The sequence below is a fragment of the Pseudopipra pipra genome, chromosome W (genome assembly GCF_036250125.1).
Source record: "Pseudopipra pipra isolate bDixPip1 chromosome W, bDixPip1.hap1, whole genome shotgun sequence".
Classification (NCBI taxonomy): Eukaryota; Metazoa; Chordata; class Aves; order Passeriformes; family Pipridae; genus Pseudopipra; species Pseudopipra pipra.
This window is the reverse complement of record NC_087580.1, coordinates 46,175,243-46,247,331: the sequence shown is the minus strand read 5'-3', so window position 1 is coordinate 46,247,331 and position 72,089 is coordinate 46,175,243. Positions and strand designations below refer to the sequence as shown.

At 41.8% G+C, this 72,089-nt stretch overlaps 2 protein-coding genes across 5 annotated transcripts in view; one reads left to right on the top strand and one right to left on the bottom strand.

Moving 5' to 3' along the window:
* Positions 1-25,546, top strand: part of LOC135405077 (RNA-binding E3 ubiquitin-protein ligase MEX3C) — a 27,610-nt gene extending 2,064 nt beyond the window's left edge. The window contains exon 2 of the mRNA XM_064639794.1: positions 22,094-25,546. Coding sequence (XP_064495864.1) covers positions 22,094-23,319 — 1,226 coding nt within the window. The 3' untranslated portion in view covers positions 23,320-25,546. The remainder of the gene's footprint in view (positions 1-22,093) is intronic.
* A 6,421-nt stretch (positions 25,547-31,967) lies between these two features.
* On the bottom strand, positions 31,968-59,140 carry LOC135404407 (mothers against decapentaplegic homolog 4-like). 4 transcript variants are annotated; one of them, XM_064639127.1, is made up of 13 exons: positions 58,836-59,140; positions 53,859-53,986; positions 49,600-49,965; positions 48,531-48,705; positions 48,079-48,108; positions 45,220-45,435; positions 43,336-43,455; positions 43,093-43,203; positions 41,273-41,323; positions 37,949-38,132; positions 36,876-37,044; positions 35,573-35,711; positions 31,968-33,305 (listed from the first exon to the last, which is right to left on the bottom strand). In XM_064639127.1, the coding sequence occupies exons 3-13, from the start codon at positions 49,846-49,848 to the stop codon at positions 33,094-33,096; spliced, it is 1,656 nt and encodes a 551-aa protein (XP_064495197.1). In that variant the 5' UTR covers positions 49,849-49,965; positions 53,859-53,986; positions 58,836-59,140; the 3' UTR covers positions 31,968-33,093. The 4 variants fall into 4 exon arrangements, with proteins under 4 accessions (XP_064495197.1, XP_064495199.1, XP_064495200.1 ...); XM_064639129.1 differs by lacking the exon at positions 53,859-53,986; XM_064639130.1 differs by lacking the exon at positions 43,336-43,455 and having other exon boundaries at positions 58,836-59,136.
* Positions 59,141-72,089: the final 12,949 nt, after the last annotated feature.

Here is a 72,089-nt window from a genome sequence, read left to right as displayed (position 1 = left end):
GCTGTGTTTATTCTCCACCAGATCAGGATTGTTCTCTGTAGTATATTTTTAGGTACCTTGAGTCACTTAAAAAGAAGATAACGGTGTTTGCATAAAAATAGGATCATTGTTCCCGAAGAGTTCATTTGCTGCTTCTGCTTTTATTTCTTATCTGATGTCACGTTGTTTGGCTTTTGATAAAATATTTAGCCTCGGTGGGGAGGGATTGTATAATACAAAGAATTAGGGCTACAAAAGAGGAAAGAGTGGAGGGAGAACTAAAAAAAATTGTTACCAAACTTACTTGCATGAAAGCTTTGTGCAAGGAGGCTCTTCAAAATTCTCATTCAAGGGAGACTTATGCTTAGAGACTGCCTTATGTAAGTTGTATTAGTTTCACTAAATATTTGTTAAATATCTTAGAAATACTAGTCCTTGCATCTCCTTTTATGGACCAGAACTGTGCTGGCTCATTGCATGAGTTAGAGGCTCTTGCTCTCTCATCCACTTGCTTTGCATGTGTCTGCTCTAGCCCACAAAGTGTTGTCAACTGTAGTGCAGCTTGGTCTGCCTTGAGCAAGGCTGATTGGAGCTGCATCCTTCACAGATTGTTCTGCTCTCTCTAAAAATGAAGATGCTGCATATTCTCTTCCTAGCACACATCCTAACCAGCTGGTTACATTATAGAATCACAGAATGGTCTGAGTTGGAAAGGACCTTAAAGTTCATCTAGTTCCAACCCCCTTGTCATAGGCTGGGACACCTTCCACTACACCAGTTTGCTCAAAGCCCCATCCAACCTGGCCTTTAACACTTCCAGGGATGGGGCATCCACAACTTCTCTGGGCAACCTGTTCCAGTGCTTCACTGCCCTTTGAGTAAAGATTTTTTTCCTAACATCTAATCTAAACCTGCCCTCTTTCAGTTTAAAACCATTGCCCCTTGTCCTGTCTCTATCTGTATAAAAAGCCCCTCTCCTTCCTTTTTATAAGCCCCCTTTAGGTACTGGAAGGCTGCAATGAGGTCTCTCTGAAGCCTTCTCTTCTCCATGCTGGACAACTCCAGCTCTCTCAGCCTGTCTTCATAGGAGAGGTGCTCCAATCCTCTGATCATCTTCATGGCCCTCCTATGGACCCTCTCTAACAGGTCCATGTCTTTCTTGTGCTGTGTACCCCAGAGCTGGACATAGTAGTCCAGGTAGGGGTCTCACAAGGGCAGAGTAGAAGGGGAGAATCACCTCCCTTGACCTTCTGGGCATGCTTCTTTTGATGCAGCCCAGGTTCTCATGTGGGCAGCTGTGCTTCCCAAATTTGTGCTGATAGCTGTGCATAGATGTGTGATGTTGCAGCTATAGAAGGTGTGGAGTGCTTGAAATGTGCCCTGTGGTTGATGGTTGAAGCTATGTTAGAGGCTGCTTGGGTTACTGTGACAGTAGTTCAGTGTTTTGCTGCTGGAAGCATTTACATCACTGGAAAAGACTTAAGATTTTAATGAATAGTTAAGTGTTCCTCCTTAAAAAAAGAAGTCATGTAGTATTTCTGAAACCTGGCAGGTTTTTGTGCCTTTTTTTGTTGCCTTTTTTTTTTAAATCTTAAATGTTCTCAACCTTTTCTTATTCCCCTTGCCCCTCCCAAAAAATGAAGCTGACAGACACTGGTTGGGGTAGTGTAATATATTTCTTTGTAGTCTTTGAGGTCGAAGAATCTCAAAGGTGAACAACAAAGGAAAAGATATTTGTATCCTTTTATTCTTGTAAAGGCATGTGACTGGGAGCCAGGAAAACTAGATTGCATTCATGGCATTGTACAGACTTCCTGTATGAATTTGAACTAGCTGTTGAATCCAACCTTTGCTAAGTTGGCCAGTCATCATGCTGATCAGAAAAGTTACTTCCTTTGCTGTGAGCAGCTGAAAATCCTGCATGCACAAAGTTGCATTGGTTTAGAAACATAAAGTTGGAGAAAGTGCTCTTGAGAAGTGGTAGCAAGAAAGCTGTGTCGCCGAGGACATGACCTTGTTTGCATGGGAAAAGCTGGCATAGGGCATATACCCAAAATTAAATAAGCATGTATCCAGACTTAAAAAAAACCAACTTCTGGAGATCTAACTTGGAAGGTTTTGTTTTAATCTCTAAATCATGTGAAGGACTTGCAAAAGTCTGCTGTGGATCACCTGAAAACTGTTTCCTCTATGTAAAATTTGTGATGGTGAGTCTTCAGTGCCCCCTGCTACCTTCTTTACACTTAAAATAAGACGTTTAAACACTAAAATCTCTTTTGAATAATGCAAAAAGAGAGATGGTGTCTGAAGAAATTAACAGAAAACCTGAAAGATGCTGGAAGGGACAAAAGTCTGTCCTGTAGAGATGCTGTATCCCTGAGTTTATTGACTGTCTTCAGATAGTGATTGCTGGAATATATTTGCTAATGCATTCCAGTATTTTGGCTATCCAAGTAATGTGATTTTCCAAGTGTTTATATCCTCGATGAGGTTGACAATGTTTTTTCTCCCTAAAATATCACTAGAGTTGGGAGCTACTTAACTCTAAAGCAACACTTTAATGCAGATTTAATGATCGTGGACTCTTTTTTGTTCTTTGTTTTTGAATGTGGGCTCTTGAGAAAAATATGACTTTGCTTAAAATAGTCCTGTAAATTAAAACAAAAACATAATTCTGATAAGTTGGTAGCTGATAACTATCTAGCATAGTTGAACAGCCAAATAAAAACAATAGCTATCATTCTCAGATAGTGGAAAAGTGCTAAAACAATCCTAGAGCAAATACTTGTATTAGCTAAGTACAGTACATAGATATCCTATGGTAGGATAATTATAGTACTTTCAAAAATAGTGGATATCTGGTTTTATGTCTCAATGTGTTGTGATGATAATATTACTGAATTACTGACAATACTTATAGCCTTGATTGGTTATTAATTACCTGTAAGGAGTAGTCAGCATAAGCATAACTAACTAGCCTGAATTGCATGTGTTTGTTTTTTTAAAAAACTGGATGCTTAAGATTTCCACTCTCATGGATAAGTTTAATTTGACTGAAGTTGTCATGTATCTCAGTGTCAGCTGATTGATTGCCACAGACAATAAAACCACAGGTTCAACTAACTTATTTTAAGTGAAAAAGGCAGTTACACTTCAGAAATTTTTATCTTCTGTAACAAGCAGGTTATTAAATGCTATATTAAATGGCTTGTTCTAAAGACAAAGAAAAATTGAGCCATTTGTTTTTCTGTTGAAAAGCTATTTTTCTGAGTAGTTGAAGTATTGACATTTTTAGAGCCTGGAACTCCAGGAACTGAAACGTGGGCATACTGTAGCCTGTTACAGTCTGAAATTACTGCTGAATTTTCAGTGGCCTATTGCTCTGGTACTGTGTAACAAACATAATTTCAGTTATGCTATTTGTCATTTGTGTTATACAAAGATCCAACACAAGTTGCTAAGTGTGTTAGAAAGGTGCAGGTTTTCCAGCTGGGATCGTAAATCCTCGCTCATAAACACTGCTCTTGTCTGGCTTGTTGGGTGGGAAGCACACCAAATGCAGTGCACACTCAGGAGACTGTGTAGTCTGCCAGAAATTTTGTAGATTTTAATGTGTGAATACATCATAAGTAAGTTTTTTTTTTTTTTTTTTAATGAAGCTGAAATTTAAAACAAAAATCTTGCAAGGTAAAATACCAATTTCTAATCATTTGGTCCTTTTGTTTTTCTTGTAAAATTGCTGTGTTATAAAAGAGTATGGCTTCCTTTTTTCAGTTATAACATACACATAGAAATCCTGATTAATGTGCTTCCGAACTGCACTGGATTAACCTGTCTGGCATGAGAGAACAGTGGTGAATTCTTTTAAGCTGTTAGTAAAGTCAGCAGATGTTGTGTCTTAGCCTCTGTTACCCTCTCTTCTAGTACACTGTGGTCTGAATTTCTGGAAGAGAAACTTTGTTTAGAACAAAGTGTTCAATATCTCAAAGATCTTAAATTTTGTTTTGATGCAATTGGGCCAATTTCCCATTGCAGGCAAAAAAATTAACAGGGATAAGGTTGCAAACTTCCGGTAACAAAAAAATGCTGCTGAGTGCTAGTACATTTTTATTTAATCAAAAGAAAAGGCCAAAAAGCATTTGTTTCCAATTTCACTTACTCCTTAAGAATGTCTTCCTTTTCTCTCTTTCAGGTATTCCTTTAAGTGCATGAGATTTTGTCAGCGTCTGATCAGATCTCAGTTTCCTTCACTGGTGTGAGTCAGTAGTTCTGTGGTCTGCATCAGGTTCTCTGTTTCTCCTTTGAACAAAGACACAGTATCTGTTACTTTTTACCTTCTAGTTCATTTTACCTTGGACAACATACTGTGGGATTTTGTGTATAAAAACACAGGTCTAGCAGCATTTTTGAATTAAGGGTTTGGTGTAGGTGAAGATTTGCATAGTTTTTTGCAGTCTTCCTTTATTGACCATCTGCTGCATGGCATGAATGGTGTTGCTTTTTATTATCCTTGTGCAGGTCAGCTTTACCAACACTGTTGCTCACTAATTTGTTTCATTCACTAGATCAATGTTCTTAACGAAGACAACTTTTTTTTTTCCTGTAGTTATCTGTTGGATGTACTCCCTCTCTTATAACTATTGCTTTTCTACTACTGTACCTTCCTCAGCAGCTGCTACCTTAGTCCTGGTGCTGCAGTAGTGCAAATAATTAATAGTACAAGTTGCTGCCCTCTGGCTTTTTTGCTGCATGTAACTTGTTTACTGAGTTGCCATCTGTCTTGAGAATTGGAGTACTCTTCTGCCTGTGAGATGGCTGATTTGATAGTGTCCTGGCCTGACACATAGAGGGAAACAGTGTGTAGGCTGACTACTTAATTTTGTACTAGATTGATATATATATATATATATGTGGGGAATTTCGGCTGGACCGAGCCCCTGAGGTGGAGCGAGAGGGTGGCTGAGAATGAAGGCCCTGGTCCTGACAACGTACTGATGCATCCTGAGAGAGCAGAGGAGCAGCAGAAGAGAGCTGTCCCGTGGGAACGGGGAACACTGTCTCATGAGAACAAGGACTTGTTTTGAACAGAGTGACTGAGAAAAATATAAACATCAAAGGAAAACAGGGACAGGTGCACAGAAATGTTGTGAGAAAGTAGAACTGAGAAGGTCCAACTAAAATCCACCTATTAGCTGTAAGAATTGTAGTTTGTGTATTTAAGTTGACCTATCTGTGTGGTATACGTGTGCCTGAAGAGCTGTATTTAAGAGGCTGTAAACTGCAGCTCGTGGCTGCTGCTGCTTCCTTATTCTTTCCAATAAACTTTCTTGCTGAATATTACATGTCGTAGTCTGTCCCAACAACGACATTTGGCGACTCCGACGCGATGCTGCGTCTTCGTAAATTTCGGACGGCAGAGAAGCCGATACGGGCGGCAGGGAGGTTTTGCCGCGGGGACGGAGCTCGGTGTAGCATGAGAGCGGCGGAGAAGCTGCCAGGCCGACCAGACAAGACACCTGGACAGGTGAGCCACCGAGAACAAGGGGACAACTCTTAGCAAAAGAGGGATCTAATGTTGCATCTATATGGAAGTCTATCCTGCCTAAAAAAGGGAGAAAAATTAGACGAACTGGCTTTGCGACAGATGCTGCTTTCGTGTAAGAGCCAGGGATATGAAGGGAACACTGTAACTGCCTTTACTATCTCTACTTGGAAAGAACTTAGTGATAAGCTCTTTACTGCTGCCTCTAAGGGAGAAAAAAAGTTACTGCTTCCCTCCTTACAACTTGGCGATTGTTATCTGGAACAGTAAAAGACATTAAAGCACAGTCTGAGGACATTAGAATGCTACTAGATACCATCATACAGAGAAATCGTGCAAAAAAGGGAGTCGGGCGGAGCCGAAGGGAGCTGGAGCGGGACCAGAGGTCACGGAGTGGGCCCGGGGACAGCCAAGCGGCCCCGCCAAAATGAACGCGGTGCTAGCGTCTCGGCAGTGCATATCCAGGACGATCGGGGACAACGGCTGCGGCGTGAAAGTGCTGCTGATGGATTGGGAGTCGACCTTACGAACACTGTGACTGAGTTCCACCTTAAGAAACTTCCTGCTTTTCATCTGAGCTGTGCTGCGGGGCTGCGCCGCGCGTTTGTGGCTGTGTTTACGGCGCTGGGTGCTTGCGCCGCCGTGCTGAGTGAACCCCTGCCGGCGCCGGGTCTGTCTGCCTGTGGCGGGTGCCTACGGGGCGGCGCCGGGCGGCGGGGCAGTGGCGGTGGTCGCGGCGCTGTGCGCGGCCCCGGCTCGGAGCGCTGCCGGAAGACGCAGAGCCGGGGGGCAGCGAACCCCCGCTCGGAGCAGTGCGCCCGCGCGTGCATGCTGGCGGCCCCGGGCGCGGCGGGCGGCGGGGGGGGCTCTGTTTCCCCCACACTGCTGACAGCCATGGTCCCAAGAGGTGTAGGTTCCCCTCCCCTTCTTTACAGTGAATGTTTTTTCCCTGGTGCCCCTCCTCTTCCTAGAGCGGCGAGTTGATGACGGTAGCAACGGGTTTGGGGGGTGCAGTCGGGGGAGGGGGGAAACTGTTTGTCTTTTTTCCTCATTACACCAACCGCCCCCTCTCTGAAACGTGCCTGTTTGCAGCTGCTTTCTCCCTCTCCTATGTTTTTGTCTTTTCTTAAGCAGGCTCCGTGATTAGGTTGCTAGCTCCTGCTGATTCTCTCTGGGTGAGCCCGGCCCCTCCTCCCCCTCCTTCGTCCTCCGGCAATAGGGTGTGTGTGGGGGGTAAAAGACGGAAAAAAGGGAAAAAGGAAAAAACAACTTAAAATTAACAATACCCCAACTTATAAATCAAATCAGATTGCACTGTTTTTACAGCAATAGGTGTTATGCATGCAGCGTGCTCATGGCATTCTCAAACGTTTTCTTCAAAAACAGAAAGGGAGACTGACAAAAAATCCCTTGAAGCAAGATTAGAAATAACGCAACATCCGTGCTTAGCTTTTTGCATATTGCAGAAGGTTATTAAGAATTTCCTATAGTTTGCCATTTCGCGTCTCTTACATGAAATTTGGCTGTTTCCCCTGGGGGCAGAGTGCGGGTAGAAGGTTTGCAGACTGAACGATGAGACAGAAGGGGATATAGTCTTGCCCCCTGCAGAAATAGTTTTATTTCCTTTATGACAGAATATCATTGCTCTATGAGAAGGGTTGAAGATTTCCATGATATCCTGTCTTTTCTTGCTGTATTTGTCTTTTACATGGAGAGTTATGCAGGATTTGCAGATTGCTGATGGCGGCTATGCCATAAATTTCCTTTGAATTATGAAACTGATAAGAAGTGCACAGCCAATGACTACTTGAAAATGTGTGTGTGACTGAGTGTTTGAGGTGGCCATCTAAGCGTGTATGGAAAAAGATTGTGTGAAAGAGAAAAGCTACACGAGTGTGTAACTGTGTAAACTTAAAAATACTTTCCGTTGGTGTCGAGATTTTAAGAAGGTGATAGGACTGAGGTTAAATAAGAGATTCTTAGAAAACTTTGCTATTCTATTACAGCCTTGTATGAAAATTGTGGAATTTGAATCTCAGGTGGAGTTTTTTCCACTGCTGTTGTTCCTTAGCTGTGTGAGCTGCACAGGAGACCACTAGTTTTGGAGCAAGTAAAAACCATAAGCCAGCAAGCATTAGTGTGGACTGCAGGGTTAGCAGAGCCCAGAACAAAGTGCACCACTATGTGTCCAGGTGCCCAGGAACCATTCTTACAATTTGTGGAAAAGCTGCAAGACACTGTAGAGAAACAAGTTTTGTGACAGTTACAGAAGCTGCTAGTTGCACAACTAGCTAGAGATAATGCCAATACAGACTGTCAAAAAGTACTATCCTTAATGCGGTGATGCAGGCTTGTGCCGGGATGGGGTCCTTAGCCCATCAAATAATTGCATTTGCATCTGCTATGGCAGTAGTGAGGGTCGTTTGAGCTTTTCTGTGTTTTCCAGGATTTAAATCAGGAGTTGTCGATGTTGTTGCCTTGCTTGTTCAGCCTGTTGCGGGGGGCCCTTGCAGACTGTCAAGGCCATCCTGCATGCCTTTTCAAGGGCATCTGCAGCGTTGTGGATAGTGTGTCTTCAGGCCTCCTGGCTGGAGGCCAGAGCAGACCAGTTATGTTGATCAGTGTGGCCAGAGCTGAAGTGTTGTTTTAAAGAGTCCTTATATATTATCTTCAAAACCCCTCCCGTACAACAGCTGGTAGCAATATTCATTGTAAAACAGCTAGTCTTTCCTCCTTAAGACGTGCCCTGCCCATTGCAGCTGTGTTCTCAGCAAAATAGCCTCACTACTTGTGATTACTGCTTGTTTCATACCAGACGTATTTCTTGCATAATTTGACTAGTGAATGTTTAGGGTTGTACAAAGCCAACATGAGTTAAGTGCCTTGTTAATCAGTTGTTCTAATGACACACTTGCAAGACCTTTTGTTCATGTTGCAGCCATTGATGCTACTTATACAAGGCAGGTCTGTGCTATAGTTTTCATACCTTATCCACCACTGATAATTTCTAAAAGAGACACAAATAGCTCAACTTATACCTTTTGTGAGTTATGTTCCCCAAGCAGTGCTGTTTTGTTAGTCTTTCAACATTTTAATATTCCTGTAAATATTGTCACTGACTCTGCTTATATAGCTGGTTTGGTTCAACAATTGGCAAGGCTGTTTTGGGGGCTGTGTCTAATGCCCTCTTGTTTGCTGTGCTGATGCTTTTATGGTTGACCGTTCAGAAACGTTCACATCCTTATTACATTTTCCATATCAAGAACCATACTTTTCTTTCAGGTTTTTTCACTGAAGGTAATGCACGAGCAGACCACTTCGTTTCTGCACTAGTATTAGGCCCAGTTCCAAATTTATCTCAGATGGGTTGGTGCAGTCATGGTTACCATGTAAGCATTGGTTTATTGACCCCTTCTGTGCTTTCTGCTGAATAACCCATTGTTATTATTGATTTGACAGGTTATCTTTTCACAATCCAGTTAGACCCCAGTGATAGAGAAAAAAATTGTATTTTCAGAACCTTACGAGTGTTATCCATAGAAAACCCTCTCCTATGGAATGAAAAACTTTTGTATAATTTGTCAGTGGTTTATGATTTCGACATTATTTCCTGTACTAATGCAATTTTCTGACTGTCTTTTGTTATTATATAGATCATATTTCTGCTGGCTGTAGCCACTGAGGATCAGCTGGGTGTGCTGGACGCTGAAACCAAAAAGAGTCTACAATTCTTTGGCCTAGTAGTTGCTCCTGACACAGTGCAGTGAGAGGTACCCTGGAAATATTTAGGGTTCACGTACACAAAAAGCAGTCATTCCTCAACCAGTTCAATTGGGTATTAATGTTAAAACTCTTACTGACATACAGTAGCTATTAAAGTCTTTAAATTAAATTAGATCATACTTTAAATTGCTAAACACCCAGCTGGCACCTCTATTTGACCTGCTCAAACATTCTGACAATTTTCAGGAACTGAGGGAACAGACTGAGAGAACTGACTAACAGAGCAGTTTGAACCATCTAACAAGCAGAACAAGTTTGACATTCTAAATTTGTTTCACACATTGATCATTGTCAAATTGTCTAATTTTTCATTTTTGCATATCACAGAGTTCCTTTTGTCAAAAACCTGCTCCTGGATTGTTTGAGCACATAGCTCAAATCACCGTTAAGGCTAGAGAAAGATGCGTAGAGAGTACTGGCAGAGATCCAGTTCGCATTGTTGTACCTGTACACTCTCATTACTTTGAGTGGTGTCTGACAAACATATATGAAGTGCTAATTACTTTAGCTGGCTTCCACGACTAAATTTCTTATCATTCATTAGTCCATAGAAGGAGTGCAATGCCTGGGTCACCTTAATGAAGGCCTTGAACCAAACCACCTTTTGTGCCTTGCTTGCATGGCTTGAGCAGCCTTTTCGTACCTGTCTGATAGGAGTTCTGTTAAATGGCAGTGAGGCCAGCCTTATAGCAGCCAGCCTCAGACCCCTGACAAAGTTGTTTTGTAAAGTTATGCGGCAAAGTGTAGGCAATTGGGATTTGTTGCAAGAACAACCTTGAAAAAAAAAAAAGCCCCTAGATGGTCTTACAGTCTTGAGAAAGACAGGTAAAGCTGCGGTCAAGCTGTAACCCTTGCCTTTCAGATCAACCTTTGAATGTTATTGCTGATTCTGCATATGTTATAGTGACTTGATCAAGTGGTGTTGTATTGTCCATTTCCAGGTCTTATTTTTCAAGTGTTGTTTGTACCCTAAAGAACTCCTTTGCAGAGGCTTGTTCCAGCAGGTTTGCTATGCTTCGATCCAGTGCAGCTTCATAGTTTTTCACCTCTTTTAGAGTTTTGGGAAAAACACGCTGTGCTTGGCCAAAAGCCTCCTCCAAACTGATGATCTTGTGGTCCCTGTGGGAGCTGAGGACAGACCACAGCATGCAGAAGCCTTCAGATGTCGATTTAGCTTGATTCATTCTATTGCTCGCTTGGTTGTTGTCTCTTGTCCAGATTGTCGTCGTGCCTGTACTGTCTATTTTAGTACTAACCCTCGAGGTCTTACAGCCTTACAGATTTGGCAATCAGATGATTCAAGTTGATGAAATTGGTAATTTGGAGCATGTCCATGTGTCCATTAGCATGTCTTCCCACGTGGTGGTTGTTAATACATATACTACACAAAAAGGGTCATGGTGTCATTGCTGCATTTGAAGTGCCCGCTCGGGTGCGGACGGACAATGAACTGTCTTGTGTCTGTAAATCTGTCCAAGTTTTCTTTGCCTTATGAAAGGTCACTCATGTTACGGCTATCTCACATTCTGCTACAGGACAGGCTATTGTGGAGATGATGTATGGTACCCTGAAGCAATTGCTTCAAATACAGAGGGGGAACTGTGGGGAATTTCAGCTGGACCGAGCCCCTGAGGTGGAGCGAGAGGGTGGCTGAGAATGAAGGCCCTGGTCCTGACAACGTACTGATGCATCCTGAGAGAGCAGAGGAGCAGCAGAAGAGAGCTGTCCCGTGGGAACAGGGAACACTGTCTCATGAGAACGAGGACTTGTTTTGAACAGAGTGACTGAGAAGAATATAAACATCAAAGGAAAACAGGGACAGGTGCACAGAAATGTTGTGAGAAAGTAGAACTGAGAAGGTCCAACTAAAATCCACCTATTAGCTGTAAGAATTGTAGTTTGTGTATTTAAGTTGACCTATCTGTGTGGTATACGTGTGCCTGAAGAGCTGTATTTAAGAGGCTGTAAACTGCAGCTCGTGGCTGCTGCTGCTTCCTTATTCTTTCCAATAAACTTTCTTGCTGAATATTACATGTCGTAGTCCGTCCCAACAATGACATATATATATATATCTCAATTGATAAATTGATACATTCCTAAGAAATCTTTAATAAAGAGTTTCTACATGGTTCTTGAACCAAGGCTTTTGTTTTTCAGAAGAGGGAAATATCCTTGAGAGCTTTTGAGCAGCCTTCTCTTGGGAAGCTTTTTCAACATCATCAGAGATTCTTAAAGCTGCTCTCTTTTTCCACCTGTTAGCTTGGCGCCAACAGGGTCAAACAAGGTCCTGCTTCCTTTGATCTAGCACAGCCCAAAATCGTTGACTGTGATTCCTTGGCTCTTGGTTAAAGTACTCGAGATCTCCAGGTTGTCCTCTGTCCTGGTACATAGGCAAGCCCGAGCCTGTGTGGCTGCAGTACCTGGTGCACTGTTGTGGTTTAGGAATGGTATTCCCCAATTAAGTGTTCTCACTGAAAACCCTCCAAACCACATTCTGCTTGATCACTTCCCCCTCCCCTTGTGGTTGGCTGGAGAGGAGAATTGGAGGCACAAAAAGCTAAAGATCATGGGTTGAGATAAGAACAATTTACTGGAAACAGCAGTGAGATAAGAAAACAAACAGCAACAATATTAATAAGTGTATGAGGTAAATGATTCACAGGTGATTGCTCACCACACGGAGCCTGACAATACCCTGACTGCTTGCTTCCCACTATGTGACTGGAAGGGACCCCTTCCCCTGTTCCTGGAAATGATGTGAGGTGGTATAGAATAACCTCAGGGTCCTAGCCATGCTCCCTCCTGGCTACTGCAAAAACTAACCCTGTCCTGGCTGGAACCAGGACATTATACACCCCTTATTCTATACCATCTATGTCATGCCCAAATCCTATACCTTCCAACTATATATGTATATCATAGAATTATAGAATATGCGGAGTTGGAAGGGACCCATCAGGATCAAGTCCAACTCCTGGTCCTGCACAGTACACCCCAAGAATCACACCATGTGCCTGAAAGCATTGTCCAAGCACTTCTTGAACTCTGGCAGGCTTGGTGCTGTGACCACTTCCCTGGGGAGCCTGTTCCAGTGCCCAACCACTATCTGGGTGAAGAACCTTTTCCTGATATCTAACCTATATATATACACACACACAAGCACAGGTATTGCTTGCATAGTCAATGGCCATCCCTCCAAGGTGTCTTTTGAGTTTGTTTAGTCCATGACTGTAGGTTCTATCCATCCTAGATGTCTTCCAGGGCAGGAGGGCTGGTGTGCTGTTGGCTGGTTGCAAGCTGCATCAGGAGCTCATGACTGGTGTATCTGGAGCAGTCCATACTCATTGTCCATGGTAGTTATGGCATACAGTAGCAGTGTCATTCAGCAACCAATATTTTACAATTCAACATTACAGACTGTTTGGGGTTCCTGATTTGTCCCAACAAATCTGAATCCTCATTTTCATTTTCACAGAAACAAAAGTAAATTTGTGAGTAGATGTAATAAAAACCCATCTGGGGTATCACTAACTCACCATTGCTCAGCTCCATGTTGTAAAGGAAAGAGTGGCCTTTGCTTGATGATTCTCAGTTGCTTATTTTATGTCCGTTCCCTCTTCTGGGCAAGAGATTGCATGGGGACAGGGAACTCCTACTGCTGTTGCCCATCAGATGCACCGCGATCCTGTGGATGGGACCATGCAGCTGCTCCCCATTGGGAGTTTCCCTCATGGAGTAAATGGTATGAGACTGGGTTTGATGTATCTCATCCTGTTAGTGATGATGAAAGGTAAAAGCGGGAGTGAGGGCTGAGCTGGCCGTTGCTGTGTGATGGGTGAGGACTGCGGATGTTGTGGCTGCTACACTTCATAGAATCATAGAATCAGCTGGGTTGGAAGGGACCTTCGAGATCATCAAGTCCAACCCTTGATCTACTACCGCTGCGGTTACTAGACCATGGCACTAAGTGCCACATCCAGTGTCTTTTTAAAAATCTCCAGGGACGGAAAATCCACTACTTCCCTGGGCAGCCCATTCCAAAGTCTGACCACCCTCTCTGTAAAGAAATTCTTTCTAATATCTAACCTAAACCTCCCATGGCACAGCTGAAGACTGTGCCCTCTTGTCTTGCTGATAGTTGCCTGGGAAAAGAGACCAATCCCCACCTGGCTACAACCTCCTTTCAGGTAGTTGTAGAGAGTGATGAGGTCTCCCCTGAGCCTCCTCTTCTCCAGGCTGAACAGCCCCAGCTCCTTCAGCCTCTCCTCATAGGACTTGTGCTTGAGTCCCTTCACCAGCCTTGTTGCTCTCCTCTGGACCTGCTCCAGCACCTCAATGTCCTTCCTGAACTGAGGGGCCTAGAACTGGATACAGTACTCCAGGTGCGGCCTCACCAGTGCTGAATACAGGGGAAGAATCACTTCCTTGGACCTGTTGGCCACACTGTTCCTGATACAAGCCAGGATGCCATTGGCCTTCTTGGCCACCTGGACACACTGCTGGCTCATATTTAGCTTCTTGTCAATCCAAACTCCCAGGTCCCTCTCTGCCTGGCTCCTCTCCAGCCACTCTGTGCCCAGCCTGTAGCGCTGCATGGGGTTGTTGTGGCCGAAGTGCAGGACCCGGCACTTGGCCTCGTTGAACCTCATCCTGTTGGAATCAGCCCAACTCTCTAACCTATCCAGGTCCCTCTGCAGAGCCCTCCTGCCTTCCAGCTGATTGACACTCTCCCCCAGCTTAGTGTCATCTGCATATTTGCTAATGATGGACTCAATCCCCTCATCTAAATCATCAATAAATATATTAAACAGAACTGGGCCCAACACTGATCCCTGGGGGACACCACTAGTGACCGGCTGCCAACTGGATGCAGCACCATTCACCACCACTCTCTGGGCCCAGCCCTCCAACCAGTTCTTAACCCAGCACAGAGTGCCCGTGTCCAAGCCGTGGGCTGCCAGCTATTCCAGGAGTATGCTGTGGGAGACAGTGTCAAAGGCCTTGCTGAAGTCCAGGTAGACCACATCCACAGCCTTCCCCTCATCCACCAGGAGAGTCACCTGATCATAAAAGGAGATCACGTTGGTCCGACAGGACCTGCCCTTCCTAAACCCATGCTGGCTGGGTCTTAGCCCTTGTCCATCCTGTAGGTGCTCTGTGATTGCCCTGAGGATGATCTGCTCCATAACCTTGCCAGGCACTGAGGTCAGGCTGACGGGCCTGTAGTTTCTCAGGTCTTCCTTCCGGCCCTTTTTGTGGATTGGCGTGACATTCTCCAACTTCCAATCATCTGGGACCTCCCCAGTGAGCCAGGACTGTTGGTAGATGATGGAGAGAGGCTTGGCGAGCTCTTTCGCCAACTCCCTCATCACCCTTGGGTGGATCCCATCTGGTCCCATAGACTTGTGGGGATCCAAGCAGCTCAGTAGGTCACTGTTTCCTTCTGGATTACAGGGGGGCTTTTCAGATTCTTGTCTCTTTCTACAAGCTCCAGAAGCCAGCTGTCCTCAGGACAACCTGTCTTACTGTTGAAAACTGAGACAAAGAAGGTGTTAAATACCTCAGCCTTTTCCTCATCTCTGATAACTATATTCCCTCCTATGTCCAGTAAAGAGTGGAGGTTTTCCTTGCCCCTCCTTTTGCTATTGATGTATCTGTAGAAGGACTTTTTGTTATCCTTCACAGAGGTGGCAAGATTCAGTTCAAGTTGTGCCTTTTTTCCTCTAATTTTCTTTCTACACGACCTAACTATATTCCTAAATTCTTCTTGAGTAGTCAGTCCTTTTTTCCATAATCGGTAGGCTCTCTTCTTTACCCCAATTTCTTTCAAAACCTCTCTGTTTGGTCAGACCGGTCGTCTTCCCTGCTGGCTCACCTTTTGACACAGTGGGACAGCCTGCTCCTGTGCTTTCAAAACTTGCTTCTTGAAGTACGTCCATCCCTCCTGGACCCCTTTGTTTTCAAGGGCTGTTTCCCAGGGTACACTCTGAACTAGTCTTCCGAATAGGCCGAAATCTGCCCTCCGGAAGTCCAGCGTAGAGGTTTTATTGACGGCCTTCCTTGCATCCCTGAGTATTGAAAACTCTATTATTTCATGATCACTGTGTCCCAGATGTCCACCAACTACCACATCTCCCACCAGCCTCTCTCTGTTTGTGAACAGGAGGTCTAGCGGGGCTCCATCCCTGGCAGGCTCATTTACCAGCTGGAGCAGGAAATTATCCTCTATATGCTCTAGGTATCTCTTAGACTGCCTCTTCTCCGCTGTGTGGAGTTCCCAGCAGACATCTGGCAGGTTAAAGTCACCCACGAGAACAAGGGCTGGCGATTTTGTAGAATAATTCATCACCCTCATCATCCTGATTGGGTGGTCTGTAACAGACTCCCACCAGGATATCAGCCTTGTTAGCCTTCCCCTTGATTCTGATCCACAGGCACTCAACCTTATTGTTACTGACTTCAAGTTCCAAAGAGTCAAGAGACTCTCTAACATATAGAGCCACCCCTCCACCTCTCCTACCTTGCCTGTCCCTTCTGAAGAGCCTGTAGTAGTACTCCAGTCATGCGAGTCATCCCACCACGTTTCCATGATAGCAACTACATCATCGCTTTCCTGCTGCACGATGGCTTCCAGCTCCTCTTGTTTGTTACCTATGCTGTTTGTTACTTAACTCTCACTTCAAGGGGAAAAAATAATCTGTCTTCCTATCGCCTTTTTAATTAAGAAGTATTTGATCATTTAAAACTGGCAGTGTATGAGGTAAACTATTCCTTCAGAGCTACCCTGAAATTTTTTTGGGGTGTTACCGGTGTATTTTGGTTCTGAAAAAATCTCCAGGAGCAGTTAATTAGGGGTGAGATAAGAAAGGGTTTATTTGCCAAGGCTAAGATGTTACAGGACGCGCATGCGGGCCGTGCCTGAGAGGTTACATTTTATAATACCATCTATCCAATCCCAGATGTGCCCACCCTGCGGCCCTTCCTCTGGTCCGCCCCGGGTCCACCCCCTGAGAAATGGGTCTGGGGGCTTTTACTTCATCATCTTCACCATCTTCAGAGCACAAAGGGTACATAGTTACCTAATTTTTGACCGTATTCTGTGGTTTAGGCCCTGATATGCTGTTCTGTCAACTGTCTAGGCCTTGCCTTGACAAAAGACTAAACACTTTTGCTGTATTCAGAAGCAGGATTGATATGGGGAGCATAGAATGGGGTAAGAGGGTTAGGGAATGTATAAACAAGGGAAAGGAACAAGGGACAAGGGGGGGGGAAGGTTACTGCTTTTAAAACTTACTTATAAAACTTACAATTCTTACAAATATTAGAAAAATAAAATAAAAACCATTAGGGGCTTAAGGCATCAGGGAGTATAACGTTCATACTGCTAAACTGGTATTGAATAGACTTCTGTTATCACACCAAACTAAAATTACTTAAAAAGGTCTGATTAAATGAAATTTCTGGTCTAGAACTCCCCTTTTCAGACTTTCTTTATGTACTTCAAAATCTTGGATACAAAAATCTTACTGCAAAAGCGTGGGTGATGTATTTTTTCTTCCCCTCTAGTCTTTCCCAGTCTCCTGAGCTTAGACATGGAAACTCCTTGATTTATCGTTTGGCCACGTGACTTCATAGCCGGCAGAACTTGTGTCATTGTGGCTGCAGAATTGTTGGAGAGGGGATGAGATCAACTGTGCTTTACAGCGTGTCCTCAGTAGTGACTAATGGAGGAGGGTGGGAAACCAGAGCAGTTGAGTAAAAGCAAATAGAAAGGTCATTCAGCCGGAGCGGTATAAATGGGCTACTGACCTTATGCTTTGACATGACAGTTGTGGGGGTTTCCAGCACTCCTTGAAGACAAAATCCAGTGTGTATTGACTGACTTGTTCAGAAATATTGGGGTTTGTATGTGGTGACTTCCTTCAGTTCTTTCTAACTTTTCAGATAAAGACTGAGAGTTGATCTTGATGGTCTGGGGAGTCAGCTTTCCATTGAAACCAGCTTTCCGATGTCTAAAAGTCTTGTTCTTTTGCTGCAGGGAATTGAGGCAGTGTTTGGCCTCTGCTTTCTAGGTATGTGACTTGTACCTTAAAAGAAAAACTCTACTCACCTTGGTCTGTGCCTTTCTGCAGCCTGAGGAATAAAGGCAAGAAGGCTTTTCTTCATACGGGAGTGGTTTGGAAATGTGACTCTGGCAAAGCAATCTCTGAGAGTTTGCAGGGAATGGAGCTGAAGGTGCATACTTCTAACTTGATTTGAATTTCTAAAACATCAGGAAAATATTGTCTAAAATGTAAACTGTAAGAATTGGTAAGGCTGTTTGGAATCTGGACTTAATTAGGCTCTGAACTGTGGTATATAATAAAGAATTATATTGCTATTGATATGTGTATGTCTAGATGCCTCCAGTATTTTTTAAATGCTGCCTGTGTAATTTTTAGGAAATAAGGATATATACTTGAGTGGAATGGAGTAAATGAAAGTAATCTGTGTATATTGGAGAATAATTGATACACACTGGGAAACTGACTTTGGTTTTAGGTGTTCCAGTAAAGAGTGTGAAAACTTCAGTGACACCATTTTTACGGAACCTTTGGGTTTAAGGTTTGAGTCCACTGTCTTTTCTGAGTAACTGGGAAGGAATGGGAATGGAGTGGGCAAGCATTTACTTACAGGGAGAAATGCAAACAAAGAGATGGAAGGAGTAAAGGTAAATTTCCAAAGCAAGGTGCTGCTCTCTGGTACATGTAGGGAAATGGCATGGCTTCAAAGGAAATGTGCTTTGCCACTTCTGTAAGGCACCTCATGCCATATTTTACCTTTTTTTTTTCTTAAATCTAATAGAGCACTAGTGCTCTTCTCAGTGAGCTGTAGTGGGAGATAGAGGCTTACAGGTTTGTTCTCTCCTGCTGACACTTGCTGCTCCTGCTGATTGACATGTTTGGCTCTTGGGTCTGCATCACCTCCTTTGCACAGATATGCCTGTGCCTCACTCCTTCTCTCGAGGGAGCCCTCCAGACCAGCTATTAAAGATAATGAACTTCCTCTCCAACTGTGTCCTTGCAGCAAAGGGCTGTTGTGTTCAGCCTTTGTCCTTGCTGTGTGCAGGGGCCCTGCAAGAAGCAGCTCTTCCTCCCCTGTATTCCAACCAGCATCTGCATGTTTGCACTACCTTTTTTTTTATTAGTAGATAGTACTGAATAAAGTGCATCTTTGAGTGGTTTTCTAATTGTAAAATTTATTGCTAGTGATACCTTAGGTGCAAAGGACTGACAAAACACTATTTTGAGAGACTATTTTGAGTACCCAGACAGTTATGAGATGCTTAAAGTAAATAAGGAAAAGGTGAACAAATCGCTGCAAGTGAAATGATGCCTAAAACACTTGATCTGCAAATGTTACTTATAGTTTTTTCAAGATGAGGTTTACTATAAAATAACATTTAATATGACATGCTTTTGAATTTGTTTTAAAATAGTCTACTGGATTCAGTCTTCACTGAATTTATCCTGTCTTGCATGTCATGGACTTGCTTGTGTCTCTTGCACTGCCTGCTTTTCTGGTCCTGTGATAGGTAAAAGGGGCTTCTATATGCACCATGCTTTTCAAAATGAATTGAGCATCTTAGGAAAGAGCCTGTTGTCACTGTCATAGCAAACTTTATAACTCAGTCCCCAAAAATAAAAGACCAATGTTTCATTAACTTTTTGCTTCTATTTCAGACTCTATTAACTCAGTTAATCATAGAATCATAGAATAGAATCATAGAATCAACCAGGTTGGAAAAGACCTCCGAGATCATCAAGTCCAACCCTTGATCCAACACTGCCGTTGTTACTAGACCATGGCACTGATGCCACATCCAGTCTCATCTTAAAAACCTCCAGGGAAGGTGAATCCACCACCTCCCTGGGCAGCCCATTCCAATGGCTGATTACTCCCTCTGTAAAAAATTTCTTCCTAATATTCAACCTAAACCTCCCATGGCACAGCTGAAGACTGTGCCCTCTTGTCCAACTGCTGGTTGCCTGGGAGAAGAGCCCAACCTGCACCTGGCTACAACCTCCTTTCAGGTAGTTGCAGAGAGTGAGGAGGTCTCCCCTGAGCCTCCTCTTCTCCAGGCTCAACAACCCCAGCTCCCTCAGCCTCTCCTCATAGGACTTGTGCTTGAGTCCCTTCACCAGCCTTGTTGCTCTTCTCTGGACCTGCTCCAGCACCTCAATATCCTTCCTGAACTGAGGGGCCCAGAACTGGACACAGTACTCGAGGTGTGGCCTCACCAGCGCTGAGTACAGAGGAAGAATCACTTCCCTGGTCCTGCTAGCCACACTGTTCCTGATACAGGCCAGGATGCCATTGGCCTTCTTGGCCACCTGGGCACACTCTGCCTCATATTCAGCTTCCTGTCAATCCAAACTCCCAGGTCCTTTTCTGCCTGGCTGCTCTCCAGCCACTTTGTCCCCAGCCTGTAGCAGGGGGTTGTTGTGGCCAAAGTGCAGGACCCGGCACTCGGCCTTGTTGAACCTTATCCTGTTGGAATCAGACCATCTCTCCAGCTTGTCCAGGTCCCTCTGCAAAGCCCTCCTGCCTTCCAGCTGATCGACACTCTCCCCCAGCTTAGTGTCATCTGCATATTTGCTAATGGTATGCTCGATCCCCTCATCTAGATCATCGATAAAGATATTAAATAGAACTGGGCCCAACACTGATCCCTGGGGGATACCACTAGTGACCAGCTGCCAAATGGGTGCAGCACCTTTCACCACCACTCTCTGGGCCCAGCCCTCAAACCAGTTCTTAACCCAGCAGATGATTGAGAGAAATTCCATGTAGGCACATACTATTACATAGTAAGCCTTAGTTGCATTCAGTGAACTGCTTGACATTTTGAGGAGTGGCTCCTTCATCCCACAGGGAAAAGTTTTAAATCATCATCATCATGGCTAGGCTTTGCGAACGAAGATTTGAGAAGGCTCTATCCACATTTGCTACAGGCACGCTGGTGGCTTATGAGGCCAATACGTGACAGACATATCCGATTGCAAAAGGCACAGCAGAAAGACTCCTTAGATGGTGTATTCTGCAATACACGGTTCTTTCTGCGTTGCCTTTTTTCCTCGAGGGTGATCCTGTATGTGTTCTCAAAGGAGACAGCTGCGTTATAGATGATGTTTCTCCAGGCCTCCCGATTTGAGGCCAGAGTAGACCAGTTATGGTGATCAATATGGCCAAGGCTGAGATGTTGTTTCAGGGAGTCCTTGTATCTTTTCTTCAGGGCTCCTCTCATGCGGCAGCCAGTGGCAAGTTCACCGTAAAGCAAGATCTTAGGGAGGCGGTGGTCCTTCATCCTGGAGACGTGCCCTGCCCATCACAGCTGTGTTCTCATCAACATGGCCTCAATACTTGTGATAGCTGCTTGCTCTAGAACAGATGTGTTGGTCACATAATCTGACCAGTGGATGTTTCGGATTGTGCGGAGGCAGTGTTGATGGAAGCGTTCTAAGAGACGCAGGTGGTGGAGGTAGATGATCCATGATTCGGAGCCATATAAGAGAGTCGACAAAACTATGGCTTTGTAAACACTGATCTTGGTGCTTTTCTTCAAGTGTTTATTACGCCATACTCTTTTGTGGAGTTTTCCAAAAGCATTATATGCCTTTGCTAATCTGTTGTCTATCTCTCCATCGATCTTACCATCTGAGGAGACGAGGCTACCGAGGTAATTAAACTGCTGAACTGATTTTAGCTCCGATTGGCCAATGGTGATGTGGGGATGATGGGGGACTTCCTGAGGTGCAGGTTGATGGAGGACCTCTGTCTTCTTTAAGCTGACTTCCAGACCAAAGAGCTCAGCAGCATCTGCAAAGCAGGATGTTAAACGCTGCAGGGCTGCTTCTGTGTGGGCAACAAGGGCGGCGTCATCAGCATAAAGCAGCTCCCGGACAAGATGGTTTAAGGTCTTGGTTTGGGCCTTCAGACGCCTTAGATTTAATAGACTTCCATCAGTACGGTATCGAATGTAGATACCGTCCTGATCATCGAGGTCTGCTGTGGCCCTTTGGAGCATCATGCTAAAGAAGACTGTGAATAGGGTAGGAGCGAGAACGCAGCCTTGTTTCACACCATTCTTAATTAAAAAGTGCTCAGGAAGTGTGTTGCCATATCTGACTTGGCCGTGCTGATCCTCATGGAGTGAGATGATCATTTTAAGGAACTTGGGGGGACAAGTTTTAAATAGCACATCGTTAACAGGAAGCAAATGAAGACTTCTCAGTTAATCAATTTTATCTATATCCTACACATGTTGCAATACAGACATTTATCTCAATTGTAAATGTTTAATTTGCTTTTAGGTCGTGCTTGTCGGTGAAAGGCTAATATATTAGCAGACTTGTGTGTGAGCCTTTACTCCTTCTGCAGGATCTTAAAAATAACTGAAGGATACCTAATTAATGGAAAAAATTTAAACCTACCAGTATGTATGGGATAATCATGAAGGTGGCTGACAGAGGAAAAAGCCATTAATGTTTATTTACCATCTAATAGGAATTGAGGAGTTGCTGGGCTAAACCAGCCCAAGAAATATTGCTAAAATAGTTTGTGGGTATAAGTGTCAGAGGTCTGTTTGGAAATAATGGGTAGAAGTTGTTACTGCTTTCTCTAATGTGGCTGCTTCTGGTTTCACCCTACAGTTTCTTGAAACTCTCAAACAGCTTAAAATAGATGGCTTTCTTGTGGCTTTCTAAACTTGGATGTCTTGCTAAACTTGCATGTGTTTCCTTTAAACAGGTTGCAAAATAAAAGCACTAAGGGCCAAGACAAATACTTACATTAAGACCCCCGTTCGTGGAGAAGAACCCATCTTTGTTGTCACCGGACGAAAAGAGGATGTAGCCATGGCCAAAAGGGAAATTCTCTCAGCTGCTGAACACTTCTCTATGATCAGAGCATCACGCAACAAGAACGGTCCTGCCCTGGGAGGCCTGCCATGCACCCCTAACCTGCCAGGTCAGATGACAGTCCAAGTCAGGGTGCCTTACCACGTAGTTGGGCTGGTGGTTGGACCAAAAGGAGCTACAATCAAAAGAATTCAGCAGCAGACCCATACCTACATAGTCACCCCCAGCAGGGACATGGAGCCAGTCTTCGAAGTCACGGGAATGCCTGAAAATGTCAACCGTGCGCGTGAGGAGATAGAGATGCATATAGCCATGCGTACTGGGAGCTACATCAAACTGAACGAAGAGAGTGATTTCCACTACAACAGTACAGATGTGAGGTTTGAAGGAGGCACTCTCAGGTCTGCATGGCTTGTTTCTAACCCTGTCCCCCCTAGCCACACCAGAATGATTTCTAATTATATGAATGACAGCTCCAGTTCCTTGGGAAGTGGCTCCACAGATTCCTATTTTGGAAGCAATAGATTGACTGACTTCAGCCCAACGAGTCCATTCAGCACAGGCAACTTTTGGTTTGGAGAAACACTGCCTTCAGTGAGCACAGAAGACCTTGCGGTTGACTCTCCTGTGTATGACCCCTTACCAACGCCTTCCCAAACCATTTGGACTCCTTTTGAACCTGTAAACCCTCTCTCTGGCTTTGGTAGTGATTCTGTTAGTAATGCCAAGTCTCAACGCCAAGGGAGCCAGCCATCTACTCCTTGCCTGTCGCCCACATTTCCAGAAAGCCTGGATCACCCACTGGCTAGGAGAGTATGGAGTGACCCACCTAGTGCTGGCCACCAAGCAGGCCTTCCCATCTACATCCCTGCATTCTCCAATGGCACCAACAGCTATTCATCTTCCAATGGTGGCTCCACGTCCAGCTCGCCTCCTGAGTTGAGACAAAAGCACGACTGTGTGATCTGCTTTGAGAGTGAAGTCATTGCAGCCCTGGTCCCCTGTGGCCACAATCTCTTCTGCCTGGAGTGTGCCAACAAAATCTGTGAAAAGGAAACACCTTTGTGTCCTGTTTGCCAGGCAGCTGTTACTCAGTCAATTCAAATTCACTCTTAAATATATATAGATATAAAAACTCTTAAAGGCATGGGTATAATGGTACCCTCTAGTAAACTTTCTAATGAATTCTGATGGGCTTTCTTGGGATTAGGCTGAAGTTTATTAACAACCTAAGTGGTCTCTATCTGGTTCAGTGTAAGCAGATGGCATGTTTAGCAGATACATCTGGTGTAATGTTATGGCACAGTGAGGGGAAGTTTTCATAAATTGCACAACAGAAAAAAAAAAAACCAAATTTTGCAGGCTTTTCTAAAGGATGTCCGTTAAGTGTTTGACTTCTGTGTGCTGGCAGCAATGAACCTTGTTGCCTAAATGCAAAAGTACTCATCTGCCATGGAAGGTATGTGGCATTATTAATATATCAAACAACACTTCCAATGCTGTCTTCTACGAGTTTTAAAAAACAAGTTTGGGGAAGTATTTTTTGCTTTGTGTGACAATTTATGCTTAATTCTTCAGCATTGCAAATATCTTTTGTTTTAAAGCATAGTTTAATTATTGAAATGGATTGCGTTATTGGCAGGTTCAGATAATAAATTACAGTAAGGTGGGGAGAGAGAAGCTGCCTGATGCACCTCCATTTTGTCCTTGATAAAGGCAGTATGTTCAGAGGATCAGGACTGTCTCAATTTGTGAATTCCTACCCACTGCTTTTCTTAGTGTAATATGGAAAAAGTCTGGCTGGATTCATCCAGTTACAGTAAGGGCTTTGGGATGCACATACTTTGACTTATAGTGATGATGCTGACATTCTGTTCATTAGTCCGATCAAGTTGTTCTTTAAATACCTTTTTAGAGAGTATGTAGTTCAAAATGTGAAGCATTTTTATGTTCAATTCACGTCTTACTGTAGTGGGTTGACCTTGGCTGGGTGCTGGGTGCCCACCAAGCTACTCTATCACTCCCCTTCCCAGCCATACAGGGGAGAGAGAATAAGATGGAAAACGACTCATAGATTGAGATAAGGCAGTTTACTAAAGCAGAAGTGAAAGTTTGTGCCTGCACAAGCAAAGAGGAAAATAACAAGATTTATTCTCTGCTTCCCATCAGCAGTGATGTCTGGCCACTTCCTGGGAAGCAGGGCTTTCAAAACACATAGTGGTTTCTCAGTAGGCAAACACTGTAAACAATGAATGCTCTCCCCTTCCTCCTTCTTTCCTTAGCTTTCTGTCTGAGCTGAGGTCATAGGGTCTGGAATATCCCTTTGGTCAGTTTGGGTCAGCTGGCCTGGTTGTGTCCTGTCCCAGGATCTTGCCCTCGACTGAGGAAGGAATGTTACAGTGCTGATGCTGTGCTCAGCAATAGCCAAAACACTGGTGTGTTCTCAACACCTTTCTAGCTACCAATGCAAAGCACAGCACTGTGAGGGCTGTTATGGGGAAATGAACTCCATCTCAGCCAGACCCAATATACATATATATTTTATTTTTAGTATGAAAAAGGGGGAGTTGCATCAATGCCCTTGTATTATTCATGACAGCAGCTGTGGCAGTGGCCCTGCAATCAGTTTACTTAATTTCAAAACTGTCTTTCCAAAAAAAAAAAGTCTCTTGAATGAGCTTCTTATATTTCAACCTGTGGATGTTTCTAGCTTTTTCATCCTCAGTATGTTCCCAAATCTGTACTGGCATATATTAAAACAGCAAAAGCAAACAAACAAAAGACACAAAGTAGTCTGATGTATTTTTTTTCTATTTTTTAAAGCGTTATTATCTCAAGACAATCTTTTTTTCTCAGTACAACAAAAAAAGAAATTGTGTATTGAACTAGTAAATATACAGAAAACTTTATTTTTATTTCCACTTGAAGAGGTACATTTCCTATAAAAGTTTACAAATAACTGTTTTTATTTTATGATTTTCAGTATAAGAGTTGCCTTGAAGGCATATTAGGTACTGCATAACTTTAATGCTATAATTGCTTGTAGAATGGTTACGTCAGTATTGAAACCTGATCTCTAGCTGCAGTCTTGTAGATGCAAAAAAATGTTCACCGAGCATGTATTTTGTTTTATTGCATTGTACACCGCAACTAATAAGCCAAGAAATCAACAGACATTAGGTGCGTGTACCACTTCTATAAACCACAAACTAAGAATGATAAACTATTGATCTAGCTTAGTATTTGCTAATTTTACTACACTCTTTGTTATGTATATGTAGGGAGGTCATAGGGGTTATAAATTCAATTTTAGTAAAGTTTAAAAATTATATATTTTATGATAAAGGGCCTTGAACTTATGATGGCCAAAGCACTGATATTATATATTTGCTGTAAAGAGAATTATGAGAGTTTTATTTTTCTGATATTAAAAGTTACTTAATAAAGACTTGTTTCCATTAACTTGAATGTTTTGCTGTCTTCATAGTTGTCACTTGGAGCAGCTCAGGGAGGCTAGGGCTGGCTGCTATCCCTCACCCACCCTGGGGGTTCCTGGTGCTTAGTACTTCATATGCAGGGCTCAGGCTGGTGGGATCCCATTCCAGTGCTGCAGAGCTCCACTCCTGAAAGAAGTTTAACTGGTATAAACAAAAAGTGAGGGGTTTTGTGGTTTGTTTTGTTGGATTTTTCCCCCCAAACTACCCTTGGTCCAATTTTTTCCAAAGTTGCAGGGAAAAGTTTCCAGGAGCTGCTGAATTAAAATTTAAAATAAATGCATGCAAAATGAGCTGAAGTAGCTGAGGGTGCAGGTTCTTGCTAAGAAAACAAATGGGGTTTGGGCAAATGAGCTGCACTAGGAGCTGTAGGAAATCCATAACACTGAGGCCAGTATGTGACTGCTCTGGGGTATGACAGAGTTTAGGGATGGACTTGGCAGTGCTGGGTCAACAGTTGGACTCTGTGGTCTTAAAGGTCTTTTCCAATCTAAACCATGTCCATAAGTCGAGAGGCAAAAAAATGGATCAAGGGGATTGTGGCAGCTTCCCAGGGAAGAGCCATTCAGGTTGGAAAATATCTTTAAGATTATTGAATCCCATTGTTAACCTAGCACTGCCAAGTTCATCCCTAAACCATATCTCCAAGCATCACATGTACGTGCTTTTTAAATCCCTCCAGAGATAGTGACTCCACCACTACCCTGGGCAGCCTGTTCCAATGCCTGACCACCCTTTCAGGGAAGAAATCTTTCCTACTATCCAATCTACCCCCCCCCCGGCAGAACATGAGACTGTGTCATCCTACTGCTTGTTACTTGGGATGCTCCCTGATGCAACCTGTGTTAACCTCAGAGTGGCACTTCAGTGGTGCATCTCTTCTGCCTGCTGCTGACACCAGCTGCCCAGGTGTCCCTATGGGTCCCTACCCACAGCAGTCATTCCCACCTCTGCCACCACCCTACGATGTGTCCTTGGTCATGTCATTACACCCAGTGGCAGCCTCACTCCAAGTGCTGCAGTGCTGGCCCCAGCACCCAAACTTGCCATCCTCCTGCCAGTCGTGCAGCTTCCTTGCTCTGAGCATGGCCATGCTACTTTGGCTGCATTTACTGAAAAGCAGTGCTTCACCCACACTGCCACCAGGTCCCCCCCTTCCCTCAGCAGATGTTTACAGCAATGGCAAATGTAGCGCTAAGCACATCTAGTGCCACCTACCCCAGAGGCCCCTTGGGCAGCACAGGGGTGCTCAGACTAAGACTTGTTGGGCCTGCTTTAGCTTTGCGACATGGATTTATTCCATGCCTACAGCCACATGGTTGTATCAGGGTTTAAATATGCATCATCGTGTGCTGGTAGATAGTTTCTCAGTGATCTAGAGGCAAATACCAGTGTGTGAGCCAACAGTTTTACATTGGCCACAACAAAGACCAGCCAGCAGTTAGAAAAGGGTTGCTAAGAGTACCAGGCGGGAGCATCTGGAAAGCTCTCTGGAGAGGTATGGAGCTAAAATTGGTTTAAGGTGGTTTATGGAGGGACTGTGCAACTGAACAGGAGAGTCTTGGCCACAGGACGTTGATCTGTAGGGAGAATTTGAGGATTCAATGCTTCTGTAGATACAGGAAAATGTTTGGGGGGGAGTATCATCTTTCACACTACAGTTATTAGTCTGGCACCTCAGGACACATGACTTATGCATCGGTGCCTTCCATTCTGCCACAGCTATCTGTGAAGCCCCAAACACAGAGTGGGTGCACACTGAGACATTCCAATGTACCCATTCCTGCTCAAACAGGCCATCAGATCTGCAGTGGAGAAGGAATTTTCATCCTGCCTCCTGTTCATAAATCACTGGAGTTCAGAGGGTTGTCATGTGTTTTTGGTCTTTCTCTCACCCTGAGATACAGCCGCTTTAGATCAGCAGGGACCCAGAGCATTACAGATGCACTGCCTGGCTCCTACTTTATTCCTCCATTGCATGACTTCATTTATTCATTCATTGGGAAGAGTTCTACAGCCTAGTGACTGAAGGAGCAGGTGAAGTAGAGCTCCTGTGCACCTTTTAACACAGGATGGCAATCACTCACCCACACACAGCACTCATTCTGGTCTCTGGCCCTTCCTCTGAGACCCCACTACACACACACAGCTTGGTTGGTGGCTTAAAAGAAGTAATTTCCATTAATGTGAACACCCACAAAGCTGTTGTGCCCCACCACCCTAAGCCAGATTGGTACCCACACACCTGCAGGTGCCTAGAGACATTTCCACACTGGACACTGACCTTGGCTTTGGGTTTGATACTGGTTGTACCCAAGTATCTGACACATGGGACTCTGCAAAGGGACCCTCTGGCATCACAGCCCTGTTCCAGAGAGCTCTCCTAGCCCCAACACAGTTCAAGACCGCAGCTAGCAGTATCAACAGCTGGCCAGAAACAGTAAAAGTTCTCCACTGAATGAAATAAAGAAGCCAAAGACTTGAATCTTTACCTTTTTTTAATCAAAAACATACTCTGTTACAGAATTTCAGGAAAGTTAACTACAGTATATTATCCACAAACTAGGTCTAATGAAAAACATACAGTAAGCTACAAAGGAACTACTGGGAATTCTGTTGACCGCTTATCAAAAGGCAATGGCTGAAAGAAGAAACAACTAGGCTTTCATGCTCAAAAAAGCCCTTTGCAGTGAGTTTTGGGTTATGGGTACTTTGCAGCTCTCAATACAGCTGAATCACAACTTCCTAGTGCTACCAAACCTCACCAAAAAGACACAGAAAAAGGTAAAAGAGCAAGAAAGCACTGCGTGATTTTGGTGAACTTGTACAAGTCCTGCAAATTTAGGAGCGATGTATCACTCAAAAAGCACAACCACCACCAACACCAAAACCTCTTGAGATATTGTTGACAGTAGTTCTGCTTTCACCAGGTCTCATCAAGTGACTTTTACAGCGCTGAAAAGTCAAGTCAGTTCTTGGGCAGCTCAGCAGCATCATGTGCAGCAGCTTTGAGTCAGCATGGTATCATCCCCTAGATGATTTTCAGAAACACACAACTGAGAAGGTGTTTTGGAAGTGAATGACACAACAAAAGATGTTCAGCATCCCAGTTCCTGCATGACTGGTGGAGAAGCACTTTCCATTGGTTTTGTTTCCCTGTCCAGGACCAAAGTGCCAATGAGTTGCATCAGGGGTAGAAGCATGAGCATAAAGCTGGTTAACACATGCCTATGATGGGCAACTTGCAAATCTCATTCCCAAGAACAGCGCCATGGTCCTCAAAAACCTGTTACCAGTCATGGAAATACTCCTGTTATCAACAGGACCAGGCAAGACCATTGCTTTTAAAGTCTTTCAAAAACCAAAAGAAGGTAATCTCTCAAAAATTGCATCCTTAACAATATCTGACAACTAAGCATCTTATAATTTTATAGAGCAGATGTTAAGCAGCATGGGGCCTGACAGGAGCAGGGAGAGGGGAGGAAAGAGGATTTCTTAAATGAAGTCTGAATCCCACTTAGATGAAGACCCATCTGGCTGTCTTTAACTGGTTGCATTAAAGTGACCAGCGATCCCAGTTGCTCTGTGTAGCAGAGTAAAAATGCGAATCAAGGAGACAGTCTTTTCTAGAGTGCTTACTCTTTGAAGAAGAGATTAAAGATGTCTCAATAAAGACCACTATCAAGACATAAACAACATTTGAAGGGTTTAGAGGCAGAAGCCCCTCCTATATACATTGGCATAGGAATTTTGTAATGGTTCCTAGTAAAAGAACAGAGGCAGTCATTCCTGAGATACACAGAGAGGATGCTGTCATCATCAGAAGTGTTACAAGAAGATGGTCTCAAAGGTAAGGCACAGGAGTTGGATACAGGTTCGATGACTACTGCTGCTACAGACCTTTTTGGTGACTGGGGGAGACCATTGTCTCCTTCACCATGTAGGTCCCTCTCTAGAGAGTAGACAGGTACTTCCCAGGTCTTCAGTAGGCCAGAGCTGTTAATGAAGTGGTTTATATCACAGCCAGGGGCTTCAGGTCTCTGAGCACATCATTCTCATCAAGCCCAGAAAAGCGATGAAAGGAACAACCACTTCTAACAAGCACCACTTAGTGGTTATGGCTCTTTCCAAGGGATTCCTGTAGAATTAAGTATTTTTAAACCATTCCAGAGAAAAGCTTTCCTCTCCTACATCTCTACTATGTTAACTTTAATTGCCCTCTCTTTCAAAACTAACAATAACACAGATAAAGCCATCTAAAACCTTCCGGTGCTAATCCCAGCTCACCAATACATGAAGTGAAATTACAAAGTATTCCAGCAAAATGTGTTTTTTGAAGAGTGCATAATCGAGGGTGAGAAACATAGAGGTAATTACTTCACTGAAAGAACTAAGCAGAGCAGACATAGGAACAGGACTGCAAGCAGGAGACTGCTAGCTAAAAAAATACTTGTTGAATTCGTTGAATTCATTGAATTTGAGACATTCAGAGCTGAAGGAGACGCGATTCTGGCACCCTTGACATCCCTGACTGCAGTGTATATGGGGATCATCACAGCTGTCAAGTAGCTGTAGCTCTTTTTCAACTCTCAGAAAAAGACATAAATGCAACAGTCAAAGATTCAATGTGCTGCCGCTGAAGGGTTTCCAATTCATTACGCACTGCCTTTTTTGTACTTTTATGACAAGGCATAAATTAAGTTAAAGGCATATTAAAAACTAAGAATGAGATTCTCTCATTTTGACCTTTAACAATTACAGTTGCATCTTATCAGAAACTGCCTGGTGGAGAAGATGAACGCCTTTTCAGTATTTGTACTGCCTCACACAATGCTCAGATTTCTCCTGATGTTGAGCCTGTGATTTCCTGTTTCTGATAAACTCATCTGACATTATTTTGTTGTTCTATTCTGAACATTTTGAGCCATCTAAATACTTCACTGTAGGTACAGACTTAAGGAGACTTGCAAAACAGCTGCAAAACCCCCAAATCTTAAAAGCTGAATTTTTCAGACTATAGTATGGGCAAGGACACCAACAGGCGGAAGCAATCTTTCACTAGTTTATCAAAGTTTGGCACAATCAAAACATAAGCAACTAGTACAGAAGGTTTTCTGTGAAGCAGTCATATACAGATCAGTCATCCACTAAGAAAAACACCTTGCAAAACTACAAAGTCAAATAGGGAGTAAGCTCATGGACTCCTAATCAAACAGCCTGGTATAAACAATTCATCAGTCAGAAGGTTAGACACTTTCCAAACACCAAGGGCACCTTGAACCCAGCAGTAAGAGCAGGGCAGACAATCTAATAGGGAGGCTGGCAAGAAGAACATGTAGTCAGGCTTTTAATTTCTTCCCCCAAATCAAGATTTCTGTTGTGGATGAAGCGTAATCAAGCTGTTGCTTAATAAGCTTCTCTGAGGATGTAGTCTGAATCCTCTACTGAAAGTGTTCCTCAAGAATGTGAAGCAGCTTGCTTTGCAGACAAAATAGATCATTTGGGAGAGAAAGCAAAATGAAAAAGGTTTTAAACTATAGGCCTTGAGAAAAGTAAACACTATTTTTCCAAACATCAAGAAGTTGCCACATAAGAGAAAATAAAAAGTGATCTCATTAGAAGTTAGTCTGAAGAAGATAACTGTTAGTGAAAATACAGAGAAAATGGATCCATTTCTGGCCATCACTCTGAAGTCATCTGTCTTCTATACTTCCACACCTAAGAGAAACAATGACTGCTGACTTCCTTCATAAGAATTCCAGCATATGGGGGAAGCAATACCTAAACACTGTGTGTCACAGCCCTCTACAGATTCCTGAAACTATGCAAGAAACTTGTCAAAAAGCTTTTGAATGATCTTTTCCAAGACTTCTACTTCCGTTAACCACTCCAGCTGTGCTGCCAGATCAGCTCAGCACAGCAGGCAGACCAAACCAGCAGCACTTGAAAGACTTCAGTTGGAGTCTATGTCCTTCTAAGTCTGTTTAATTAAGCTCCAACTCCCTATATACATACTGAAAAAGAAGGAATTCCTTCTCTCTCTTCATATCACATCAAATAGCCAAAAAGATATATCCTCAGGACATGCTTTTATTGAGAAGCAGTGAAAGTAAGAAAAATTGGACTTGTTCCTGGCAAATTTAAACCAATAGTAATTCTTACCACTATTGGCTGCTGCAGGTTTTGCAAAGGAAAGGAATCCATCGCTCAAGATCAATGGTTTTAAGGTGCAGAATTACATAATATAAGTAAAATAAATTTATAAAAATCAGGGTTTTCATCATTTTATTTATACTATTAGCTAGAGAGAAAGCATACGCATTGTATCTGTCATACAGTCAATACATGTGCATTTTTTTTCACTATAAATTCTCTACACAAGGTCATTGCCAATTGATACGATCGTTGATGGCATAGGACTTAAAATAACCAAGAGGTTTGCCATCTTGCCGAGTGGAAATGGTGAACAGGTACAAAAACTGGATCCTGAATATTGGTGCAATATTATACATGATTTAATGGTATATGCAAGTAAAAAGAGTCATGCAACTTCTTTAAAATACCTGCCAAGTTTTACTTGAGTAAAATCACAGAAGTCAGTAGTAATTATGAAAATATGTTCCTGCCATTAGGTGCTCATTATGCAATTTCAGTGCCAACTTTGCAGACTGGGTATTTCATGTTATTTAAACTGAGTGCCAGCACTGAAAGTATCCATTTCCTTTAGTGTTTTAAAACTTACCTGTCTATATAAATAAAAATCTAAGATATCTTTTTTAAAAAACTAGTGAAGGAAAAGCCACATTGCTTTTCCTTGGTATTTTTAATCAGTGCCAACAACATATGTCTCATCCTCTCACTTTTTGGCAGCTTCTATGTTTTAATCTGAAAAATCATAACAAGATTGTCAACAAAATAAAGAAGTCTTCTGTTAACTATTGTTCCCTAAAAAGAACATCACAAATCATCTGAAACTTTAAAGTTGCTACAAGGTAAATGTTTGTAACTAGTAGAAGGAATTTTCAGATATAAATATATATATAATATATATTCTGCATACAAAAGGCTCCTGTGAGACTTATCACCAAGATGCCATAATAGAGAAGGAAAGTTTCAAAGGGAACAAACCCAACACTGTAAAGTCTCTGTGAGGTGTTTACCTTTCACTTTAAGCCCTGTATTATGACAATTAAGTTCTGAAAATAACTGAAATCCAAATTCTGCATATTTAATTTCTTTCTGCTAACAGCAAGGTGGCAAACACATTTTTAAAACCTGGTTTTAGAAGATTAGGCAGAACAAAAGTAAAATATATCTTCAGGCTATAAACAGAACTGTATTTTACAATCCACCATCCTCACAATATAATGGCCTGCAGCAGTGCAGCAGAGGGATCTCAGTCTAAAGGTTGTGGGTCTGCAATAGGCATGGTATGAAGTACTTCATCTAGAAGCTGGAGGGCACGGTGTAAGTGAATTTCAATCCAGCATGGTGTCTCTTTGATGCTCTGTCTTGGGTAATCAGGTCCCCAACCTTTCACAAAACTCATCCTGAGTATGCATAAGCGGCGAAGGTCATCTACACCAATTCCAGCAGCAGCTGACAAACCTAAACAGGAGAAGTTTCAAGTAAGTATTCAGACATGTTCTTTCATCATCTGTTTAGCCATTCCTGTTTGCTTGGCTCTTGCTTCACATACAGTTCCCTCTCACCACAGTCAAGGCCAATCTGTATTTCTAGATCTTTGCTATAATGAATGCAGCAATTAATTTGCATTTCTTACAATTAAATTTTTTTCATCATTATGTAATCTTGGAAGGGTGCTGAAATATAAAACTCTAAAATAAAGCAGATGGGATGACATCCAATGTCTTATATGATACAATGCATGTAACTCTTATTTAGAAGTAAAAATACACTTATTCTTGAGGTTTGCCAAATGCTGCATTTTCAGCATAGGAATTAAGACCGACCACCTGCAGGAAGCTGGATGAACAAATGACAATACTTACATGTAATAAAATAAAAAGATGAATACAGCTGGCAAACTTCAAATCACAAGTATGGCTAAGAAAGACAAAAGTTAAACACATTTCCCCAAAATGCCTTCAGCAATTTGTAGAATAGCTGGAAAGAACCATGTGGCAATCCAGAAAACACTATGGCACATAAAGCAGCCTGAGACATGTAAGTACTTTCACTTTAAAAAGTATTAGGTACAATTTCAAGAATTTAGTAGGTAAGAAAACTCCAGCCCAGAATAACTTAAAAAAAAAAAAAAAAAAAGAGAAAAACCACTCTCGCACTCTCTTCTTCCTCTTCTCAAGAATCTTAAGTTTTCCTAAACCTAGTCAAGGACTTTGTTGCCCAGTAATCCCTATTGTTTTGAGTAACATTTTTATGAGCTTGGATCCCAAAGATTGTTTTTCAAGCTTGGGTCTAAGCAGCCAAAAGTATCCCTGTTTAAAGTGACACAGCAGACCTCGATGATCAGGACGGTATCTACATTCGATACCGTACTGATGGAAGTCTATTCAATCTAAGGTGACTGAAGGCCCACACCAAGACCTTAAACCATCTTGTCTGGGAGCTGCTTTATACTGATGACGCCGCCCTTGTTGCTCACACAGAAGCAGCCCTGCAGTGTTTAACATCCTGCTTTGCAGACGCTGCTGAGCTCTTCGGGCTGGAAATCAGCTTAAAGACAGAGGTCCTCCATCAACCTGCACCTCAGGAAGTCCCCCATCATCCCCACATCACCATTGGCCAATCAGAGCTAAAATCAGTCCAGCAGTTTAATTACCTAGGCAGCCTCATCTCCTTGGATGGCAAGATTGACGGAGAGATAGACAACAGGTTAGCAAAGGCATATAGTGCTTTTGGAAAACTCCACAAAAGAGTATGGCGTAATAAACACTTGAAGAAAAGCACCAAGATCAGTGTTTACAAAGCCATAGTGTTGTCTACTCTCTTGTATGGTTCCGAATCATGGATCATCTACCACCACCACCTGCGTCTCTTAGAACGCTTCCATCAACGCTGCCTCCGTACAATCCTAAACATCCACTGGTCAGATTTTGTGACTAATACATCTGTTCTAGAGCAAGCAGCAATCACAAGTATTGAGGCCATGTTACTGAGAACACAGCTGCGTTGGGCAGGGCACGTCTCCAGGATGAAGGACCACCGCCTCCCTAAGATCCTGCTTTATGGTGAACTTGCCACTGGCTGCCGCAACAGAGGAGCCCCGAAGAAAAGATACAAGGACTCCCTGAAACAACACCTCAGCCTTGGCCACATTGATCACCATAACTGGTCTACTCTGGCCTCCAATCGGGAGGCCTGGAGACATGCCATCTATAACGCAGCTGTCTCCTTTGAGAACGCACGCAGGATCAGCCTTGAGGAGAAAAGGCAACGCAGAAAGAACCATGTCTTGCAGAATATACCATCTAAGGAGTCTTTCTGCTGTGCCTTTTGCAATCGGATATGTCTGTCACGTATTGGCCTCATAAGCCACCAGCGTGCCTGCAACAAATGTGGATAGAGCCTTCTCAAATCTTCGTTCGCGAAGCCTAGCCATGATGATAACATGCTTTCTGTTGTATTACAACACTTCTTGCAGCCACTTCCATATCCAGCATTCCCTGAAGACTACAGAATGAAAAACGATGTGTGGAGCAGGTGCAAAGTGAATGAATACAGACTTACCACGATGCCACCCCAGCCCCACCTCATCCTAATCCTGCTACCTCATTCCAAGTCTGTTTGTACTGTTGCAGGGGCAGTGAGTGAGTGGGTGCTGTTATGAGGGAGAGCTGTATTATTTGTTTTCAGGTAAGGAAAAAAGGAAACCAAGCGGTTAATGCACTTACTAATGGCTGGGGCTATTCCACCTACTGATCCTGGTCCAGGGATGTTTCCTGCTACTGCTGCAGCTTGAGCAGCAGCAGCAGCTTGGGCTGTGGCAGCCTGCTGTTGCATCTGACGATGACACTGGCGTAAATCAAATACCTTTAAAAAAAATAAAAATATTGAACTATTTAGACTTACCAAAATCAATAAAGAAAATAATTCCTCAACTCCCATCCCCAATAATTTGGACCTCTCTGCTCTCCCAAAGCAACTTCTACAGTCTCACCATACACTTGGGTAAAAGCAAACCTTCCCTGACTAGTTTAATTCCTAACAGAAATAATCCATTAAAGCTGATTCTTAGAGACTCTTCTTATATGACATTACCTCCACTGGTAATACCAGAACCTGGCTGAACTGAGCAGGCTAAAGATCATGTGTGGAACTGACTGCAAGATCAAAGTCTGAAGGATACTACAGGCTGATAAAATCTCAACTTTTAAATCCCAGTATTCACAGAAAATAGGCTTATAAATAAAAATGGATGCCAACAAGTCCTTCTTAACTTTGTCAGACTTTATTCTTCACTGTTTTACTGAAATGTGTTAGTCTATTTAAAAGAAATACCAATAATTGACAGGTCTGAAGTTTCAGCAGCTAGGTTTCAGGTTGGCAGTATTTTATATATTTGTGATCAGGTTTGGCACTAATATATATACACAGGAACTCTGTTCTCATACTAGAAAGCTTGTACATAGAGGTTAGTGGGGTTTCTTTCACCTTCATTACACAACTTGCCTGCAAAACTGAGAATTAAAAAAAAAAAAAAATCACTGCAAACTTCACACAATTTAACTCTAATTAAAAAATGTATTTTTACAAGTGTGACTTGTCCTAAATAAGGTTTCAACTCTGGCAGAGGCACATCTAAGTAAGAACCTCCTCAAAATAATTTGTTTCCATGGAATGTTCTGTGACCTCTGGATCACTTCACATTCAGAACACTTTAACACACACTTTACACTTTTACTGCATTTATACATAACTTCCCAACTTTTCTTGTTTTGGACAGAGAAACAGATAACCTATGCTAAAGATTTTAGTAGCAATTAATTTAAATCTGTTACTTTCATAGTATCTAGATGACACTTTCAGTTTAGTCATTTTAAAAAATCATCTTTAGTGACTTGTCAAACAGAAATTTTTAGGGTTTTTTAAAGTCAAGTTATATTTATTTCAGTGTCTCATAGCTTCCCTAACATTTACAAGACCCAAATATATGCTATTTTCCCTACAATTTTCATCTAGGAACATCAAACCAACCTTTATATATGCACTTGGGTAAATCTTGTGAACTGCATCCCCTGGTGCACGCCCTGCTTCTCTATCCAGGTAGTAACTCTGAACGAAGACCGCATGGTCACTGAGGCACCTAACCCACACGTCACCTTCTCCTTTGCACTCCAACTGCACCCCTTTACCTATGTGCAACCTTAAAAAGAAAAACAGATCCAATGCACCTGTGTATACATACTATAAATCAGACCTTTGCTAAATAAACTATAAACAGTTCTCTAGCACTCCACTCATACGAGGACTTGAAATTGTAGTTATTATCTTAGGTGCAAATTAGTATATAGTTACACAAAATCTGTAAAGTATAAAACCATCTGTAATACCATCTACAGGAAATAGAATGCAGAAGCAATGATATTAGAGTTGCAACTACCACACTGAACACACAACAGTACAGAATTGGGATACTAAACACAGTCAGTTCTGTTCAGAAGTGTAAAATCCCACAAGTATTCTAGTATAGAAAGTCACTCAAGTACGTATACAAAGCCACATTTTAATGCAGAACTGTATGTTCGTTTGGATCACATTACAGCAATCTAACATTTTGATTGTCACAATGCAACATTTCCTTTTTGTTTCAAAGGAGGGGGAAAAAAAAGTTGCAAGATTGCTTCAGTTCCACAAAGTGTAGCACGTGCATGGTGAGAATAAATGAAAATCCAACTAGCTCTATCAACCTTCCTTTGCTCCTTTGACAAATCTATATATTGCAGTTATTCTCATATCATTCTCTGGTGTGAAGAACTAATATTCAGGTTGCATATATAACGGCACGAGTTGCTAATTTTATCCTTGAAGGCATAGCCTTTAAAAGCAATGAAAAGCAACATGCTACTGCGAAGCGTTGAAGGGCTTTGTCACACAGTTCACATTTTGAATGCATTACAGGAGTGGTCTAGAAAGATATACTCTGCTATAGTTAACTCAGTTCAAAGAAACATACCATACTTGTGATTTCAAAAGGGAGGCACACACTGAAGGCAAAACAAATTATCAAATACCACAGACATCTGGAGCTTTTGGGATCTGCAGAATACCTTGCTCTCTCAATGGCTTCTGTTCTATGCACATTGGAAAGCTGGCCCAGGCAAAAACGATCTCCTCCAGAAGGATCCACATATCCATCAACAGTAACAATTGGACAGCTTGAAGGGACCTTAAATGTTTCTCCGACTTGCACGTCCATTTCAAAATATGCAATTGAACACCAATAATCTGGAGCTAAAGAATATATACAATTAACTGACTGAAAGTCACAAAAACCCAACAAACCCATTCAGACAATCAATTAAGACTTCTACAACTGCATTTGTTATTCAAACTAAGAGTGCACATTCACATAAGCAAGTTCAGATAGACGAAGACATGTCTGCTAGCACAGAAAAATACTACATACTACAATGAACGTGGGTTTGACTTTTTTAATAAAGCACACATCAATGTGCAGAAGCCTGGGCAGTAAGGAGGTAATGTGTTGCTATGCCTCAAACACGGATGACCCTTCAAGTAGGCAAGTTAGAACATTATGTGCCAGGAAAGGGGAACCATACGAAGGTATAGCACCTTTCTGGAGCCAATTTTCTTGTTCAGGTCCATGGTGACCACACAACATACAGCACAAGCTCAGAACTGGGGACAAGAAGCAGGCAAGACCAATAGAGGGAGATCAAGAGCACCAAAAGACCCTCAAAGCCCCACAACCCATTTCCAGAAAGGTCCAGAAGAATGAACTGCACATGATAACTAATTTACATGAAGAGCGAGAAACCTAATCCCAGGGTGGGAAAAACTCACCTATAAGAAGGTACCCCCACAGAACCCAGGTGGTGCCCCCAGGACCCTGGACACCCTGTTGGCTGGACTGATGTTGGACTCAGGACTGGTAATCCCCTTTCCTCTCTTTTCTGATCTCCCTTTCATTTTTCTTGTTTTTCCTCCCTCTTTATTTTTATTCTATTATTATCATTGCCATCATTATCATCATCATTATTAAGGGGTAAAATATATACCAATTTCCATGTGGAGTGCATAGTTTACTAATAAAACTTTGTGAGCTTCTTTTTGGACCCTTTTGGCTTTTGCCATTCTTTTTTGACCACAGGCATCTACAAATCTTGCGTGCTCCCTTCCATTTAGGAGTGGGATGCAACACAATGCCAAAGTTTTTTGTAGATCTCACAAATCTTTGTACAGTTTATAATTCCAGTTCGATTTTGTAAGCCATCTGCATATTCCTGCACTTTATGACTATAGGTTTAGCATAAAGAAGTAATACATATATGCCTATTCGTGGCTAGGCTAGCAGCAACTAACTTTGAAACAGATCTGGTTTAAGATATGAGTAACTACTTCCTATCCTAGGTGAAGTCAGTTTTCTCTATTCTCCCTGCAAAGTAAACCAGATTTGCAAAGTAGGGCAATGGGAGAAAAAACATTAAAGATGACATAGTGATCTTGTCTGCACACAAAGTCAGGTACGGGATAAAACAAGTATTAAGCAAGGGAGCAGAACAAAATGGCATGCTTTATTAGCCAAGTGGTGCCTTTTAACTTATACTATTTAAAAAACTGGCTACAAAAAAAAGATGGTAGTTGGAAGAAGCTACCATGTCTACCTGGTCTTCAGTAAAGCCTTTGATACTGTCTCCCACAGCATTCTCCTGGAAAAGCTGGCAGCCCATGACTTGGCAGGTGCACTCTTCGCTGGATTAAAAACTGGATGGATGGCCAGGCCCAAAGAGTGGTGGTCAATGGTGCCACATGCAGTTGGCATATGGTCACTAGTGGGGTTCCCCAAGGCTCAGTATTGGGATGCCTTGTTTAATATCTTTACTGATGATCTGGACAAGGGAATCAAGTGCATCCTCAGTAAGTTTGCAGATAACACTAAGTTGGGTGGGAGTGTTGATCTGCTGGAGGTAGGAAGGCTCTGCAGAGGGATCTGAACAGGCTGTGTCCAGTTCTGGGCCCCTCACTTCAAGGACATTGAGGCACTGGAATGTGTCCAGAGAAGGGCAATGGAGCTGGTGAAGGGTCTAGAGAGTAAGTCTGATGAGGAGTGGCTGAGAGAGCTGGAGTTGTTTAGCCTGGAGAAAAGGAGGCTCAGGGGGACCTTATTGCTCTCTACAACTGCCTGAAAGGTCATTGTAGCAAGGTGGGGGTCAGTCTCTTCTCCCAGGTAACAAGTGATAGGACAAGAGGAAACAGCCTTAAGTTGCACCAGGGGAGGTTTAGATTGGATATTAGGAAAAATTTATTCACCGAAAGGCTAGTTAAGCATTGGAATGGGCTGTCCAGGAAGGTGGTAAAGTCAGCATCCCTGAAAATGTTCAAGAAGCAACTGGACATGCTTAGTGCAGTAGGACCTAAACACAACAGCCTGGTAAGCCAACAGGAAGAAGAGCTCTTCCTGTGCTGTAAGCAGTACTCATTCATTACAAACAGCAGCACCCAACAGTACACCTATTTGCCTTAGAAAACTGTTCTGGTTTTATTAGAAAAAAATAAACAAAGGTGTCTGAATTCCTTTAAGTTTTTTATCTTCAAATAAATACTCATGTCTCTGAGGACTGAATAGGATGAAATCAATAGGGTGAAAGAGACATACTAAATAATGTAAAATACAATTCAGCTACAGTTAAGTTCAGTCAGCAATTCTCAACATTTTTATTTTTGGTACAGATTTAGTCAGTAGCCAATGAGTAAACAAGTTAAACTTTTAGGCTTTTCAACTATGCAGATCTCCCTATGTAGGCAACAGCTTTGCTGTTGTTAAAAACAGAATATAACCTTGCACCTACAACAGAGCTAGCCTGTACCACAAGACAAGACCTCCTTGATTCCATGAACTGTTACCATTAATGAAGACTCTTGGAAAGAGCAAGCTTCTACGCAAAGGTCCAACGAGGAACTTCAGCACCAAAATGCTAAGGAGGACAATACCTATCTTTCAGGGCATCTGGTTGTAATGAGGGACTAGATTATGGATCCAAGAGAGCTTTGGCATGACCTAAGCTCTATGATGTTTCTAAGCAGGCAAAAAGTACAACTATAGGCACCCTGCAAAGTTTAGGATCAAGGACATTCAGAGTTCTGATACCTCCAGGGTAGGCACCAGCTCAGTGTGGATTTGAGGGTTGCAATCTTTGATTTAGGCATCTCAATTAAATTCAGTTCACAGCCTATGTCACCATTCCAAGATATGTCCAAATTCAAAACAAGACTTAATCACAAAATGCTTCCTCTCCTTTTGAATATATATCTCACAAATTTCAGAGTACTTGATACAACAAACTAATCAGACTCAAAAGAGAGAGTTATTAGCTTCCACAATAGACCATTACATGTTAGATTTTACTCACCAGGATGATTTGATATTGGAGGCTGGAATGCAAGTTCATTGTGAACTGGCCCTTTAAAAGAAAACATGCCATTTGTTTTACATGAGGAAAAATAATGTTTTCTTTCTTAACTTGTTTTCCTATAACAAAAGACTTGTGAGGATGCCAGATGTTATAAATCCCAGTAATTTCTAAGTCAATCGGCCAAATCTGACAGGGGATAAAAATGCCCACAGAAGAATTACACTCTTAGAGGTTTCCTAAAAATTCAGAAGTTGAGTAAAGAGCTCCATTAGTATCCCAGGAGGAAAGGCTGCATGCTGCTCAAGCCAGACCCAGCTCCAGGAGAGAAACCAGATATAGCATCAAGATGTAAGGGAAATAGGACTTCACGTCTGCCCCCAAGTTGTACAAGGAGAGAATCAGTGTATAGAGGAATGTGATATATCTGTCAGAAACCACACTTCATTAGTTTCATCAATCATAGAACAAGTTGCCCAGCATGCTGTGGGCTTGACCATAAGAAACACTCACTGAAGATGGAAAGAAGACCTAGAGAACTCATTTTCTAAGAAAAAAAATACAATGAATACAGTCTTGATATCAGTCAGTTTAGTCTCTCAACTTTTATGAACTAGGTCCCTTACAGGCAACAGAGAACAAGGAGGAAAGACTTAAACATAGTAAGAGCAGCTTTTGCAACAAGATGTCAAAACAAGCACATTGGTAGGTGTCAAAACATGTGACTTTCTAAAGTGAGAAATGGCAGTAGCCACGAAAAGCTTTATGTAGTATCACCAGCCAGTTACAAATATGAATTATGGAAAGATACATGCACTGAGGAACATTTATAGAGTATCTACAACACCACTCAAGTTTTTTTTACATCCTGGTATTTCTGACAAACTAGAGGACAGATAAAGTGGGATCCTAAAAGAACAAAATAACGAAACCTAATAACTGTATCTAAACCACAATTTTTTTGATAGAGACAAGCTGAAAAATCACTCTAATATTGTCACAGTATATTCTCCCCTCTGCTAACCACAACTGCTGCAAACAGGTGATGTGGTTAAGTACTATATTAGAAAACAAAGAACTGTTCTAGCTTTTTGACACAAAATTTAGAAAAACTTTAATTTGGGTGGGTTTTTTCCCTACTATACTCTTATAATATGTATACTGTGCTAGAAACTTACACTATCAGTTCGATCACTTTTTTTCCTTCCCATCTCCTGTACCTTAAAACAAGAGATTGTCGTCCTATTTCATAGATGAAAAAAATTGTCAAGTTTGTGTGACGAATGTACTCATGAATCAGACTGTGGCAAGACCAGTTTATTGACAAGTACTTTACTGCACGAGCTTTCACAAAGTTCTTTTAAACCACTTGGTGTACATGGATACACATCTTCCAAGGCTTAGTATGACTTCAAAATTTCTAGAAAATAAAAATGGCCAAGACCTTCCAAGTTTTAAAAGAAAAATATGCAAACAACACATTCTGAATCAACTTCCTTTTCTGCAAAGGAAATATTTAGTACAGGATTGTAAAGCCTTAAAAACAGAGATTTAGAAAGGAAATGCTAATTTTGTTAGGTATAGTAAGACATATATAATATAGATGTTATCACTATAGCTACCTGAATTTCTAATCTCTGCTGCTTTAACAAAGTCCATTAGGCCCTTATACTTAACTGTCAGAAAATACTAAACACAGTAATGGTAGCTCTGTAATATATATATAAAAAAAAAGGATTTGAGGGTAAACTAATCACAAGTGAACCCCCACCATTCAACAAAACTGAAAATGAAGTCATCTGGAAATCTGTGCTACTTACAGTAATGCCCAGGATGCATAGGTGGATGATGTTGAAGATGGCCGTTCTGGTGGTGAGGTATGGTAGGTGTGTAGGCTGCCGTCCGACTTCCAGTCCAAGTTGTAGTACTATCTAGAAAAAGAAAGGAGTGGTTGGTTTTTAAGGGCTTTTTTTCCCACATCTCACTTCTAATCCTTTATTTCTCCTGACATTTGGCAACTGGTTTTAGAAAACTAAGAAGAGTGCACATATGTATATACTCACTGTGATGGTAAGTAGCTGTCTGAGCTGTAAACCCATTCTGCTGAGTTCCTGGCTGAGGCCCTGAAGCAATCTGTAAGAGTCCATCACTATGGCTACCTGTCAATATACTGGTAGGTTGACCTGGTAAAAGAACACACTACCTATTCATGAACGTTCCAAAATTTTAATTAAGAAGAGCTCAGCACTACTGGGCACGAAAATACACCCAACTAAGGGCACTGCAATACACAGTTCCTACAAGTCTGGTTTCAGTATTTTTTTTCCCACCCACCAAAGTGTCTTAGGAAACTTGAAGCAAGATGCTTTGCAGCAGCTAATTTTGACTCTGACACCCTTAATATTTTAAGAGTAGAAGTATGCAGAGAACTCTGTTTATCAAGCGCATCTCTGTTTTGTTCACATCTCATTTTTCAGTTTGAAAGGAAAGAAGACGTTACAGTTCTACTGAATAACATAGCTGGGCTAGATTTGATATGAATCCAAACAGGTCAGCAGCAGGTCCAATAAGTTGCTTATTTTCAGCATGTTATAACTACTGTTCCCTAAGGAGAACATTCACTTACATTTGTGTTCCTCCAAAACATACTGAACAATATTTTATTTTTATAAACAGTTCTTGAATAGAGCTGCATATATCACTGGACTCCTTCCTGAGAAAGCTGTTGGGCTTTTTTCCTCCCAAATAAGTATTTCAAGAATTATCTAAGTTTTAAAGTAAAACTACAGATATTTTAGAACAGGTTAACAGAATTTGATTTTAAAAGGCTTCAGCTCAGCCATTAACACTAAACTGATGAGCAGTTTCACAAGTACACTTGCACTCTCAAACTGATGTGGGCTAGCAGAATTTAATAAATTGAGAACTTGAACTAAAACCTAAAAATGAGCTTTTTTTCTTGTCCACTTGGCTCCAACAATTATAACACTGATGAGAAGTTATTGACAACTGTTGTGCAAAGGCAATACAATTAAACTGCTGGAGACAAACACAGACATATCTCAAATTGGCAAAACCATCATTAGTTTTAGCAAAGAAGTTGTCAGCTAAAACTAAAGAACATTATCAAAACACCATGCCACCATAATTCCAATTTGATAACATGAAATACATTATAGTCATGCATCTTTGATAATGAAGTGACAATGAGTATGTGAAACCTCTCCAAACTTCATGGTTTCCCTACATTAGGGCTGCAGGACACTGCACACATAATGCTTTACTGTCCTGCTGGAGTGAAGTGTGAGGTTTGGTGTTGGTAAACCAGACTCTTCCACTTGTACCAAATACACACAAAAAAGTAATAAAAACTTCAATGCAGCACTTCCATGGACTCATGAAAATATTAATTAGGGTTGTCACTTTGGTAGTACAATGGGCCATTTTAAAAATAATCAAGTTCAAACTGGAAGATTCATTTTGTCAGCTGTGGAACACTAAAGAATTGCTTTACAACATCTCAATACTGCTACCTTACAGTATATCTGTTTGTTATCCTGCTTGCTGTTGCAATAAAATAATAAAACTCTTCAATTTCTACAGTAATTATTCAAATAATAGCCATAATTTTTTGTTAGCGGTCAATTGTTTTAACATTGTGTCACTGAACCTTTGGCATATCCAAGAGAGTCTTGTAATACTCATGTAGTGTCAGTCTCATTGAAAAAAGACTGGGTCACCAGGAAAAGTTACTCAAATTATGCTCCAAGTTAAAACCTTATATTAACACTTACAAGACTGCCTAGATCATATTGCCACACGCTTTTACCAGTGTAGTGTAGCAGCAGCACAGTTCCAATGCAAGATCTACTTTGCCAAAAATCAGTGGCTATCTTTGAGCTTTCACATTTTCAGTTTAGTATTTCATATATTCTTGATGATCTTACTTGTTGAAGCCACAGGAATGTTGGGAAAATTAGTGGTGCTGGTAGTGCTAGCCTCAGTAGGAACTAACATGGCTGGGGTGCTATAAGGCTCTGTAGATGCCCTGTTACTTGGTGGATGCTGGATGGTTTGGACTGAATGACCTTCAGCAGAAGACAATGACGGCTGCCCCTCGTAGTCGTGAACGTATTCGTCTTTCACCAACATGCTTGATGGAGCTGTGAAGAATCAAACAGTTTAACATGCAAAGCAAATCTATTTTCAGGATTTAACTACAAATTGCACTACTACTTTCAAGCAATAATGCCGTTAAAACTAGCAGAGGGGGAGAATTTAATCTAGATAAACATTGCTAAAGCACTCCACTAAATTACACTTCAAGACAACAGCGAGAAATTTTGAAACATAACTGAATAGAAAAGCAAACTGTTTATTTTGCTTACTGCTATCAAACAAGCAGTTTAGTCCCACAGTAGTAAACTTCAATAGCATTTTGTTTTCTAGTCCATCACTGTGTGATTGGACACAGTTAACAAAAGGGAAAAACATTCTTTTTGTCAAGCACCTAAATATATGTTAATGTAGTAGTTAACAAACCAATTCCTAGGATACAAATAAGAACACAAATAAAGCTCCTATGAAAAAGATAATTCATGAACACAGCACATAAAAAACTTCATGTATCCCTTAAGTAATTTTAAGTAACTCCCATTCACATTGACTAGAAACATCAAATTCACATTCAAAGACAAGATAACGCTACTCTATATTTAACAATGTAGCCACTAATTCAGAATTTTCCATATACGGTGTAAGGAAACTACTACCATTGCCACTACAAGAATTTATTTCTAAATATCCTATTGAGCATCTTCAAATAACACTCTTACACTACATTAGCTCCCATGCTCATTTTTAAAGCAGTCTTTAATATATTAAAATCTGACAGTAATTTTTTTGTTTCCTGCTGCAAAAACAGTAGCATGATGTGGTGGGTTGACCCTGGCTGAATGTCAAGTACCCACCAAAACCACTCTCTCACTCCCCTCTGCAACAGAGGAGAGAAAATATAATAAAGGGTTCATGAGTTGAGATAAGGACAGGGAGAGATCACTCACTGATTACCATCACAGGCAAAACAGACTCGAAGTGGGGATATTAATTAAATTTATTACTAACAGGATCAGAGCAGGATAATGAGAAGTAAAAAAAATGTTAAAAACACCTTCCCCCACACCTCTCACTCCTTCTCAGTGGTGCAGGGAGACGGGGAATAGGGGTTATAGTCAGTTCATCACAGGTTGTTTCTGCTGCTGCTCAGGGAGAGAAGTCCTTCCCCTGCTCCAGCATGGAGTCCCTCCCATGGGAGACAGTCCTCCATGAACAACTCCAGCGTGAGTCCATCCCACAGGCAATAGTTCTTCACAAACTGCTGCCACATGGGTCACTTCTCCATGGGGTGCAGTCCTTCAGGAACAAGCTGCTCCAGTGTGGGTCCCCCACAGGGCAACAAGTCCTACCAGGAAAACCTGCTCCAGTGTGAGCTCCTCTCTCCATGGGTCAGCAGGTCCCTGCCAGGACCCTACTCCAACACGGGCCTCCCACGGGGTCACAGCCTCCTTTGGGCATCCACCTGCTCCAGTGTGGGTCTCCTCCATGGGCTGCAGGTGGATCTCTGCACCCCCATGGTCCTCCATGGGCTGCAGGGGGACAGCCTGCTTCACCATGGTCTGCACCACGGGCTGCAGGGGAACCTCAGCTCCGGAGCCTGGAGCACCTCCTGCCCCTCCTTCTGCACTGACCTTGGTGTCTGCAGAGTTGTTCACATTTTCTCACTCCGCTCTTCTCTGGTTGCAATTTTCATCTACTCAATAACTTTTTTTTCTTCTTAAATATGTTATCACAGAGGCATTACTATCATTCCTGATTGGCTCAGCCTTGGCCAGCAGCAGGTCCATCCTGGAGCCAGCTGGCATTGGCTCTGCAGGACATGGAGGAAGCTTCTAGCAGCTTCTCAGAGAAGCCACCCCTGTAGCCCCCCTGCTAGCAAAACCTGGCCATACAAAACCAAAACACATGACAAGGAAATACTTATGTATTTAACTGCTGGCTAGTAAGCTTTGATTCTGTACAAAAGGATCATTTTTCAGAAGACACAGGTAAATTAGCAGAGATGAGCACACAAAATAAAGCTTGTGAAGTTAAGTTTGTTGGATGGTTTGGGGTGTTTTTTAAGTCATTTTTGCTAAAACTATTGGATTACCCAAATTTCTTTCTCCATGAATTTCTTCTGGAAGAAAAAAAAATTCAGTTTTGAAATAAAGCAGTTACCAGCTGCACAGTCTCACAATTTCTGAATAATGTTCATTGGAGATTTAATGTCCAATTTCTCTCAAGTTTCAGGGACAACAAGAATATTAAACTCCTTCATTCAATTGCATATTAATTACAGAATTTCTACTATTTTCTTGTTAAACTACTTATTACATTATAAGCATCTATTATTCTCAATTTGATTAATTAGCATATCATACAGGTGCACACGGTTTTGGGTGTCTGGGTTTTTTTATTAATTAGCAGCATTCAACAGTGAGGTGAGGTTTTTGTTTTTCTTTTTTTGTGGGGCTTATAAGTTGCAAGCAATGAAAACAGAACATACCAACAAACTGAGCTGAAGCCTCAATTTAAAGAATTTATCATGCCTCTTATACACTACTTAGCTGGTTTTCCAAAACAAATGCATTTTCATCTGCTGTCTATATTCCCTCCCAAGGAGATACATAGGAATAAACTGTGTACATACTGAAGAGTTTAACACAGTCTGTGCCCATAGAAACGCAATAGTAAATAGAACTACTTACCAGAACTCTGTAGTGTCAGTCCCGAGAGATCTTTAAAAAGGAGAAAAAGAAAATGGGGCATAGAAAATTATATTCAGCAATCTTCAACAACATTTGAACATTAAGTTTATAAAGTTTACAAATTAGTACTACAGACTCTACATATTATAGCCCCTTTATCACAACACAAATCTCAATGCTAAGTTATTCCTAGGATATGCATTAACTGCAAGAACTGTGTGCAAAGCCAACAGAAAAGGCTTAAATAAAAGCCACAAATTGTTCTTTCAAATTTGGAATAAAGGTAAAAGAATAATTCCATTAAGAAGATGGACAAGAGCACATGAGAGTAATTTATAATTAGATCATTAAAAGCTAATGTTTCTAATTTAGGTTCATATTTTCTACGCTCAAAAGGAAAACATTTAACATTTTATTCCCACTGTTCCATTTTAAATCAAGAGTCTACTTACCAATGCCAGGTGAGACTACACGCTCATAATGGTAAGGATTTACACAGACACTGTCACATTTTAAGTCAAAAGCATACTGACAATATTTAACATGCTTGAGTTCATTTTTATGAAGATCAGGCCATCTCCAAAGACGAGCATAAATCACATGAGGGAATCCCTTGCGACCAGCCACCTAAAAAGTTAGACACAGAAGTTGATTGGGAAAATAGCAAGACATGCCATTTTACTTAGTGAGGAGTAAAGCTGGAAGAGGACAAACAACAACACAAGGTCATCAAAATATGGAGAAAAAAGGGTGATGTACAGTTTAGCCAAGTTCTGTACTCAACAAATTTCTATTGAGGTTTTGCTACAGTTAAATCAACACTGATTCTTAAGAAAAAAATACTAGATCCAAAATGGCAGAAGCAGAATTTGTGCTTAATGTAGTATGTATGGTCACCTTCCCCACCATGGATGACTAAGGAGCTTTGCCCCAGAAGAGGAATGAGGTCCCAAGCTACACTATAAGGAATTTACAAGTAGAAGAATGCCAATCTATTATAATAAAAAAAAATAAAAAAACCCACTTCTAGGGTAGACAGAAAGCTAGTCAGCAAACATGGTATCTGTCCTGGAACAAGGAAATTGCAACCCAAGCTATACAGGTACTGAGTACTGATGATATAAAGCTAACATAAATCCTCAGTGCAGACTCCTTGGAGTACCTTCTTAGCAAGGGATCATAGGTCTGTCTTTATACTTCTGACCAACATAGGGCTAACAGAAGCTTGTAGTGAAAATACCAGGATAAATAGCCAAATTTGTTACATGACCCTGCTTTTTACTGCCACACACACACTCATTGAGAATGGTTGATCCAATGCCTTCTGCTCCTTTTGGGAAAAAAAAAATAAATCAACTACTACAACAGTCCAGAACTCCAGCCACAAAACATGCCTACAAATGGGGGCAAGGCTAAATGCAAGAGAAGAGCTACTCTTCCTCAACACTCTAGGATCCTGTGTCACTCGCTTTTGCTCCAGCTTCACTAGGAGGAAAACATCTGATTTTCACTTGTACTAACCTGAAGCCTCCCATCCAGCGTTCTCTGTATTGTAACACACTTGCTAGGATGAGCTCCATTTGTGGTTATAGCTGTAATCAAAGAATCCAATTCATCTTTTTTCTCCTTTAGCTTTTTAACTAAACTTTCAATTGCGCGTTTTGCAAAAGTTTCACTCTCTCCACCTTGTCGATGGCACATCAAGCTGTGAACAATGCTCAGACAAGCATCATTACTTGTTGGCGTGTTAGTAATAGACATATTGTCCATTTGTCACAGCTTTTTCTTTCAGATCAAATGTCAGTTTTGGGGGCTGTTATGATTTTCAAGCTGATGAACAAGAGATGATCCAAGTTAAGTGTTAGATGTACTGTCTCTTGGTAAAACCTAGGAGGAAAAAATATCTACATTAGAATTGTTTTTAACAAATTGCAGATCATGTTTCTAAGGAAGTCTATGGCTTTGTGCTTCTTTTATTTTCAAGCTAAGAGCGGGATATTAAAAGCACATGACAAAACTGCATTTCTTGTCCCACGATAGCTAAAACATGCTTAAGATTTATTTTGCCCTAGTAACAATATTTATTTAAATATTATAGTTTGTATACATGTACACATAGTATGTACATACAGAAAGGTAGGGATCATTAAATGAATCAGGAAAAGGAGAACTATGACAATGATTTCCTATGTTTTTACTGGCAGGATTAAACCAAGTGAAAATACTGACTGGGAATCAAGTGGCATTGATTTAAACAAAATTTGAATAGTGAAGAAGCATGAATACACACCAGAATCATCTGTCATCTTCATTTAATAATCTTGTTCAAATAGTTCAGCTATGTTCTGACCTCCGACTAATTCTATTTCTCTTTGCTAATCAGAAAGGCAAAAATTGTACCTGGCCATTAACTTAATACATGTTTATGTAAATTTGTATTGTGTATATCTTTAGATATGAAAATCCCAACTGGCACATTTGTCTTTATTTAGCAGAATCAGTTTCTTCTGGATCAAGACAAATCGACTGAAGTCACGAATAAAGCACTTCCAAATTGTCTCAAACAGAACTGCCTTAATTACACTAAATATAAGCTCAGGACCAAGTCCCTCCTAAACACACTTGGCCTTTAAACTCCATTTGTTAAGAACCTGCAGCAGTTTCTAGTCATGGAGTTGTTCTCAAAGCCAGCAGACATGATCTTTTTGAAGTTTCCTTTTATCTGCAAATTATAAGAGCTAGCCTGATTTTCTTGATTCTGAATGAGCCAATTACTACACTTTATCTTGCTTTATCCAGAAACATAGGACAGCAGGTTTGTGCAGTCACAGAAAAGGAGTCTGATGTAGACAAAAAGCTGCTCTGGTTCTTCAAGCAGCTCTGGCTTCAGGTAGTCATTCACTAACACCATTCTATGAACTATGTGGTCTGACTTTCTTAAGAAACTGGCAGCAAATATATAAGTGATTTTACTACATTTACATTTTCTGAGCAAGCTTAAAATATAAGCCTTTCTGAAACTACTATGCTATTCTCAGCAATGTAAATAAAATATATTTGATTTCAATAGTTAAAAGGTTTGTTCACATTATCTGAGGAACACATCCAGTCAAAGACCTGTTACTGCACTGGAATTTTCCATGTTATTAGAAGTACAGCAGTAGCAGCTATTTTTTGGAAACAAATGCGTTGCACAAAAATAAGAGTGGGATGTTAATTTAGAATCATCACACAAATTACAGTGTTAACACATGGCTTCCCTCCTTGTAAAAGGAATATTGCAGCACAAATCCAGCACAATTATAAAAGGAAACAAACTCTTCCCTATTTAATATTTTCTCCAATTGCGACTTGAATACATCACACTGGTATACTTGGGAAAAAACAGAGCGCAAATCCTTCCCCCCTCTGTTTTCAATACTTTCCTTTTGTAAAGATGCTTCTGGACCTAATTACTCCCAAAGGAAAACAATTACCTATAAGTTTGAGTAAGATCATTTTACCTAGTTATTAAAGTTTCTCCCTCAATGCTAACTTTTTTAGTGCTTCAACTCAATAACCCTCTTTTAAAAGTCAAGCTTAACCTGCCAGTCATTGTCCATGGACACATTTGCATAAATCTCAAAGCTTACCAGCTGAAACAAAATAGAGCATCATTTTCCTTAAATATAAAACAGCATCCCAGATAGATATACATAATTAATCACAAATAAGTGATTTGATAAAGCTATTAGCTAAAAGGGTTTTAAATAAGGAGATGCTTAAAATTAGACATGCAGCTCTTTTACATCCCTAAAACCATGAATGAGAATTTTGATGGCTGACTTTCAGAAAGCTAAGATCAAGTAAACAAATTCTTATTTCAGTGTAATGATCTTCAGAAACATTGAGTCATCCCTCAACTGCCACTGCAGCATAGAAAAGAGACAGTGCTTGTAGTGAAGCTCTCAGATTCATCCACCAAGGAACAAAAAGGTATTTTTCTCCCTTTTGCTATAGTGTGATGCAAGCAGAACAGGAAAAAAAAATGGACAAGCTAAGGTAAAATGCTAACAAGTAACAAAGTTATAGAGGAGTACTTGATTATGTTTGGACTCTATTATCTTAAAGATCTTTTCCAACCTTAACGATTCTATAATTCTATGTTATAGAAAGTAATTTGTTTCAATAACTAAATATTAACAGGTATATTATAAAACAAGTGAACAATAATTAGCGTTCTGCAATACTCTAAGTATTGGAACAAGAATAAGAGCCTCTGAAGAGGAGATAAATATGTAAGACAAAAGAAGATTGCCAGGTAATTAAAAACACCTTTGGTGATCTGTAGCAAACACACTATTATCTCAGAGAACCGATAAGTAACCATTAACTGAAACTCTTCCTTCAAGACTGATGCAAACTTGAACAAACACCATAATTCTTCCATACATCCTACATAGAACGTGCAATGAAATTCAAAGCATGAAGCAGCTGTCTAAAATTAAAAATGCAACACTGGTGCCACATGCCTCATTTTCCTGTCTGTGGATAATTCTGCCAGAAATGATTACCTGAACATTATAAATAGTTTCTAAAAACACAGGCCCCTATATTAGTATGTTACTTCATATAATTAAAATCAAATATATTCTTGACTTATCTATGTGGAAATAACATTACTGAGCTCTCACACTAATGCCCTCATTGTACTTACATTTATCTCATGGGCAGGAATGTAAAATAAGCATCATACTGACTCAAACTACTCCACTGTTCTTAGATCAACTGCTACATTCTCTCTCTCTCAAAACAGTGATAATTTTACTAGCATGACTAGAAAACTGAGAGCAGGTTTAATGGTCAGCATCTTCTGCAAAAGCGAGCTCAGAGCTCCAGAAGAGCATTCCTGGTTGTGGAAGCAAGGTGCTCCTGATCAACTAGGAAAAAACTGAGCAAAGTACAAAAAGCAGATGAGGGGATGATCAATGCATTTATGGAACAGAAAATTAATATTCCACCTTGTTTGCCAGCATCTCTTCAGCTGCACCAGCAAGAAGCAGTTGCTAAGCTGGCATGACTTAAGAACAAGTGCTTTTACAAGCCAAAAACCATGGGTAACAAAAACAGCATGAGCCATAGCTTCCAAATATCCGCAGCAACTCTTCAGGCAGCATATTGTGTATTTAATAGATATGATCATTTGGAAGGCCTCACACAAGGCCTGGGAGTTGCTGAGGTATATTTCAGTTTGAAATTCTTCATAAAAAAAGCATGCAGAGGCATACAGATGTAGGTAGATGCATACAGATGTAGGGAGACACACGGATAGTGTGAAGAAGATACAAGGGGTTTAGAAAAAGAAAAAAGCTTTTTTTGGCTTTTTATGGTTAGAAAAAACACATGGACTTGATTTCCTTACTTTTATAGAGGTATTGCTACAGTCATACAGAAGCTCCACTGAGGCATAAGGGCAGGAGCTGCTAAAAAACTACAAATACCTCACCTAAACCCACATTAATGTACCCTAGTCATTCAGCCAAGCAAGTTCTGAAGCTTATCTGAAAAATCCTTTCCTCCAAATAACTCCCATTTCCAATACTCTAATCCAGTTGAAATTTGCTGAGAAGTTACAAATCTAGATTTCTTAAAAAACTTGTATCCTTTTCTACATATTAAGAATAACCTTAAATGAATACTTGTCACACAAGTTGCTTATCTTCCCCCTCCCACAAAAGCCACACTTTGTAATTTGAGGAGAATGATCAACCCCAACCAAGAAAAGGAAACAATATGCTTACGCAGACAAACCAGGCTGTTATGGATGGAGTTGGAAGTCAGGGACGTAACCCAAAGGAATATGATCCAGGCAATCAGCAATCCAACATCTTGGGCAAGACAGTTAATCCAGGCCTGACGATAAACCCTACTGTAAATGAATAGGGTAGTGTAAGCCAATCACAGCTGCAGAGGGATCAAATTCACCAAGAAACTAAGTCTAGAAATGTGACAGTCCAAATAGCACTGGATAATTACTTTAAGATATGGGCAAAAAGCCAACACTCCCTCCATGTCACTTTCTTAGCATATATTTTATTCTTTAACTTTCTACAGCAAACTAAATATTTTCCAGATGAAACAACTTTATACCCTTGGAGACTTCACTGTTTGCAGGACAAAGTATATTAGAAGTAGTGACTAGGAGTGATCAAGTAACACTTTGTTTTAAAAACTAAGATGCTAAGAATTGTGAAGGGCTGTATTTAAAGAAAAAAAAGTTACAAAATATTGTACAGCCTTGGCACAACTGGAAAAATAGTTCCTGCAGGTGTCAGGGCAGCACTGGCCCTTTGGAAAGCTTTTGATGGAGAAAGGGAAGCAGTCTTGCAGATCAGCTCAGAAAAGAGGTTCCAGTGCTGAAGGTCCAGAGGTGCCAGTGGGGAAGGCTGATAAGATAAACACGGCAAATGGGGGAGGCAGGGGAATGCGCAGCATACACTGACACACCAGAAGCAAATGAAGAATGCAAGATGGATTTGCAACCACATGCACAAGACGACTGAAATAAATCATTGTGATGGAAATCCAACCAGACTGTGAAAATAAAAAAAATAAAGAGATTTTATATATTCTAAGTATCAGGTGACACATTCAGGGCTCAGGAAGCAAGGTGGAGAGAGATTTGCCTTTTTTTTTGTACAAACCAATCAGACAACAGTCTTGTATCACCTTAGAGCATTTCAAATGATCATCAATACATAATCATTGTAGGCCCCTTCCAACTGAACTACTCTATTCTAAATAATATGAACGCAGATTTTTAGCAGCAGTTATGCAAAAATGCTCTATGATACATGTAAATACATAAGCCTGAGAATTTTTAGTACCGGTATATCCGTGTAAAGGCTGGTTTTACAAACATGTACAGGGATGATAAAGACGGTAACGTAAGGCAAGGGTGTCTGACAGCATTCACCAGGTACAACACAGCATTTCTATCTATGCTATTAATTTTAAGATAAGTTGGCCATTATCCATTGTAACATACTGTAGAAAGGTCTAAGCAAGTCAGCAAATTTGCCAGCAAAATATTCTTTGTGATAAGCCATGACTTAAGTGAATATTACCACTATGGTCTAAAAAAGCTTCCAATAAAGAAAATAAAACCATGTATATTGCAGTAAAAAAGACAGATCACAGGCAGATCAAGGCCTATGGTGTCATATGGATGTCAAAGGGAATGATGTACAGCCCACAGTTCTGAGGAGTCGTATACTGGGGTGGGGAGGGAAATGAGTTAATGCAAAAAATACCCTAATGACCAAAAACTTATTTCCAAGTTGCAAACATGAACGCAATTTTTTGAAAATATATTTAAGAAAAAATAAAAATTGTTTGCTTGAACCTGCCACTGATATTCTGGAACATGATTTACTAGTAACAGCCATCCCAGACACAGATTTCCAGCATTTTGATACTAGGCAGTAATACGATGCTAATGAAATGGCTAATTAGAAAAGCGTACAAATTGACATCTTGCTAGAACATTTCACACAAATAAAGGACAAGCAAGGCTCCTACCTCCAAAATTAGACAAACACAAAGATGTCAGAAAATCAGCATATACGTTTGATAGCTTTTAACCACCAAAACATTACTACAGAGTTTTGCTGTTTAATAATGCAGTGGTAGAAGTTTTATGATAAAGAAAAATCCATAAACCAATAAAACAAAAGGCAGCTCATGATTTGATGAAGATATGAATTAATTATTAAACTGCAGATATGTTCCAGCATATTAGACTATTATCTACTTGCCCAAAGAGTGAACAGGAGCAAAATGTTTGCAGACATAAGAACAATTAGCATTAAAGAGCAAGAGAGAATACTAAGAAAGTACTACACTCCCACTGTTCTGTACAGTAAGAGCTAACATTCCCCAGAATACTATTTTTGTGTATCTGAATCATAAGTATCAGTTCTGCTCATCTCTCTGTCAGTAGTTACAAAAATTTAAGACACATGACAGCATAAAAGGAACTGGAAAAGAGCTTTAAGACAACTCTGAGTGTCAACTCTTTCATCTTAACATAAATTCATGGTTAAAAAGGAGGAGCAATCATTTCTTTTTGGAAGAAACTGATCTGATGTAGCTGCCCAAGTGCAGCTCTCGGCATCTTTACTCCTCTCAGCTTCCACCTGTACACTTCAACTGCTTTCAAAAGCACTTTACAAATGCAACAGACTAATCCTAATAAATGAAGTAAACATTTCTGCAGGACACAATGAAAAAGGTAGAGCTACTATGCTGATGTGACTATGTACGCACACATTTTAAATCCTAGAAAGTTTCATTTTTCATTTTGGTTCTACTTCCCTCTCTCTACATTTTTATTTTTGAGAAGGCATACAGCTGAAAACAACTCTTTTCAATACAGGCTTTTGTATGGTCAGAGAAGGAAGACCACTGTATGTTACACCATGACAGTGGGAAGGGCAGTAAACTCCTCTACAACTGGATCTATTTCCACAACACAGATCTAGGCACCTCAAACTACCTCACTTCTGAGAGAGCACCCCTGGTGTCCCACTGAGCAAGAGGTCATCCCCCCCTCGTTGTTGTTGAGGATGAAAACCTGGAAATGGCAGGAGACACCACATTCAGAAAGCAGAAGGTGGTAGAAATCCTTGCCGTAGAATGACATGGCAAATCTGAATTCTTCTTCAGAAGATCCTGCAAGATCTTATCATAGAATCATAGAATCAGCCAGGTTGGAAAGGACCTCTGAGATCATCAAGTCCAATCCTCGATCTACTACCACCGTGGTTACTAGACCATGGCACTAAGTGCCACATCCAGTCTCATCTTAAAAACCTCCAGGGATGGAGAATCTACCACTTCCCTGGGCAGCCCATTCCAATGCCTGATTACCCTCTCTGTAAAGAATTTCTTCCTAATATCCAACCTAAACCTCCCCTGGCAGAGCTTAAGACCATGCCCTCTTGTCTTACTGATAGTTGCCTGAGAGAAGAGACCAACCCCCACCAGGCTACAACCTCCTATTTGTGATTCATCTTGCAGAAGGCTTTTTTCAACAAGGACAAATAATAATTTGTCAGAACCTCACAAACAGAGGAAACAATTGTGGCTACATCAAGCAACAAAAGGAAGAATCAAACCTTGCTCAGGCAGCAGTGTGGTTTTTCACTTGTACATAATGTTTTGATACCCTAGCAATAGGTGTATTAGATAACATCTTTATTGTAATCTGCACAGGGATAATGCTCTCTGCATTTGTTCAAGCTTAAAAAAAAAATTACCTCTGGGCAAAGCAATCATGGAAAATTCCAGCCTCAACCAAAAGTAGAGTTTTTCACAAGGTTAACAACATAAAAAAAGAGTCCTAAAATTCCAGCAGGACCTTAACAACAGCACAGCAAAGACTGCTCCTCACCAGGATCCCCAATCTGCTCTCAGCACACCTTTGTTCTCCACTAAATCTGTTGATTCCTCTCAAAACTCACATCCCTATTGTATTAGCTGTGCCTGAATGCATTATGTAAAGAGCCATCTACCTAAAAAAGGAATTCTAATCAGTTTGAGACACTGCTTTTCTTTAGGCTTCAGCTCTTTGAAATAAAAGTTTCTATATCAATATTAAACATTCATGTTTATGCAACAAGCAAATCAAAAGAGGTTCATGAATGCAAAGTGAGAAGAAACTCCTTCTAGTCCAAATCCAACCAAGAAAAATAAGAGGAGGGACAGGACAAGATGCCTACTTATTATGACCCTGGAGTACAAAACCACATTTAGCTTTATAGGGCAGTATAGCTATTTCAACAACCTTGCATGGAATTACCTACATTACTGAACAAAGTAACAACAGTACAAGAGCCAGAACTCATTCTTGCCTGTTGACAGTGGCACACTATTATTAATCAAGATAATTTGAGAAGTGGTGGTAAAAGACACCACAATCCTACTCCAACCGTACATGTTTGAGAAGAACAATTGGCTTGCAGTAGCGCAATTTGGGCTTTAAGTAATAACACACCTAACCCACAACTAGATTACCCCACAAATTAACCTGTCTTCGGTGGTAAAACATATAAGGTTCAACTATGCAGCAAGTCACAAACCTCACATAAACACCACACTCCCAGAAATGGGGATAGGAAGGAAGAACTGTAAAGAAGGAAAAATCTTAATTAACGTCCCTTGTTCAGAGCAACCCCGCGCTGTCTGAAAATGAGCTAAGAGCACCGTTATATGTTACTGCAAATAAAATGGTAAATTTCAAAGAACTGAATGTGAAGCGGCTCACATAAAACCACCCAGGGCGTTTTTCCAGCGTGCAGGAGAGCACCGAAGAGAGCGGTCGGCACGAACGGCAGCGCAGGGAAGTTTAACTGGGAACAGGCCGGCTGGAGAGCCTTTACTAGGATTTTAAAAAATAATACTAAAAGTTTTGGGACGGAGGGATCATACTTTTTACTCGTTCAGGAAAAGCGGTGAAGGTGGGGAAGGAGCCGGGGAGGGGAAGCCAGGAAAGCGGGACAGAGGAGAAGCCCTCGGGCGGCGGGTGGGGGGAGCCGCTGTCCTAGCTCCCCGGAGCAGGAGCCGGCACGCCCCCAGCGCGGCGGAGCGGCAGGGCGCGGAGCGGCAGGGCGCGGCGCGGCCCGGCCCTGCGGCGCCCGAGGCAGCGGGCGATAGGAGAGGGCGCGCTACGGGCGGCCTCAGCGGGCAGGTGGGCGAGAGCCGAGAGCGGATGTTACCTGGGCCGCGGCGGAGTGGCCGCTCTCCGGGCGCGGCCTGCGGCTGTGGTAAGGGGTGGCAACGACGGCGGGGGTAAGCCTCCTCTCGCCTCAGCCGGCCCCGGAGCGGGCCAGGCCTCCGCCCTCCCACCCTCAGGCCGGCGGCGCGGAGGAGGGTGGACCTGGACGTCCAGTGCCGGCCGCTGTCGCCTTGTTACCACAGCTCCGGCAGCTCACGCTCGCGGTCGTCGCCGCCACGTTTGGACGCAACCGCGCATGCGCGATATCCGGGTAACAACACCCCCGTCGCCGCCACAGCCTAGCGCCTCTGCGCCTCCTCGTCACACGCTGCTACTGCGCCTGCGCCCCCGCCGCCCCTCAATAGCCGTGCCGCCGGCAGCCGGAGAACAGGACAGGCGGGCACAATGGGGGTTTCGTTTTATGGTTGGCGTCCGGCGGCGGTGGCGGCGCGCCGGGCGAGGCAGGCAGCGCTCCTGCGACCACAAGCGCGGCCCCAAAAATAAACAGGCCCGAAAATGCAAGCCCAGCAAATGCACAGGGCTGCAAAAGTAACCCCTATAAATGTATGGCCACGGAAATTCAACCCCCAAAAGTGTAAAGCCCTGCAAACACAACCCCAACAAATGCACAGCCCCATAAATGCAATCCCAAGTGCAAAATTCCACAAATCAATCCTAGAATGGTTTGGGTTGGAGGATACCTCAAAGCTCATATAGCGATTCACAGAAATCCTTAAACAATATATATATATAAAGCACACCTTTTATTATGGCCGGGAAGATGCAGGGGGGTTTCGCCCCCTCGTGCATGTCTGCTGAGAAAAGAAACACAACAGCTTTTTATACATTTGGAAGAAGTGAGTTTCAAAAATTATCTATCCTATACACTTTGAAAATTGGTACGGTCTGCCTTATCTAAATAGACATCCAGTTACTTATTCCCTATTTTTCTTACTATAGAGTAGTTACATAAAGCTTTATCATTTCAAGCAGTTGTTTTCCCCACCCCTCTCCTGTCTCCCTTGCAGTGCTACGTGCTAAAAGCCTTTCTTTTCCTGCTGTCCCTGTCAGTCCCTTATCTTATTTGTTTATGTAAGCTAGTTCCCCTTTATCTTAACTGCCCACAATTGGGCAGGTTTCTATTTGCAAGCGGTCACAATTTGCAAAGTCATATTTCATGCTAACTTTCAACTAACATGGCTAAATTTTTATTTTATTTTGTTTTGTCTTTATTCTGCCTAACCCCCCCCCCCCCAGAGGGAAAAGGAGGAAAGGGGGGACAAGACAGTTTTATATTTACACAGAGAATGAAAGGAGAACTATAAGCACTATACACACAGGGAAAACTGACAATAAAGACTACTTCCCCACGAAAGATGTTTTTCCTCCTCCAAAGAACAGCCTTCTATCCCGTGCAACTGTCCCGGAAGAGAAGGAGTTGTTTCCTTCTTGTCTCTTTATATCTGAGCTGATGTAACATGGTATGGAATACCTCATTGGTAAAATATAAATCAGGTGACATATCCTAGTTCCGTTTCCCTCCCAGGGAGGGTTACAAACCCCCTACACACTATCCCTGTCCCTCACTGTGACCAGGGTCAATTGTGCATCAAAACAGCAGCCATGAGGGATATGTCCTGACCACCACAGGCCTGAACAAGAGCCTTAATTCTTCTCCATCCTCGGATCATATTGTAATGTTCCTTTGACTGATGTGTGCCATCGTGTGGCCAAAGGCTGCAACAAACCATACTTGACTCTTCTGCAATTTTAAATGAGATGAAAGGGAGACAGGAAGAGCACTGACTGCAGAAATGCATTCATCCAGAGCTGTGTCTCCAGCAGGAGCTCAGGATTCCTCAAGTGACACTGCTCTGCCTATTCCTGCATGGCTGCTAGCAAGCTGAATTAAGGGTTATAATCTTTGTACCTCTGGTAAGTGTGTTGCTGCCACAAAAATAAAGCCCTAATGTGTCTTCGGAAAGTTGTGCATTTCTAATAGGTGCCTTTATATCCTGGAAAATCAGGAAAGGGCTCAATCCTGCTCCGCCACCGCTGAGAAGGTGCTGAATGACTAGCACGCCAAATGAATCAAGCTGATGAGCTGTGGAGCAAACTGCCAAGGGCCCAGCACTCAGGGGTCACCTTTAAACACAGCAGCACAAGAAAATTACAATTTAAAAAACATTTAGACACTTAGACTAAAAGAGCAAATCCGGTCATTTTCATGAGCTTGCTTAACACAATTTCACGGCCTCGCGGCCTTTGCTGAGCGGCATTTTCTGCTCCTTCCTATGGACAAGGCTAAGGGGAGTGATTAAAGCTGGAAGGGCTGATGCTGCAGGCACAGGGGGTTGGGCTGCATGGTGCTTATAGTCACAGCACTGGGTGTTACCAAAAACTGACAGGCATAGGACAGTCCTTGTGTGCTCACAAGGTCAAGCTGCCTGACCTCAAACTGTGCACGGTTCAGGGATGGCCAACTGCAGTCATCTCTCCTCAATTCAAGTTTATAAGTATTGGAGGCTGAAGGTAAGGCTTGTAGAAGATAATAAAAAGAAATACAGACAGCCTGTACAAAGTGAAGGACCTGAGCTTTACTTAAACATTTATTCATAGAGCTTAGAGGCAGACAAAACCATAACAATTATTTTGAATGACATCATGTGTACCACATGCAACTAAATTTTACCCAGTTCCCAATGAAACAAGCCAAATAACTTTTGTGCAGCTAAAGGGTGCTATCCAGAGAGGCATTCAGTCTTGATTTCAAAAAATCTCAGCAACTCAGAGGCCAAACATTTCTCTTGGGAGTTTGCACCAGTGACAACAATATGCACAGTTAAAACTATATCTTATGGCTACATTTGGATTTGTCTGGCATCAGCTTCCAGTGACTGATCTGCTGTGTCTTTCTATGCTAGTTTGAAGAGCCCATTACTACCCAGCAATTTCTCTTCTCAAGGGAACTTATATTTGCATCATCATCCCACAGTCATCTTTTTGATACCTACACAGACTGAACTGGTTTTGCATTTCTCATTCATGAAAGTTCTCTCCAGTCTCTGGATGATTTTGGAGACTGTTTTCTACACTGGCTGTAGTTTTTAACATTGGATCATAAAACACATTTTTTCCAGAGCTAAGGAAAATGCTTCAACAGTGCCTTTGCCAATGTACTACACATAGATAAAAATCCTTTTTTTCCACCTCTCCTACTCCGTAGTTTCTTATCAACAACCCCATATCTCAGCAGGCCTTTTTTGACACAACCTTGCATTGAAGGCTTGAGATTGTCTGATGCCAACACCTCAGCCCTTTTTGACTTGTTAGGACGCAGTTCCCTATTTCAAAGCTTCCACCGCTGTTCACTCTTTCTAAATCATTAGTACTTTACACTTTGCTGAACTGAAATCCATATTGTTTGAATGTGAATTCTGTGTGAGTGGAGCCTTAGTGATCTTGATTTGCAAAACTGTCATTTGCCCTCAACATTTAACATTTTGATGTCCTTTGTGTCACTTAAAAGTTTTATAAACCTTAAAGGTGCATTTACTCCCAGGTGCTGGGTGTGGATGTTGAACACCGTGGACCACACTGAGATGCACCAAAAATGCCACTCCAGTTTTGGGTAGTGGCTTCCCACTGCCAACTACTTCCACATCTAACAAGTTCCCAATACATTAAAGACGCATTGACAAATCCAAAGACTGTTCCATCTTCAAGCAACCACGATATTACGTCAAATTCCACATCCTTATCTCAGTCTATTATATCTTCATGGATATCAATAAAGTCTTTAATCAAAAAGCCATAAATCTGACATTTTCAAAAAACTCACCTCTACTTGCATTTACTTTTATCTAAATCTGTCAATTCTGTATAAATCAACTCTGTGTCATTAGCCCAATCCTGGACTTGAGAGAGACACCATGATAACATGAATTTCCCTGTCCAGATCACCAAAGTCATCTTGAAATACGAATTCTGCAATTTCCCCAATTACCCAAAATCAAGAGATAACACAAAATACAGTTTCATGTAACTGTTCCAGAATGGGCTTTTACCTGAAATGATCCTTTTTTATTGTAGAATTGAGAGATTGCCATGTGTAAGAGTTTATTTATTTTTTTAACCACCAGTGTTGGTTCACCATTTTTTATTACATTTTCCTTTCAAATTTCCATCTATTTCTCCTCAGCTTTGGGAAATCAGCCCCTTGAGGAAGGCCAGGTGTGGGGGTTTTACCCCCACAAAAATCCAATCTTCAAGCTTCCCCCACCTTCCCACAATTTACCTCAACACCAAAGAGAAATTTTCAGGCAGGCACACCTCTGTATGGGGGAAGGGAAATATATACATTTATTCCTATACAAATAAATACTGTACAAACTAAAAGCAACTATATCATCATCATGGCTAGGCTTCGCGAACGAAGATTTGGGAAGGCTCTATCCACGTTTGTTACAGGCACGCTGGTGGCTTATGAGGCCAATACGAGACAGACATATCCGATTGCAAAAGGCACAGCAGAAAGACTCCTTAGATGGTATCGACAAGACACGATTCTTTCTGCATTGCCTTTTCTCCTCGAGAGTGATCCTGCATGTGTTGTCAAAGGAGATAGCTGCGTTATAGATGGTGTGTCTCCAGGCCACCCGATTAGAGGCCAGAGTAGACCAGTTATGGTGATCAATATGGCCAAGGCTGAGATATTGTTTCAGGGAGTCCTTGTATCTTTTCTTCGGGGCTCCTCTGTTGCGGCAGCCAGTGGCAAGTTCACCATAAAGCATGACCTTAGGGAGGCGGTGGTCCTTCATCCTGGAGACGTGCCCTGCCCATCGCAGCTGTGTTCTCATCAACATGGCCTCTACACTTGTGACTGCTGCTTGCTCTAGAACAGATGTATTGGTCACATAATCTGACCAGTGGATGTTTAAGATGTACGGAGGCAGCGTTGATGGAAGCGTTCTAGGAGACTCAGGTGGTGGCGATAGATGACCCATGATTCGGAACCATACAGGAGAGTAGACAGCACTATGGCTCTGTAAACACTGATCTTGGTACTTTTCTTCAAGTGTTTATTACGCCATACTCTTTTGTGGAGTTTTCCAAAAGCACTGTATGCCTTTGCTAACCTGTTGTCTATCTCTCCGTCAATCTTACCATCTGAGGAGATGAGGCTACCTAGGTAATTAAACTGCTTGACTGATTTGAGCTCTGATTGGCCAATGGCGATGTGGGGATGATGGGGGACTTCCTGAGGTGCAGGTTGATGGAGGACCTCTGTCTTCTTTAAGCTGACTTCCAGCCCAAAGAGCTCCGCAGCATCTGCAAAGCAGGATGTTAAACGCTGCAGGGCTGCTTCTGTGTGGGCAACAAGGGCGGCGTCATCAGCAGAAAGCAACTATATATACATATAATATTAACACACTTCTATCATCCCTCGAGCCCCTCCCACAATCAGTCCAGGAGAAGCCCTTAGGCTGATAGTTAAACAGTCTCTCTCTCATTGGGGTATCAGGGAAAAGGGTTTCCTCTGAACCACCCCCACCATCAGTCTCAGCTCCATGCTGAAGCCTCCTCTTTCTCACGAGGTCCAAAGAGATAGCTCTGAGTCCTTCCTCCTTGGTTCATAGAGGTTTCCTCCCAGGGTAAGATGCTGTTCTGAGCCTTTACCTGGAACTCGCTTGCTGCTAATTGGCTCTCTCACTCTTCTCTAGCTGCTGCAGCAGCTCTCAATTTTGGCAGTCTACGTCCAAAAGTCAACACAGAGCACCTCTGAGCCTGCTTGGCCCATCTCCAATTTCGCCTGGAGTTTTTTTTCCTCCTGGCACCGAGCATTCAGCCCATCTCCTTGGTTCAGCTTAAAAATACTGAACCTTAAACTCCACCCCATGCAGTGGGGGGAAAGAAAGCCCCCTAGCTAGCTGCAGGCATTTGGTCCAGTTATGAGCTGTCTCGAGCTCTACAGTCTGTCTGGGGGGGGGAAAAGAGGGCTTGGCTGAAGGCCTGCCTCTCTCCCTCTTACTTCAGCTGTTGTGAGTTTCTTCCCTCACAACACACACTCACTCCTACATGCTGCCTTCAGCCCTATCTTGGCCAGAGCTGTGGGGCCCAGGGCCCCTCTTCCCGGGGGGGATGGGGGCCCTGCCACCCCTGGGCCCTCTCACACACACACTCAGACACAACAGCAGACTGACTGCCAACTCTGCCAACTCACTTCCGGCAAGCTGTGTATATCTAATTTTCACAGGAGCGAACAAAACCAGCGCTGATTGGTTCCAGAGGGAAGATTGTCCCAGGACCAATCAGCTTTAACTCTAACTCAGGGCCCCCACAAACCTGGGGGGGGGAAGGGCAGCTGAAATCATGACACCAGGGCAGATGCTGCCATTCAGACAGATCCTCTTTCCTTTCTGAGTTTCCATAGGCAATTGCCGCAGTCAGGAATATGCTCAGACAGCAATTAAGCAGGGAAAGGCACTCAGCATAAGGTGCAAGGCAAGGCACAAGGCAACTTTATTGCAACAGGTTACAGATATTTATACTCTCCACACAACACACATGTCAACTTGTTATCGATACCTTCATGTAAACATACATCAGGCCATACACGTGTCAACCTACTATTGGTACTCCTGTTCACATGCCTAAACTCATCTTTTGATAGGTGGTCGACACTTCTTTGCATGCTGGCAAATCTCAAAAACAGCACCTGTTATTTACAGCAGTTTTTCTCCTTATCTGCTTTCTCATTCTGGATTGTTTACATTCTTTACAACTTCACAGCTGCAACTGCTCAAATTCAAGGCCTACCATTCAGTCATTTCCCACAGGTAATAGTTAGTAACATTTATGTATTTGCCATCTAACAGGCTAAAGATTAATATTTCTTAACCTGTCATCCTGAAGTACAAAAATGCATTTACTGGGTCCTGAGTGCAACACATATGAGATAGATAAAAATTAAATTCTAGCATTTCAGAAATTCTAACAAAAATTCACTACTGGCTGCATGACACACTCACACCTCTGGATAATCAGACCTCTGGATAATCAACTGGATAATCACTGGAGAATAGAGATCACACCAACATAACAGAGAATTTGTCTCCCCAAGGCCATAATTCCTTTTTCTCACATAAAAAATGAAAAATTTAACACAAACTGTTGACCAACATATGAGCCATACAGAACTAGACATCAGATATATGCTTGGTCAAAAAAACCTGAGATTCAGCGAAAATTCATTCCAAATTTGAAGACTTATATCTTCCTGATGAAAATCTATGCAAACCACAGCTGAGCTTGGCTGTTGAAGTGGTGCATGGCAAGGCAAACTGCTTCTGCTCAGAAAACCCAAGTTGTTTTGCAAAATATTGACTTGCTATCTTGAATTTCTTGTAAAAGCAATTTGTAATTCGATTCTGTTGTCAGAGACAAGGTGCAATATGATCCTTGGGATCAGCATTAACAAACTGCTAAAATTTGGCAGAAAGAGCACATCTTACTTTATCTTCAAGAAATGTACTTCAGCTACTTCAAGACAATAAAAATTACTTCTGCATGTCAAATAAAAGAAAATTAAAAATAAGTAACAGTCACTCAGTTATCCTATATGGAATTAAAAACCAATAACCAAACCAATAAATAAGAATTTCATGAACCAGATCATGTTTCAAGGAGCAGCTGAAGAACACACCTTTGAGTCACAAGCTCCTTAGACGAGTAAAATTGCCTCACCTTTATCTTTAAATCATCTTATCCTTTCATCTGAATATCATTAACTCTCTTAGCCCCAAATTTAATAATTTAAATGGAACAATAAGAAGGGGGCAGAACTGAACTGATGCCATTATTGTTCAAATCATCTTTGACAGAGAGAAGCCATCCCACAGCATCAGAGACACCTATCCCATAGCCATCTGGGACATCAGCCATAAAACCAACACTGGGTTTATTTACATGGAGAGGATAGAATAGCACCAGTTTAAGGAAAGAATTTGCCTAACCCATAGGGAGTTTGGAAGTAACTCACTAACTAAGAAATATGCCTTGCCTATGATTATAAATACTATATATAATCATATATATACTATGTTATAAATACCATAACTATAACACATCAATTATGTAAAAAGTGCTACAAAACCAGGGACGATAATTAATGTGTATTACTTTTGTTTTATTCATAAAGGTGTTGCAACCTGAGCTTGAGAGATGCAAGCATCCAACTTCCACACTGAAGACCAAAACTGAAAATACCTCCAAAAACCTCAGGGAATGAAACATGAATGCCAGGAATATTATATTATGTTTATTGCAGTATTGAGTCAGATCTGCCATTACATATTTAACCAGGCAGTTCCCACTGCTCTTACCTTTTATACAAAGTCAGAGAAACCAATCTTTCAATCCGAAAAGTCTAACACAATGAAGACTCATCTTGCATTTCATTTAATCAACTACCTGGAAACTTGTCCCAGATTGAATAAAAAAATTCTTTTGCATTTCTGTGAAGCTTCAGCATAGCAGGTTACAAAAGTCTCACAATATATCCAATTTTGAGTGTGATATTTGTCCATGAACTATCTTATATTTCTCATCTGTCACAGGCCCTTTAGCCCAGACAGGATGATAATAATAGAAGGAAGATGTGGGAAAAAGAACACTTGCAAGTTATCATGTTGACAGTGAAGGGCATAATATGTTTGTTTTGTTTTATCTTTTACCATAAGATACCTGTCCAGACTTTGTGTTTCATGAGGTTTAGGATATTTCAGTGCACCTTTCTTATGATAAGGGAGATGGCACCACAGCCACTCCCACGCTGTGTTCCCCTCTAGTTTATATCATATATAGCTATGCCTGAACCCCTAATCTATATAAGAACTTATTAATAAAAATAATGGACAGCCTTCTCCATGTTTTAATATACACTTAATCTTATAAAAGTATACATTTTAAACTGTTAGGTACAACTATTGAGTGTTTAATATGATTTTTCATGAAACATTAAAACTTAAAAGAAAGTACTGCACTGTAAGTGAGGAGTCTCTAAGAACAGAACTTTGTAGTATTTTTATTTTCTATTTTTTTCCTGTAGCTATTTTTTACCTTTTTGGGCAATCAATAAAAGGCTTTCACATATGTTTCAATGTCTTCCTTCAAACTTTATAGGGATTTTACATAACAGTGTGCTGTTGTTACTGTCCTAACTTATCCTGCTTTAGTAGATGGCAAATTGTCCCTTGATGCCTTCTGTGAATGTTATCAATATTTAAATACCTGAATCATAGAATCATTTAGGCTGGAAAATATCTTAAAGGTCTTAGAGTCCAACCTTTAACCCAACACTGATGAGTGCACCACTAACCTGAGTCCTTAAGTGCCACATATAAACATCCTTTAAATAGTTCCAGGGATGGCAACTCAACCACTTCCCTGGGCAGCCTGTTCCAATGTTTGATAACCCGTTGGTGAAGAAATTTTTTGTAATATCTAATCTAAACCTCCCCTGGTGCAGCTTGAGGCCATTTCCTCTCATCCTATTACTTGTTGTTTACACCACCCTGAAGGGAGGGTGCAAAGAAGATTGAGCCAGGCTCCTCTCAGTGGTGCCCAGTGACAGAACAAGAGGAGATGGACACAAACTGATGGGAGGTGCTGTCTGAACATCAGGAAACACTTTCTAACTGTGAGGGTGACCAAGCACTGGCACAGTGTAGCGGTTTCAAAGCTCCCAAAAATCCAATTTCCAAGTCCCCCCCCAAATTGCCTCAATGTGAGAGAGGTTTCAGACAGGCACAACTCAGCATGGGAGAATTATATCAAAATTTATTACTAACAGAATAAAAACTATAGAAACTAAAAAGCAAATAAATACACAGTATTAATACAATTTCTACCACCGCTGGGGCCCTCCCACATGAATCCAGAAGAAGAACCTTCAGGGCGATAGCTAAAGTCTCTCTCTCATTGGGGTATGGGGAAAGGGGTCTTTTACACCCCCACCAGCAGCTCGACCTCTGCCGAGGTCTCCTCCTGGACTGCAAGGGAACACTTGCTTTACCAGGTCTGCATCACGAGCTACAGGGAGTCAACTTTTGAGTCTTTTCCCCCTGCTTCGTGAAGGTTCCTCCCAGGGAGTAAGATTTAGGGCCTTCTCCACTTCGGGTCCACTCTTCTCCCCAGGTTGCAGGATTTTCTGGGTTTTTGCTCAGTCTTATACCCCAAATAGCTTTCATCAAAGTCCTTACCCAGAAAAAGCCTGCTTGGTTTGGCTTCTCTCTGTCGTAGCTGCTGCATCAGCTCAACTTTCACATGGCAAGGGAGGGCATTCTCCCCGCATTCCTCATCCTTCGGTTTTCAGCTGCCCTCGTCCAAACCTCACGTAGGGCACCTCCAAGCCCCTCGGCCCGTCTCCGTTACTCCAGTCTCAGCTCGAGTTGCTCCCTCCCCTGCCATTGTGGAGGAGGTAGTAGCGAGACTGCTTGAAGTTTCTCTCTCCTCTGCCTGGAATACTTCCAGCTCTGCTACACGATCGTTGCTGCCCCCACTCGCAGTGGGGGGAAACGGTGAGAAAACCGCCCCGGCCCTGGCTGAATCAAGGCTGTGGAGGCTCAGAGGCCCCCTGGGTTCGGGGCCCCCTGGCCACCCCTCGTGGCTCCGAGTCTCTCTGCCAACAACTTCCCCTCCAGCTGTTGTAATATGCTAATTTCACAGGGGCGAAACGCAGCTCTCCATTGGCCCCTCCATCGGAAATTTACTTGGGATTAACCATTTCCAGCCCCAGGGGAGGCCAGATGAATGAAACCACTACACACAGGTTGCCCAGAGAGGTTGTGGAATGTCCCACCTTGGAGACGTTCAAGAGACATCTGGACATGGTCCTGGGCATGCTGTTGTAAGTGATATTGAACTAGATGACCTTCAGAGGTCCTTTCCAACCTCAACTATTCTGAGCTGATGTTCTCTTATTGCTGAAATATTTGGAATGCCATGACAATTCTGCATAGAAGGTTAGAAAGCTGCTAACTTTGCTGGTGTAATCACCAGCAGGTCATGGATGTTGAAGTTCTAGTTCATATAATAATAACACAAGCCTAGAGATACAAGGAGATGTCAGAGACTGAAATGGTTAATGATTTATGCATTCTAGGAGACTTTTGCAGGCTTTTGACTTGCATTATACCTCTGATGAGCAATTGGGCCCCTCCCTCCCTCCAGTGCTGAAGGTGTGAAGCCCTGAGAAGGCAAGAAGCTGAGCTCGCAGACCTTTGACTGTTGATACCTCTGATGAGCAATCGGGCCCCTCCCTCCCTCTGCTAATCTTGAAAGGCGGGAACCAGGCCAGACACAAAAACTCTCTGCGCAGGCCCAAGGAGAGGTTGGAGGCTCGAGGCACGGCCCGTGACACTGACCATGGATATAATAACAACTCATAACTTCTTGGAGTGTGGGGGCTTCCCTCCTTCACCCCCAGCAGATCAAGGCCACCACTTCAACTGACAGGCATGGAAGCTGCAACTACTAAGTTTCATCGCTGGACCCCGTGGGCGGTGACTATATACATCTGTCCACTCTCAGCTTTTCTTTCCCTTACTCTCCCTTACTCTTATCCTGCCTTTCTCTCCCCTATGCATTTTCTCCCCCCCCAAAGGTTATCTCTATGCCACATTGTTATATGACAACACCCGAAATGCTAGCATGCCTGTTGATACAGAATTGTTAAAATAAACCTTATCAATATGTGTTTTCAGACACCGATTATTCAGTGCCGTTTCACTCTAATCCACCCCAAGGGAATTATTGATAAAAACCTGGGTTATCCCCCTCCCTTTTTCTGGGGCGGGTCGTAACAGGAGATAATAACAATTCAAATATATCCAGGAAGCACAATATTTGATCCACCTCATTGGACATGTCCCATCTTGTTTAGGAGTTGTGTGCAAGAACAAATGTCAGGAAAAAAGGATTATGTCAGGAAAAAAGGATTGCCCTGGTAGCAGAACTGCCATATCAGACAGTCGCTCCCAGAAGGCAGAAGAAATTCTGTAACAAATATAATTTTGCAATTCTATAAACCCATGGGAAAATTTCTTCCTGAACACAGGCTATTGCAAATTGTCTTATGATCTGAAGCAGGAGGGTTTCTGTCTTTTACAGTTCTACCTCACTGACAATTGCTGCCCTTTCTGTCAATGATGAGGCCAGCACAAAGTAAGTCAATTATCAGAGTGCTTCCATCTAATTGTTGCATTCAGCATGTGTTAGTACCAGAAAATACAATATATATACAAATAGAGACACTTGTGCATCTTCATCAACTTTGCACATGTTCCTTTGCTGATAAAAGTCTAAGCAAAGAGAAGTAAAGCACTGGCTTATAATGTTTTAAAACTGCCAAGAATTTCCTTTTCTTAATCCTTAGTTGTGTACTACAATTTCCATGACTGGATCAACTCGCATATTTATAAACACATATTTTATTACTTTTTCTCACTTAAAGACCAATAAGAACTGCTTCAGTTAAGAGAAAAACTACTTTACCTGTTGCAAAACCACTGAGATATTAGATTTAGTGATTAAAATTGGCCAGCCTCACAGGCTACATCATACAGAACATTTTGAGGTAAGGGTAAAAACTACCCTCTATGAATCCCTTAAGGTCTTCCAGTAAGTCATATCTGACATCCCATTTGTCATCCTGAAATCCTGAGAAGAAAAATAGTTCTCAAAGTTGAAGGGAATCCTTCACACAGAACTCACTTAAAAAGTCATAAGTTGATAAAGTCATCAGGCTCATGGGCTGGGATTTTGCTCAGACCTCTTTAGGTAACTTTCTAGATAACAAAGACAATTAATTTTCCAGATAAAATTAGACCAATTAATCAGACAGCACAGCAAAGGATATATTTCCCTTCTGTAAGGGGACAACCAGCTATGTTATGATAAAGAATTTATTAGCAAGAAGAGTTCTCCTTAGACTTCCTTGGGAAATGAAGGACACGCCAATAGTAAAATATTTTAAAGCTCATTGTGGGCTTTTGGAGCACTGGTGAAATGTGCACCATCTATCAAGATTATTAAGATGAAACTATTAACCCTCTGACAGTTTAATAACCACTCTTTACGTTATAATAACACAGGGCCCCTTTGGGATCAGAATTCCAATTTTGGAGGCACTGCCCATCATTTGTCAAGGAAACTGAACCTATGTGTTGAGCAACATAACGACAGGGCCAGCCTA

What these genes read in the sequence shown, in the direction of transcription:
- LOC135404407 (XM_064639127.1), bottom strand. Translation starts at nt 49,848, where the DNA reads ATGGACAATATGTCTATTACTAACACGCCAACAAGTAATGATGCTTGT. An exon ending in TCCAATATCAAATCATCCTG is followed by an intron (nt 38,133 to 41,272) that starts GTGAGTAAAATC and finishes TATATTCTTTAG; the next exon opens with CTCCAGATTATTGGTGTTCA. An exon ending in GAAGCCATTGAGAGAGCAAG is followed by an intron (nt 37,045 to 37,948) that starts GTATTCTGCAGA and finishes TTTCTTTTTAAG; the next exon opens with GTTGCACATAGGTAAAGGGG.